Raw genomic sequence first — 72089 nt, 5'->3', positions numbered from 1 at the left:
ATATTGCATCGAATAATCTCTCCTCGAGGACTATTTTCAGCAATGCTAAATCTGACAAAGTGTATTTTGAGTATGCGCTTTGCATTTTTTATTGTGTTTTGTTTCATGCAAGCGTTCTCTTAACATTGATTTAGATACGGGTATTACGTTTTAAAGCCAGTGTGTATTTACAATGCATAGTTCATGAATAGCTGTAGACACGTCTACAAAAATACGATCTTTAAGAAAGTGGTATATTTGGTTTGAGTTCTCTCCATTCAGAAAAGAATATACACGAGAACTGCCAAAGCTGCATTTGCCTATGAAAAAATGTTTACTAGAATTTTTATTGCAGCAGGAAAATCTCTTTCCAGTATTCCTTAAACATTTTTAACCATATTTGCAATTAAAAAGCTTTAGTGGGTATTATTAAGTCACTGCATTTGTGTTTAATCTCTGAGAAACCTTTAACACTTAGGAAACATTTATTAAGGATTAACAAATTGTTACCTATTATTCCTCTTTGTACAAATATGAACGGACCTGGCGGTGACCATCTTGATGGGTTTCTGATCTGCGGTTTTATTCATAAACAAATCCTACAAAGAGCCGTTTATTCAAACACATGCAACGGCGAGTAAATTGTTCATCTTAAACAGAACATATGGTATTAATCAAACCTTTAATTGCGTCGGACATAGCTTTCATTTTGTCTCAAGCAATTTTTTTCTGATCGATTTTGTTAGTTGTCGAATAGTCTTTTTATATGTTTACTGCTGAAGCTTACTGCAGCGTAATGTAATAATATAAATGCAATTAAGGCATTTCAAACATCATTCAAAGGCACCTTAGCCATGCATTATTGTAGCATAACTTTCAAGGAATTCTAAGGGTATACAGTAAGGCTGTTCATCGCCAGGGTTAGACAATTCATATATTATAATTTTTAAGTTTAAAGGTTTTTGACACATTTTTATTTAACGAAAAAATATTGATTTTGACTTCTTTTAATTGGTATGTCAGTGTAAAACCACTTGTTATATGTACATCTTGGTATTCAAAACGGATTTAGAGTATTAAATATTCATTTACCTTCATACATACTACAACGACAGCAATTAAACAAGCCTGTTGGAAGCTTAAGAATGTTTAGTGATCAGTGCATCTGACGTTTATTCAGATGAATTATAAAAACCTTTGCTACAGTATTACAGAATGTGTGCTGATGTTATGTGTGATCATTCAGGGCCTTATCAAACGTCCGCGCTAAACGCTCAGGGCTATTCACTGAGGATAATCAGATAAAATGTATGACTAATTGTCTTTTTTGCTCTTTTCAAAGTGGCCGATTATGGAGACGTAAGATAAAGTTTGTCGGTGGAAATCACGACGCATGCATTACAATGTAACCGTGTAACGTTAAAATGGCTTCTGTGTCAGTCAAACGTTTCGGCCATTTTGTACGCTAGTGACGTCATCGTTTCTTGTGTACAACACATCAACGGTAAAATGTAGCACGTAAACGCGTTGCAGAACCTACGTCTTTACTGACCATCTCGCCGAGTCATTAAGAGATTAACATTCACTGATCCTCGGAAAGACTTAGGAAGTGTTCAAGTTATTGTAAACAAACATGGTGGGTGATATACAAGTGATCTGAAGCTCGGTTTTATTTGTTCTCATTTCGGACCTGGGGCAAACTCGATCAACTATCGGCTCAGATCTCTGGACTAGTAATGGATACAGGAAAGATTGCTGGCAAACTCTGGCGACAAACACCGTCACCAGCATGTTTGATAAGGACCCCATTCTGGTGGGAAGCTCACGTACAACTGACTCATTCAGTGTAGATACATCAACAAAGAATTTAACCTTAGTTTTGAGAAAATTAAACAGAGTCAATGTCCATTAATCAGCGTGGTAAAATGGACATAAAACAGGCAAATTGTGACAATTATTGACCAGCTAATGATAATTAATACCGCGGTATGATTGAAGTCAGGTAGACGTAAATGAATGCCATAATTAGTTTCATTAATGACATTTCATTGGATAATGCCGTTCCTCGCCATTGGTAAACAACTTGTTAGTGGATAGAATAGAAGGAGGACATAATTGTTTTAGATATACTTTGGTTTGTTTGTGGGTGGGTTGTTCGTGGTTTGGATGTTTGTGACTGCTGGCTGTGTGATGGGTGTGTGATGAATGTGTGATGAATGTACGGTAATTTTGTGATGGGTGTGTGGTGAATGTGTGATGAATGTATAGCAATTCTGTGATGGATGTGTGGTGAATGTATGATGGATGTACGGTAATTTTGTGATGGATGTGTGGTGAATGCGTGATGAATGTATAGCAATTCTGTGATGGATGTGTGGTGAATGCGTGATGGATGTATGGTAATTCTGTGATGGATGTGTGGTGAATGTGTGATGGATGCATGGTAATTCTGTGATCGATGTGTGGTGAATGCGATGGATGTATAGCAATTCTGTGATGGATGTGTGGTGAATGCGTGATGGATGTACGGTAATTTTGTGATGGATGTTTGGTGAATGCGTGATGAATGTATAGCAATTCTGTGATGGATATGTGGTGAATGCGTGATGGATGTATGGTAATTCTGTGATCGATGTGTGGTGAATGTGATGGATGTATGGTAATTCTGTGATGGATGTTTGGTGAATGTGTGATGGATGTTTTGTAATTCTGTGATGGATGTGTGGTGAATGTGTGATGGATGTATTGTAATTCTGTGATGGATGTGTGGTGAATGTGTGATGGATGTATAGCAATTCAGTGATGGATGTTTGGTGAATGCGTGATGGATGTACGGTAATTCTGTAATGGATGTGTGGTGAATGTGTGATGGATGTATGGCAATTCTGTGATGGTTGTTTGGTGAATGTGATGAATGTATGGTAATTCTGTGATGGATGTGTGGTGAATGTGATGGATGTATGGTAATCCTGTGATGGATGTTTGGTGAATGTATGGTAATTCTGTGATGGATGTGTGGTGAATGTGTGATGAATGTGTGGTAATTCTGTGATGGATGTGTGGTGAATGTGTGATGGATGAATGACGGACACGTGGTGAGTCTTTGATGATATATGATGCATATGTCATGACTTTGTAGTGAATGTGTGATATATGTGCTGGATGTGTGTTGAATCTTTGGTGAATATATTCTGGATTTGTGATGGATGTGTGACAGATGTGTGGTGTACCAGTGGTGGATACATGGTAAATCTGTTGTGAATCTGTGATGGATGTGTGATGGATTTGTGATGATGATGAGAGGGATGCGTGATGGATGCATGGTGAATGTGTGATGGATGCATGGTGAATGTGTGATGGATGCATGGTGAATGTGTGATGGATGCATGGGGAATGTGTGATGGATGCATGGTGAATGGTGGGTGAATGTGTGATGGATGCATGGTGAATGTGTGGTGAATGTGTGATGGATGCATGGTGAATGTGTGATGGATGCATGGGGAATGTGTGATGAATGTGTGGGGAATGTGTGATGGATGCATGGTGAATGTGTGATGGATGCATGGTGAATGATGCGTGATGATGATGGATGCATGGGGAATGTGTGATGGATGCATGGTGAATGTGTGGGGAATGTGTGATGGATGCATGGTGAATGTGTGGGGAATGTGTGATGGATGCATGGTGAATGTGTGGGGAATGTGTGATGAACATGAAATGAAAGTGTAATGGGTCTGTGACAAATGTGTTGAATGTGCTGGATATGTAATAAATTCGTGTTGGATACGTGGTAAATGCGTTACGGTCGTTTTGTTAGTTGTTAGGATGAATGCTCGGGAGAGGATGGATATCTATGATTTTGCACTTGGTATGCTGAAAAGTTTTAACATACTTGCTATAAAACATGTTTTTGAAACCACCGTCGACAATGCAATGTATCACTCTACGCCACAACATATTGCTATCACCCAGCTGATTCACACTCAGGTGATGACGTAGCTCTGTGGATTATAAACCAACAAAATTATATTTTAACACCACCATAATGGAACAATATAAATGTCTGTCTGCCCAATATGGCCGAACAGTATGTCGACAGTACTTAGTTATAGGGGGATATCTTACAGTGTATTCACCTTTAATCAGAGAATTCTACGACACCACTTACACGCGGATAATGGAGACTAACGTGGCTCGATTTGTTCCTTTCTTCTATGTATTCTATAGATGAGTCTTTTATTGTTACTGTTCATTTATTTTATTGACAACTCCTTCTAATTATCACACGCTAATCCATCTAATTGTGTACGGCTTTTATAAACGTCATAGCTCTCATTCTTCAAGGAGAGTTGATATAGCGAGGAAAGCTTTTGTCCATTTAGAGTGCATCAAATACTAGACTCTCCCTCATCAAATGGCTGGAGAGATTGAGGTTAAGGCAGCGTAAATGGAACTCTTTTCTACGCCGTGCTCCCAAATAAGCTATCGTGCCGTGACTGGATTCGACGTATGATTCAATTAGAAGCATAGTGAGAAGCATCGTTCTGAACCGTCAGAGCAAGAAAGACAGGTGAAAAAAGTAGAAACTAAATACAATTTCGCGTGGGGAAATATCAGCTTTGTGAGTGACCTTTATAAGGGTAACGGGCCCAGGAAACAGGCGTCCCGACCATCCCCCAAACCTATGTTAAAGCACGTAGACGTCCCGTTGTCCGTTGAAAGCCATCATCCCGTAAGCGTACCCTTTGAACCGGAGGGGAAGGGGAGGGGGTATTTTGGGTGGAAAGGGGAGGGGTGGAGAGGATGTATGGGGTGGAGAGGACAAGGCGAAGGTCGACTGCGTAGGAGAAACAGGTACCGTTGAAACATGAGGAACTATATATAGACACCATCCTCATCTTGCAAACATGTCTTTAATCAATCTGTACACGTAAAGCTGACGGGTATATAATGCTTTCGCTAATTTTAGTTTTCAGTTGCAAAGGCTCTGTGTTTGGGTGTTTGCTTACTTGACTATGTATACAGTACTTATAGGATTTCACCGACCTGTATATGAGTACGCGCTATGGACAGGTGACACAGGTATTCCGTGTGTACCTTCTAGGACCATCTCTGTCCACTTGAGATCCTTGTTATCTTGTCTTGTTAGACCTGTATCATGAACCAGTTACCTTCATCAAAATTTACTCAAAATATGCCGGATGTATATTAACAGATTAACTCAACGATAACACTTTAAAATAGATACTACCAGATGTTGTGATGCTAAATGATGAACATGGTTATATGATGATGCGTTGCCGAATAATCAATCGCATAACAATGGTAACTTTTGTTCGCTAGGAATAATTTACAGGCAGATATCTCACGGTCAGTGTGTCCTGGTACTCTGAGTACGAGAACGAATCAATTTCACTATTCATTGTATTCAATTCATTAAGTAAGCCATGAATAAAATAATTTTGAACATGTGTCAAAATCCATTGTAATAATACTGAAGTAAGCTCTTAGTCAATTATAAAATAAAACATACATCACAAGTTGCTGAGTGTGAATATTTATCGTGTACTGGTGCGGATGGTATATGAAGACGAAACAAACACTCAAATGGAGGTTTCCAATAAAACAATTTTAATGACTATCAGCATATATGGAAATTGTGACAAAAATAAACAGAGAGATATCAAAGTACAAATAATATCGTGTCATGCTGAAAGAAACAATCATCTAATGTTTTTGTAATAATGTTGCTTTTTGACTGCTGTAAACATTTTGCGACATTGGCGGACATGGCCATTTCCGCATTGTCGACATTTTGTTATTTTTGAACTCTTTTGTTTCGTATCCTCGTTCTTTGTCTCTCTGACGTCAGAGTTTATCTAAAATCTTCATTTTTGCACATCGGGAACAAACAGGATGACTTGACGAATATTCGAAAAGACAACCATTGGGTCTGATGCATGGATGATTGGGCTGAAAGGAGAGACGCCACAGCATATATACCGTAATATCAGAAACATTATCCATCTACACCGTATACAATACACACATTCCTTTTCCTGTGATTAAACAAATTACAAGAAAAAAACGAAAAATGAATTTTCTTCAGGTGAAATATAATGAGAAGATTTCGACAATTAACAAAAGGTAGAAATCAGAAAGACATCCCATCCGTGAAATGTTTCCTGAGCAAAAATTCAAATCAAGTTGAAAATTAAATTTAACTTATACGCCTACATAGTAATTCTGAAAAATGACGCGGAAGCTGCAAGGTCACAGGTGGATCATGAGCAAGATGAATTGTACAACCTGTTATCGTTGACATATTTCATCGATCTCGTGTTAGGCCATATATAAAAATATTCTTGTTTCTCATTAACCCCCGACCCAAAAATTCGACCCGACCCTAAGATTTTTATTATACTTTTTACACCAGCGAAAATGCAACTTTGACTTTCAAAATGTGCATGAATTTTTCACACTTCTAAGTTTTTATTTTCTATCGGAGAAAATGTGTAAATTACCACAGAAACAATGGGTTTTCGACATAAAATAAAATAAAATGTAAAAATCTAATCCGCCCGCCAGACCCATATTTTTTTGAAAACGTGATGAGAAACAAGAACATTTTTTATGGGGCCTTAAATGTAGACGAAACGATTATAAAATCCATTTGAAGCTGATTTTACCAAATAAATGAAAATACAAAATGATCTTATAATGCCATTTGTTGGTTATTAGTGATATTTATCATTGAGACTGGCATCTACACTCGAGGCATCCTTTTACAGATACTATATTCCTATAGGCATGTTTTAGTAAATTACAACTGAAACGTGGACACTAAGTCCCACTCACGAACTCCAGCACGAACAGCTGTTTTGACCTGAACCAATATCAATGTTAAACAACTGTTGTCAATTTCATTGTAGGTACAAGGCATTGATTTACACATATTTCTCCAGCAATCTGAACATAAAGATAAAGGACGGATACCATAAGCTTTGTCAACACGCCGTAAATCATATGTAACGTCACGTGGCTAAGCAACTAACCTTATATGGGGAATACATCCTTTGAAAAGAGAATATTTCATTTACTATGTCAATACCAGTATCGGATCTACTTAAGCTTGTTGTCAATTTCAACCCATCACTGGCCAATTACAAAGCCAGATGTCAGCTTGCTTGTCATTAACTTGATACAACGTATATAGAACATGATGTTATGTGCTGGATAAACATTAGATGTTTGCTTGGATCTCCTATTTCAAGTCGGCTGTTTTATATTGGTAGATATTAGTGATACAAACTGTCTGATAAAGATAAGCTTACCTAGGGGCTATGAAATAAAAACAATAGAATAAAGATGAACATGATGTATATGTACAGCTATATTTTCATTTGGATAATATTATGATATTCCACAGATGATAAGTGTTAAAGCAGTGCAGCCATGTTCTCGATCGTTTTTAACTGAATATATAGACTAACGCTTAGTACCTGAATATATTTAATTCAAATAAACCCGTTTAAATTGAAAAGGAGCCCCAGTTAGTTGGGAGAACCTGGGAAAGTCTAGACTGGCTTCATTTAGGGCTGTAGCATTGCAGGGAGAGTAAGGCAGTAGGGAAAATAATGTGGTTCAGGGACTGTGAGACAGTCTATTAACTGAAGAGCGACACAGTTTGCCAACCCAACCCCCTTTTATTCACCCCGAACGAATGATTAAGCAATACTGGGGATTTCCAATCCCCGTTGTTTTGTCTTGTCACTTCAGCATCACGAGTAAGGTGTGGTGTCTTCTTTCTCATCGGCCTTAAGAGATAAAGTTATGTGTTCAGCAAACAACAGTACTACATAGGGGCTTGAGGACCAGCAATTTAAATGACAAACCCCCTACATTATATATGTTCATCTTAATTTTAAATGCGATAAATGTTATGTGTTCATTGCAAACAACATTTGCTTTGTCGTGACGATTAAAGGAACAGTATGCTACAGTTCATTGCAAAGAGCTCATGTCTGTACGAAAGGTTGCCGGAAGCAATTAAAATGTTTTAACGGTGGACAAGCGTTGGCTCGTCACGCCCCCTTGTCTACATGTATGAAGCCCAGAGAATAACGGGTACATTGTATCGTTAAACATGTGGAACCAGCAGAATTTTAATGGGGTCAAAATGTACAAGTCATGAGGATAACTGTACATCATCATGAATTAAAACTGTAATATTTTGTATTTTCGTTGAACGGGAAAAAATTGCAGGCTAACGTGCTTTTGAAATAAATGGTTTTCGTTCCCTCCGCTGCGTTGTGTAGAACAAGCATTGTTTTAATACATAAATATTATAGTTCATTTCTCAACAGAAAAGTTTATTGTTTTGATTTTTCAAACGATTATTTGTATGTTTGGGGTATGGATCCCCTGAATCAATATTAAAGCCATTCTCCAAAATCAAATACAATGTATCTTGACCCAGCCCAAACAGCCATCTCACGCAAAACTGGTCTATTCTTAAATCAAAATGGAAGTTATACATCATCTTTTATAAAGGCAGATAATTGTTATCTGGGACACTGGGGTGATATGAATAGAGGTCAGAGCTCGAAATAAGTTCCCGGATGTTTTATTATATGCCTAGCCAATCACACCCAGATTATATCTCGTCATAGACGATCTGTTTAAAGTCCGGCGTTCTGACGAGGAGTCTCTCAAGCGGGTATGACGAACACATTTCACCTGTATGGGTAAATCGCTCGAACGGCGTCAGACCAACCATAAGCAGATCTCAGCCCTTTGAAATAGGCTCTGAATATTTCATCACAGGCAGAAATAGACATACGGTGACATTCTTTAGATTCTGATATCAAGGATGTAGTGGTATGCATACAATGATAATAGACATGTCTTTTATCTCATGTAATAGTACTTGAACTCCCATCACCCACTCCACCCGTACACCCGCTATAGAAACAACGGATGTACTTAACCACTAGCGGGATATATTTTTAAATTCAAGAAGAGCAAACAATCAGAACACGTTACGCTATGTGAGTGAGTGAGTTTAGTTTTACGCCGCACTCAGCAATATCCCAGCTATATGGCGGCGGTCTGTAAATAATCGAGTCTGGACCAGACAATCCAGTGATCAACAGCACGAGCATCGATCTGCGTAATTGGGAACCGATGACATGCGTCAGCCAAATCAGCGAGCCTGACCACCTGATCCCGTTAGTCGCCTCTTACGACAAGCATGGGTTACTGAAGATCAATATTCTAACCCGGACCTTCACGGGTAAGATACGCTATGTGAAACAATTGCATTCCCTGAACTAATTAGTCGGGTTTAAAATATCGTGTATAGGTTTAACATAAATATATAACATAATGAAAGAGAAGTGAGTTTTCTAGATTATTATGCTCGTTACGTCAGCTATAAAATACATGATGGACAGGCAACATTGGATAATATGGTGTATTATAACACAATCTCTTTAAAGGACTAATCAATATATATAGTATCGATAATGATATTAATATACATATTACATTTCATTTTGAAGGTTTCTGGGGAACTAAGCCATGAATATATATTTCATTAAAGAAAATTGCATAAATAGTTTCTCAATATGTACAGTAAGATGTTACTGTCGGGTAACTGAACGCTTATGAAATGGTTAATATACGATGGTTATGTTTTTGATATATTATAGACGGGTTTTGGACCTTAAATTTGAGGTGTTTCAGTGACTATTTTCAATCATGGAACATTTTGATAACCTTTGATATTTTGGGGTCCAGTCCAGTTGTTAAGTGTATGCTTTCTTTTGCCAAGTAATTTACACACCTAGGCAGAATTCCCAAAGAGTGAGTGAGGTAGTTCGTTTAACGCAGCTTTGAACATACTGTCATCAAAGCCATCAGCTTCGTGTAACGGGAAACCTGGAAACGATTCAGAGTTTAGTTTGGCATGATAGCGATAAGGGCGATGATAAAAAATTAGATATTTGCACAAAACATTTAGGAGGATGTGACCTCACAGATGTATCGCTACCTGTTAAATGATAAACTGGTCACGTTTGTGATCTCTTAAGAATATTTTTTAAAGATATTAAACAGGAACTTTAGAAGACATACACAGGTTTGTCACATGTCAAGAAGGGTTCATGTTCTTTATCATGCCGACATCTGTGTACTTCTATACCTACATCTTGTTCCCCGACCAGAGCGCGTGCGTGCGGCAGGGAACGGGGTCATATCATATCTCCGTTACCCGTCAGAGTAGGAGGAGGCAAATACCATGACGTGACAACAACAAAGACGTAGTTCTGGAGGAAAAACGCAGCCCTCGGCGTTCAAAGGTTTCCTACTTTGAAAAACACACAGGTGTCGATAGGGCACTTAGTATCCGTATAGGGTTAGGTGAACGCATTTCTTCATGTGTCGTAAGTGTGAACGAGGTCAATTTCAAGTTATCACTTTGATTGACAGCACTGACCTGTCACTCAGCAGGAAATGCATGTTTTCAAAAGGTATACAAGTTGAGTCTTGGTTCAACAGTGATGGTGTATTGTTAAGCATATGAAACATGACACATCATCGGGGAAATTAGACCACTGTCGGACGAGATGTGTTCAAGTACAGGTGGAGTGCAACGATAGTGACATGTTGACCCCATGGACGGACATTCACATGGGGCGACATGTACCTCGGCGGTGTGGGTCAGTGCTTCAGGAGACGTGTGTTACACCTTGCAACAGATCCCAAAACATGAAGAAACGAAACGAACATATGTGAATGGGAATCAAAGCAATGATAATTTTTTCAAGTTACTTCAATAATGTATTTCTGAATTTAAAATATATCATTTCAATCTGACTTTTGTAATACTTCAATAATGTATTTCTGAATTTAAATTATATCATTTCAATCTGACTTTTTCAAGTTACTTCAATAATGTATTTCTGAATTAAAATTATATCATTTCAATCTGACGTTTTCAAGTTACTTCAATAATGTATTTCTGAATTTAAAATATATCATTTCAATCTGACTTTTGTAATACTTCAATAATGTATTTCTGAATTTAAATTATATCATTTCAATCTGACGTTTTCAAGTTACTTCAATAATGTATTTCTGAATTTGAATTATATCATTTCAATCTGACTTTTGTAGTGCCTTCCTTTTTATCACATTATCTGTGTTGCCATACAAAGATGATATTAAAGTCTGTGGTAGCCATGTTTTATATTATATAGATATTATGCTTAGCCGACTACGACTATTGCGAAATATGTGAACAAATTCTTTTAAAATATGTAAAACAAACCCCGCTTACTACAACACACTTACTACCTTACAACAAAGGCAGTTGGGTAGTTGAAGACCCGGGTACGATTCCCCACATGGGCACAATGTGTGAAGCACATTTCTCGTGTCCACCGCCTTGATAAAGCTGGACTACTGCTAAAAGCGGCGTAAAAACAAACTCACTTAATCTCCTTACAATAATTGAGCCTTATATTGTCATGTTTACCTAGACCACCATGATATGAACAAAGTGCTTTTGGTGACTACTGACAAAATCTTGCAACCTTCACCAAGGACATTAATTGTCGAAATTAATGCTACTATCATGTATAAAGATACATGTGCATTTATATACCATCCCAAAGCTCGTTTAGGTCAAGGGTTGGAAAGTTCTGTTATTGTGACAGAGTAAACTTGCATCAGCACGACGCGTCGGCTGTTCCGTCACATTTAACTGATGGGCTGTGATAACTGAAACGATGTTCAAAGCAGACCTAAAGCAAACTCCCTCACTCACTCATTGGGAAATCTGAGCTCTCTGCTGTATTAGCTGTCGGTCAGTAATTCAAGTAAATGAAAACAGGATTCGACTTAACATTAAGTCATCAAAACGCGTACGTTACTGAAAACAGTCGCCAAAACACTGCAAACTAAATCAAAACCCAACTATACCCGTATGAAACACGTCACCACCGAATGATAATTTCGGGATTGACATGTTCAGACACAATCACACACTGGTGTATACTGTTTTTGCCAGGTAGTTAAGTTCTTGGAAAACGCTGGCAGGACTACTTTGAGATAGAAAACTGAGAGACGGAAAACTTGCCTCAAGTGACTGATGGGTTTGTAGATAGAGACGTCACCGTCACAGATTTGTATCTTTCATTCAGATGTCCACTCGCGTGCTGTTATTTCTAGGTTGAATACAACCCCAACAAGTATTATGACGTTGAGGAATAACCGTTTGTCCAGAGACTCTCATACTCTTTTAACATGACCCATGATACATACACGATAAGCACTAGCATGTTGACACGATGATGGCAGAATGTTGTGTTACGCTCCAGTCAACAATGTTTCTGTGTATATTTAAAGGGGGCGGCGGGGTAGCCTAGTGGTTAAAGCGTTTGCTCGTCACGCCGAAGACCCGGGTTCGATTCCCCACATGGGCACAATGTGTGAAGCCCATTTCTGGTGTCCCCCGCCGTGATATTGATGGAATATTGCTAAAAGCGGGGTAAAACCAAACTCAGTCAGTCAGTCAGTATATTTAAAAAGGTTAAATGCCACTTGATTGTTTCATATTACTACAGTTAATCTGTCCTACTGCTTTTCTGAATGGTTTGTTAATGGTCTAGTTAATAATGGTTAATCAGTGTTTAGATATACATGTATCAGCGTTACAATATGTGCCAGTTGTCTCTGGCCCGTATTGCTGTCGTTGTTCTGTGTAATGATCACGAAGTATTTATTAAGCTATGTAGTTTCCATCCAATTATGTAATTATTTACAAAAAGGTGTGATGTGCTCGACGTCTTATATATATTTAGTATATTAGAGTGAGTGAGTTTGCTTTTACGCCGCTTTTAGCAATATTCCAGCAATATCACGGCGGGGGACACCAGAAATGGGCTTCACACATTGTACCCATGTGGGGAATCGAACCCGGGTGCTCGGCGTGACGAGCGAACGCTTTAACCACTAGGCTACCCCACCGCCCCTGTATATTAGATCTTAAAACTACTTGTTTAAAGAACATGTGTACATTTGCGTTTGGATTAGTGTGGTCCACACGAAGAATTAATGTTTGGAGGGATATGGTGTATTTCGTCGAGTACAGAATGAAGGGAACACACAAACCGCTAAGGTGAGGTGATCAGGTGAGGTGATGTGATGTGATGTGATGTGATGTGAGGTGAGGTGAGGTGAGGTGAGGTGAGGTTTAAAGTCGTACTTGAGAATATTTCGCTCATATGACGACGTGTATGCGTGTGTATGTGTGGCTGCTTGTACTAGCCCAGACTGAAGCTGGTTTTATAGTGCTAGCTCACTGAGATACCATTCCGCAGTTAAACATGAATACCCCACTCAGACCCATTATACTGACTCCGAGCCGACCAGTCCTTGTTGTACCCATTAATGCCGAGCGCCAGGCAGGGGCCAACAAATACCATATTTTAACGTCTTTTGGTATGTCGCGACCGGGCGGACGCTTAACACCACAGAGGCGGTCCACAAACCGATAAAACAGGAAAACAAAAACAACCAGGTGTAACTGTGTTATATAGGTACAGTAACACAATAAAGTTATGCGAGGTTGGATGCCTTGACGTCAGGCGGTTGGGGATGATTACCCAATAATACAACGTGTAATGACCTAAACATCAAACAGTATCATCTTGAGTGAGTGAGTGAATACTGCTTAACGACGCATCAATAAATATAATTGTTTTTTTCATGAAGAAAAATAATATGACAATACAGGATGAGTGAGTGAGTGAGTGAGTTGAGTTTTATGCCGTACTCAGCAATATTCCAGCTATATGGCGGCGGTCTGTAAATAATCGAGTCTGGATCAGACAATCCAGTGATCAACAGCATGAGCATCGATCTGCGCCATTGGGAACCGATGACACGTGTCAACCAAGTCAGCGAGCCTGACCACCCGATCCCGTTAGTCGCCTCTTACGACAAGCATAGTCGCCTTTTGTGGCAAGCATTGGTTGCTGAAGACCTATTCTACCCCGGATCTTCACGGGTCAATACAGGATGAGATAGAAGGAAAGATAAGATTAGAATCGGACACAGCATCGGTTTAAACTCAGCCATTAGATTTAAGGGTATCGGTTTACAAAATGTTTAAGACTCTTCCGAGTATCCGAGTTCAGTGTAAGTGAAAGTTTGCAGATCTCATCGACAGCTGGCGAATATGCCATCATACCTAACTGTGAATATTTAGACAGATAACACCCGACTATCAACATTAGCGTCTCAGCAAAACACATCTGTGAGGTTATATAAATAAATTAAACACGTGCACTTTTAAAAGAAAACACAAACCCTTATCAAAAGCACTGGAGGGGGATTTTCAAGTAACATGAAATATGTTAAACTTTCCATTTAAAATCTTTCTGTAGCAGCCCTACTGTTCATAATCTCACACTTCAAAATAACACAGTCTGTTGGCGGACCAGGTAGGTCGAGATTCCCATGGGCAATAAGAAATCTTGATTAAAACTGTTAACAGTACATACAAGAGTTCCCAAGCAATGTCCTTACTAGAATTAGCAAACATTTCTGTTCATATTTACAAGCCGTCGGCCAGGTAGGTCGAGATTCCCATAGGCAAAACGAAATCTAACCATCTTGATTAAAACTGTCAACAGTAGCCTGCATGCAATAGTGCCTAAGCAATGTCCTTACCAGATGTATCAAACATTTCTGTTCATATTTACAAGCCGTCGTTAGAGATGTATCTCTCTCACACACAATGCATATGCTGTGGGTTATATTGATCTATCAGTTTGTGGTCTGTCAACAATCGCACGAAATATTGCAAATACAATCAAAGGGAGACAACTCATGGTGGCCAATGACTACTTTATCAGGCCAACACATTGCAGTTGAATTTTTAAATTACAATTTAAAAAATTTGAATACCGGAAGTTTTCAATTTCAAATCATAAACCATTATTCTCTGTGTAATTTGAAAATATATAAAAATAATACGTCAATATATCATAAATGACGCAGCTATATATACTCCATTGGCTTAAACTGATTTTTTTTCCCACTGGAGTACAATATGAGTTTGCAAGGTACTTGTGACATCGCCTTGTCATGCCTTCTGGTTGTGAAATAGATGTACCAACACAACTCGTCTTTTCATTTGTCAGTTTCATGTGAAATTGATCCGGGGTGAAGTACAGCATATCTTTATTCCCTGACATAATGTGAATATGTGGCATTGCAGTCGTTCCAAAAACCTATCGTATTTCCACCCTAACGATGAAATTGGAAATGATATAATCACCTGTCACCAACGCGCGAATATGATACTACGGTAACTGTCAATCAAAGTTGGTTTTAACACTTGAGCGCGTCAAAATGTGCAGAGCGTTTGAAAATATGACAAATGATGAGTGATATGTATTTCTCATGCGTTGCAACATAATCCAGTGAGGGTGTTAACCGGGTAGCATGTCTGACGTCACACGAATTATATTATATGATATCAGTAAATGTAAATTATACGTTAAATAAGTTAAATATATGATGAGTTTTAAGAGAAGGACGTGGGTACATGTCATAGAAATTCGAATGTACGCATATTTTGATTTAGCTAAGCCAGGCTTACTGGTGTGTTTAATTTTTGCACTGCTTCTCTGGGTAACCCATCTGGACCCTCACAACACATGTTGCTTAAGAAGCACGTGAAATGTACTCGCTGTTCACACCTGTTAAAACTTCAGTCAATGTTTAGTGTTGATGGTTTTCATTGTGATGTATGTCATGATGTTTTGATATTTTAGGAACATGTTTCATGACTACAGAATATCGTGATATTAATGTTTGCATCCCAATTAGGTCATTGTTGAAAGTGCTATTATTAAGAACGTATATTTCATAAACATCAGCTCGTGTAATACATTTCTTGGGGGAACATGTTGTTTTAATAATTTACTGAAATGATTCAGAAGGATTTCCTGTTGCGATTCAGTTTATTTCTGTTAAAACGTGCGATTCACGTCAGACAATTATGACATTGTATTCCTCAAGTATGCTTTGGATTCAAAGATTAAACAAACCAAAGCAAAATATTCTGCATGACAAATCTTGTGGATGAAATGCTATCAGATATATTTTAACAACCAAATAGTAATACACTATTATACGTTTACATCATACTTCAACAATATTTATTCGTATGCATCATAATAATTACAGTTCAGAAGTCTGAGGTTTTGATTAAAATTATATCATTCCATCTCTTTAAACTATCAGACTTGTACTCTTTAATTTTATCATATAGAGACAAAAGGAAAACTGAAAGGTATTCCTGTGAAATGGCCAATATTTCTAGAGAAGTGACCTGGCTCCATTGATGTTTCTGCATTTCCATGAGTTTATATCTCGTCTTTTTTAATTTAAAACACAACACATTTGCATTTATCAATACATCAACATTGTTTGTTAAAACGACTCAATCAAAATCATATACTAAGACTGAACAACTGTGTTTCTGTGACTGGGTATGGGTATGGTCAAAGGGAGGTAACTCTCACAAGAGTCATTTCGGCAGTAATTTGTGTGGTCATTTATGAATGCCAAATGACCAAATTTCCTCCAATCAGGAACAACTGTAACTAATGATGTCCAGCCTGAATTGTATGGCGTCAAATGAAAGAAAACCGGTCTATGGCCTGTTTGTGTGATAATGCGTTCCACCATGTTTTCGAAGCGTCTTAAAATACCCGATTAGTCATCGCTCAGTTTCAGTGTCACACGTTTGTGACTAATCACTGTGACGCAGCATGACAACACCTGTGTAATGGATCGTGTGCGTACTGTCATTGAATACTGTGTACATCAATGATTAACGTTGTACTCATCATAAAATACCTATTGCAAGTCACGACATTGCAATTCATACTCTTTTGATATTACAGTAAGTTAATATAAGGCGGACTTGGCCTTGGTGTAATGACATGCATTAGCAAGTTTAATTCAGTTTTTAACTCAGAAATTTGGTAATGCACATATACCTACAACTTAATAATTACCCTAATTACAATGAAACAAAGTCTCAATCTTAACCTAAGCCAGCAGTTTAAGCAAGAATTCTTCAACAACCCATGTTTGACGTAACACGCGACTAACGGGATCGGGTGGTCAGGCTCACTTACTTGGTTGATGCATGTGATGGTATCCCAGTTACGAGGATCAATGCTCCTAGTACCAATCACTAAATTTTCTGGTCCAGAAAGGTTTACAAAAAGAATTTTGATAAATTTGTAATCTTAAACTGTCATAATAGTTATCAAGTTTTTTCCCCTCATTTATAATTGTATAGACCCCAATGCCACAAAATCTAAATTTCAAGTACATGTACACAAGACTGATTCAAAATATAGGTCCCCTACAACCTATGCTTTTGTCAGAATTGACAAAGTGTCGTGACTTCACAGTGACATGGATCAAAGTTCATGATGTCAGTCACTGGATTGTCTGGTCTAGAACTGTGTGAGTGAGTGAGTGAGTTTAGTTTTACGCCGCACTCTGCAATATTCCAGCGGCGGTCTGTAAATAATGGAGTCTGGATCAGACAATCCAGTGATCAACATCATGAGCATCGATCTGCGCAATTGGGAACCGATGACATGTGTCAACCAAGTCAGCGAGCCTGACCACCCGATCCCGTTAGTCGCCTCTTACGACAAGCATAGTCGCCTTTTGTGGCAAGCATGGGTTGCTGAAGACCTATTCTACCCCGAATCTTTACGGGTCTCTAGAACTGTGTACTGATCTACGTCGATTATCTGATTTGCTGAGTGTGGTGTTATACAACAAACAAGCCACATGGTACAACATGGCCGCGACAGACAATGGGTACCAGGCTGTCGAGCTTCGTCACTGACACATTTCATGCTGAAGTGTTCTTATCGACTCCCTCCTGATAGCAGTAAACATAAGCTACGATACAGATAGATGTTTTTTGCATCGACACATTCACATTTACTTATTTTCCAAGCCTTTTTGATCTAAAAACGACTCCATGTTTGGGCCTTTATGTAAACATGGTATCGTGATATTTGTGGTCTCAGACCGGATATCAATTAGAGGTGGTCTTCTAATAAATAAAGGTCTGTGCAACGCTGAACAACACTGTATTTATTCTGAATACTGAACCCTGAAAATACGAAACCATGGTTCAAGATACTGGCTCGGTTTTGAAAATCAGCTGTCGAACATTGTACCGTTGTATTTATGATAAGTGAATGAGTGAGTGAGTGAGTGAGAGAGAGTGAATGATTATGGTTTTACACTGCTTTTAGCAATATTGCAGCAATATCACGGCGGGGGACACCAGAAATTGGCTTCACACATTGTACCCATGTGGGGAATCGAACCCGGGTCTTCGGCGTGACGAGCAAACGCTTACCACTAGGCTACCCCACCGCCCCTTATGATAACTGAATGTCAACGGCTGGTCAAGATGTCCTCCAAGGGAAAGACAAATGAAAATGAAAACGGCTGTACAGATCTGATAAGATTATCTGAGATGATATGAGGCTATTTAAAGGTGGAATGATTCTGTGATCACAGTGATGCGTAATCAAATCCGATGACAATCGGACAGTTCGTGTCAAGTCGGTGAAAAACTACATATAGGTGGGTCAATTTTGAAAATGTTCCTCAAGGAGAATTCTTCTAGACTATTTATGTCATGCAACAAACATTTCTGATACTGAAACAAATCAAATGCATTCTTTTGCATGTGTTTGAGGTTATCATACTTTTGGTCAAAGCTTCACTGGATTATCATATCCCCTGCTATCTGCAGGACGTATACTATTTTTTCTGATTGGAAGTAGAAGTTAAACAATAGCATGCTATACTTTATTAGTGTGTTAATATCTTCACCATACCGTCACAGCAATATTCATATACTGATTCACGGATCCTCCGCTAGGTGGAATCCTATGAGGGATTCGAACCCTAACTCTCAGAGTCAGGCACCTAATCGCCAGCACACAAAGTAAGCGAACTAACCCACTCGACCATCGCGGCATCCACTAACCCACTCGGCCACCGTGGCTTCCATTAAGTCTACCAAGTCTGTCGGACGAAGAACGAAGGGAACCAGTCTACAGTGTTCGTTATATGATTACTAAATATGGCTCCACATGCCTCAACTGCAGTGTCACGTGATCAATACCGCAACAAACACATGTTTGTGTCTGGAATCGGTCATATCGTGACAACATCTCGAAACAGAACACAAATGAAAGCATGCATGTTTTCTCACTTGAGTGTAATTGTAACTGGCAAAGGTAGCAGTATCTGTATCACACTGTTGAATGCCTCTGATAAAAAAATCAACAAAACAAACAAACAAAAATTATAAATATATGTCCATGTGAATTTTGAATGATCATTTTAATATATTTTCTTTATGTTATTACACAGAAGATAAACTGATAAAATACATTTTATTTATTGTTCATGAAATGGTAATATTCAGATTTAAAAGAAATACATCTGTAAACTGAAATATATTTCCTTCCTCTTTCATCTTTGAGCATTCCGGTTTTAAGTGACAACCTGAGAGGGACTACGCTGGATTGATATATAATTTTAAATTTAATTTGTAATGTTTATATGTCTATTGAACTTGATAAGGAGAACCGTATATGTTAGCACTTATCAGTGTTCATTCTTGGTCCGTTTTCTTATCATTTCGACCATCACGCAATTTATTACGTTTCGCATTTTTCAGTTCGCCTTTTGTACACTTCACAATGTCATGTGATACAATATGGCCACCAAGTGTTTTGATTTGGGTGTTGACGAAGTACGATGACGGCTTATGACAGACCGCTCCCGACTGATACGGGTCAAAGATTTGCCATGCTTGGTCAACAACATCGGAGAATATCAGACGACGTAGCGTCACTAGATTCATGGACAGATGCCCTGAATTTGTCTTCATCAGTAGAAAGATCAGACGAAAGCCGGCTTTCAGGAAGTGGCAAAGCCCCTCATGTTGTGAACGTTGATCCATACAGACAGTTTGACCACCACAAGGACAGGGGTCCATCGGTTATATCAAGTACCAATATTCAGTGTGACGTAGCCGATGGTGCTGGTCCTATTACGCGAAGACATTATGGCAGGCAAGAGAGTGGAGGTCAACGCGTTCACATAAATCAGAATCCAATGAGGTATTCCAACCACCCCCGGACCAGTTTTGTGAAACCTGATGTACCCCACTCTAGAGGGGTAGCATCGTGGTTCAATAATATCGCACAGTCAAGTTCACAGTCACCAAATATCCAACAATATACTAGTAGACCTCATGCTTTGAGCGCTAGTGCTTACGATGAAAGAAATTTCAACAATTTTGGCATATCTGCCCAGTCACGTTTAGGTTTACCACAAACTAGTATAACCAATGTTCAACCAACTGATGTTTCTAGTAGTAGCCAAGGTCACCAGCAAGGAAGAAGAGGCAGCAGTGGTGGGGAGTTCGGATCTGAAAATTTGGTGGATCAGTTGGACAGAGAAGGAGAAAAATTAAAGACAAAATTTATGTCAGCTTGGAATAATGTGAAATACGGTATGACTAGTTACAGTCAGTATATTTAGTGCTAATAGTGTTCACTTGTCATGCTAAATGCCTGTGCTTTGATTCCCAACTTGGCTTCAATATGTGAAGTCCTTTTCTGGTGTCCACCCACTGTGATATTGTTTGAATACCGCTAAAAGCAACATACAACCCAACTCGCTAAAATCTGCAAATTCTATTAGTAAGCAGGCTTGGAACTGCAAATACAAAATGCTGTCATCACCATGCTCATGTTCTCAAAGGAGTTTGATAAGACGTTTGGTGTTTCCAGATTTTTTAAAGGGGGAGCTAACTCATAGAGCTATGAAAGTCATGGTTTGACGTTAGTCATAGTTCTCATTTGAAACAAGCAAATGACGATGTATGAACACAAACATGTGAAAGTTGGTACTTTCAGTATGATGAAACATTCTTCTCTGAAGTATAGTGATCATGGTGATGTAACAAAAGGCATTATTCTAATCTGAATTGTGGACTAGATGGAACACATGTATCTAGCCCTTGCTAATATGATGTAGTTTATCATGTTTATTGTATAGAACAAGTATTTCATGCATTGTGATCATTAAGTCATCATTGTTATCATTATTTTCATCATGATCTGAAGCATGAGAAGGAGCATGTAACATGTTGAAGCAGTGTTAAAATTTGAAATGAAGTAAATCGACTAAAACACTCTTATTTTGGAGCAATCTAACCTGTAGGGACTCTTTCTTTAAGTAGCATTTAGAAGCTGGTATGGTGAAGTGGAAGTTTTGATGGATGTGACGTTTCAGTTTTGATGCTAACACCGTTAGATAAAAAGCACGAACAAAGTGTGAATGATCATTTCAATCACTGTTATCGTGTATGGTTATCTCAACGTTTTCTCACACAAGTGCAAAAATCATCATATGATCACATGTCTGGAAAACTAATTTCAAATACACATCATGTATGATACATATATTTAAAATTCTTCCTGTTAACTTGATGACTTGGCTCATTCAAATTATTTGGAATTTTGCCAGTGGAGTATTGCAAATTGCTAAAGGATCACATGTATCTCATGTGTTTATATGGTGTATAGAAAAAAATAATTAACAATGCTCAGTTATTTGTCTTCTGATAAGGTGATGTTGATGTTTTAGTTCTAATTCTACTTCCCTTATCAATTCATTTACATAAACAATTTTATATATGGGACTATAACAAAACATGTCCAGAGCCTCACATGGTAAATATTTCAGTCACTTAGCAACGTCAGTTAATGATGAAGTTCTCTTTAGCTTAATATTAGTATGGCTAGCCACTTAACAACATCACCTTGTTTACAGAGGTAAACATCTAAATAATCATCCCCACATTTTGTGTGGTTCAGGCTGTGTGGTCTGTGCCATTAGTCTCAAATCCCAGATAGGGTATGACCCCCCAAAATGCTGGTATTTGCACTTTACTGAGAAAGTTTAATTCCAAATATAACATGTTACTTCTTCATCTTATTAAAACAATAGTTATCATCTAAAAAGTACATGTCACTGTGATGTTTGTGAGTGCATATTATGATTACAGTTGTAGATGCACATCATGATTACAGTTGTAGATGCACATCATGATTACAGTTGTAGATGCACATCATGATTAGAGTTGTAGATGCACATCATGATTATGGAGTTGTAGATGCACATCATGATTATGGTTGTAGATGCACATCATGATTATAGGTTGTAGATGCACATCATGATTATGGTTGTAGATGCACATCATGATTACAGGTGTAGATGCACATCATGATTATGTAGTTGTAGGTGCACATCATGATTATGTTGTTTGTAATGCATAACATGATTATGGATCATGATTATGGTAGATGCATCTTATGGTTGTAGATTATTTTTGTAGATGCACATCATGATTATGGATACAGATCATGATTACATCTTGATTATGGTTGTAGATGCACATCATGATTATGGTTGTAGATGCACATCATGATTATGGTTGTAGATGCACATCATGATTATGGTTGTAGATGCACATCATGATTATGGTTGTAGATGCACATCATGATTATGGTTGTAGATGCATCATGATTATGGTTATAGATGCACATCATGATTATGGTTGTAGATGCACATCATGATTATGGTTGTAGATGCACATCATGATTATGGTTGTAGATGCACATCATGATTATGGTTGTAGATGCATCATGATTATGGTTGTAGATGCAGCTGTAGATCATCATGATTATGGATGCACATCATGATTATGGTTGTAGATGCACATCATGATTATGGTTGTAGATGCACATCATGATTATGGTTGTAGATGCACATCATGATTATGGTTGTAGATGCACATCATGATTATGGTTGTAGATGCACATCATGATTACAGTTGTAGATTGCACATCATGATTGCACAGTGATTATGGTTGTAGATGCACATCATGATTATGGTTGTAGATGCACATCATGATTATGGTTGTAGATGCACATCATGATTATGGTTGTAGTTGCACATCATGAGGTTGTAGATGCACATCATGATTATGGTTGTAGATGCACATGCACATCATGATTATGGTTGTAGATGCACATCATGATTATGGTTGTAGATGCACATCATGATTACAGTTGTAGATGCACATCATGATTATGGTTGTAGATGCACATCATGATTATGGTTGTAGATGCACATCATGATTATGGTTGTAGATGCATGCGCACATGATTATTTGATTAGATGACATCATGATTAGATGCACATCATGATTATGGTTGTAGATGCACATCATGATTATGGTTGTAGATGCACATCATGATTATGGTTGTAGATGCACATCATGATTATGGTTGTAGATGCACATCATACATCATGATTAGATGCATCATTATAGATGCACATCATGATTATGGTTGTAGATGCACATCATGATTATGGTTGTAGATGCACATCATGATTACAGTTGTAGATGCACATCATGATTATTATCAGATTATGGTTAGATGCACATCATGATTATGGTTGTAGATGCACATCATGATTATGGTTGTAGATGCACATCATGATTATGGTTGTAGATGCACATCATGATTATGGTTGTAGATGCACATCATGATTATGGTTGTAGATGCACATCATGATTATGGTTGTAGATGCACATCATGATTATGGTTGTAGATGCACATCATGATTATGGTTGTAGATGCACATCATGATTATGGTTGTAGATGCACATCATGATTATGGTTGTAGATGCACATCATGATTATGGTTGTAGATGCACATCATGATTATGGTTGTAGATGCACATCATGATGGTTGTTATGATTATGGTTGTAGAGTTGTAGATGCACATCATGATTATGATGTATGCACATCATGATTATGGTTGTAGATGCACATCATGATTATGGTTGTAGATGCACATCATGATTATGGATGTAGATGCACACAGTTGTAGATGCACATCATGATTATGGTTGTAGATGCACATCATGATTATGGTTGTAGATGCACATCATGATTATGGTTGTAGATGCACATCATGATTATGGTTGTAGATGGATTATGGTTGTAGATGCACATCATGATTATGGTTGTAGATGCACATCATGATTATGGTTGTAGATGCACATCATGATTATGGTTGTAGATGCACATCATGATTATGGTTGTAGATGCACATCATGATTATGGTTGTAGATGCACATCATGATTATGGTTGTAGATGCACATCATGATTTGTTGATAGATGCACATCATGATTATGGTTGTAGATGCACATCATGATTATGGTAGATGCACATCATGATTATGATTATGGTTGTAGATGCACATCATGATTATAGATGCACATCATGATTGTAGATGCACATCATGATTATGGTTGTAGATGCACATCATGATTATGGTTGTAGATGCACATCATGATTAGATGCACATCATGATTATGGTTGTAGATGCACATCATGATTATGGTTGTAGATGCACATCATGATTATGGTTGTAGATGCACATCATGATTATGGTTGTAGATGCACATCATGATTATGGTTGTAGATGCACATCATGATTATTGTAGATGCACATCATATTATGGTTGTAGATGCACATAATGATTATGGTTGTAGATGCACATCATGATTATGGTTGTAGATGCACATCATGATTACAGTTGTAGATGCGCATCGTGATTATAGTTTTTGATGCACGATTGTCTTTGAAGATGCACATCATGATTATGTATAGATGCACGCCATACACATGGTTACTGATGCACATGATTATCTTTGTAGATGCACATCATGCTATGGTTGTACTTGTAGATGCCAACAAAGTCTGGATATAGTAACTGATCCTCAATAACTTATATATGTCATTATCGATGATTATGGTTGTAGATGCACATAATAAATATAACCTGTGAAGATCCAGGTTAGAATTGGTCTTCAGCAACCCATGCTTGTCGTAAGAGGCGACTAGTAACAGGATCTGGTGGACAGACTGGCTGACTTGGTTGATACACGTCATAGTATTGCAAATGTGTAGATCGATGATCATGCTGTTGATCACTGGATTGTCTGGTCCAGACTCGATTATTTACAGACCACCGCCATATAGCTGGAATATTGCCGAGTGCGGTGTTAGAAACAAACCAACCAACCATCATGATTATGTAAAATGCACAACACAATGGATATGTTAACTCATCCTCAATAACTTAAATATGTCATCATCAGTGTTAGTGATTATACAAGGGTTCTGGCACCTTCAGGTTTGTTTTATAGCGTCTGTGTACTGATGTTAGTGATTATACAAGGGTTCTGGCACCTTCAGGTTTGTTTCTATAGCGTCTGTGTACTGATGTTAGTGATTATACAAGGGTTCTGGCACCTTCAGGTTCGTTTCTATAGCGTCTGTGTACTGATGTTAGTGATTATACAAGGGTTCTGGCACCTTCAGGTTTGTTTCTATAGCGTCTGTGTACTGATGTTAGTGATTATACAAGGGTTCTGGCACCTTCAGGTTTGTTTCTATAGCGTCTGTGTACTGATGTTAGTGATTATACAAGGGTTCTGGCACCTTCAGGTTTGTTTCTATAGCGTCTGTGTACTGATTCCACAAACCATTCATTCTTAACATTGACTTCCTTACTTAATGTCAAACACTGTGCTGTATATAGTTTCACTTATCTGTCCTTGTAGGCTGGACCCTCAAGACAAAGACAAACTTCAAGTGTGACAGCCCCATCTTCCTCCTGGGCAAGTGTTATCATCGCAGAGGGGAGGGAACAGGCAGCGGTGGTAGGTCCACTTGGATATAAGTTGTGTAGAAACTTAAAAAAACTATCATGTCAGTTTGTGAATATAATGTGAATATATAATAAATATTGCATGGTATGAATCGAATAAGTTTCAAATATGTTACCTTATAATTTATCTGTACTCATTACTATATTACATGGACTATAGGCCTATGACCTATTTGTATTATGAAGAACCACCTGAGGATGATAACCATTACAGGACTTTACTCAGCAGACTCATAGAAGGACTTTCTTTAAATACTGATTTATCAAGGGACTGTACTGATGTATTTTCATGAAAATATTTGTTTGTGCATTTGAGAAATTATGATATGAGACCAAGTAAAGAATTGTGCAGTGCTTGGTTTGTTTGTCTGAGATGGTTTTATCATTTTGTGACCCAGTTTTAGTTGTCATAAACAGATGTAGGCATTCATAACCCTGTATCCTGTCAATACTGACTGCTTCAGAGGAGGATTGCGTGCAGTATCCAAAAAGTAATATCAAAATCTCCAACATTGAAGAGTTCCACCAAGACTTTTCCAGTCGGATGTGGTTCACCTACAGACGAGAGTTCTCTCCCTTGCCTGGCACCAAGATGACGACAGACTGTGGCTGGGGATGCATGCTGCGGAGTGGACAGATGCTGCTAGCTCAGGGATTAGTCACACATTTCCTGGGCAGGGGTAGGTGCTGCGTGGCGATGCCTGCATCTTCAATGTGTTCAAAATTTCAAAGATTTCTCTGTATAATGTGTGGAGCCGTACCTTGGCATACTGTGTCAAAGTGAAGTGGCAGGGAAGAAAATCTGTTCTCACAGATCAACATCTACTTGAAAATTATTAGGGCCTTTTTTTAAAAGGAACAGTCTGTCGCACAGCTCCTGAACCATACTGTTTTCCCTTCTTCCTAGCCCTACCTATAATACAAAAGGCAGAAATGTAGCAAATCTGAATCAGGTTCAGGTCTAAATCTCACATCTCACTCAGGCTCCTTTTCAACTGAAATGGAGATATTTGTTGATATGAAAATTATATATACTCAGAGACTAACCATTAGTTTAGAAAAAGATGGATGGGTTCTTAGTGAAAGTGAACCAAACGATTTTTTGACAGTTTATGTCAAATATTCCATTTGAATTATCTTCAACTCTTTACTTATGAAGTTACATTTGCTGTTTATTGCGTAAAACATCTGATTGATATTGCTATATTTTTATATGTCTTTTGTACATCTAGGGTCAATATACCATAACAATTGCTGACTAACATGATTAAAGGATGACTCTGCTTATCTAAGCTTACTGATTTCTGTAAGGAGGTATTGTATGGGAATGTCAGTGACGACCCTCCACAATTATTATTCACAATCTCTGTCTTTACAGACTGGCGGGTATATCATGATCCAAAAGCTCAGCAGAAAGCATTTTACAAGGAGATTATACGCTGGTTTTCTGATCAAATGTCGGACCAGATTCCCTTTTCCATCCACAAACTGGTGGATGCTGGACAGAGGCTGGGGAAGTCTCCGGGAGACTGGTATGGCCCATCATCGGTGGCGCTCATACTCAGGTGAGGGCAGGGGATCATGTTGAGCATGTTTACACTTAATAATGGCAACCATTGATGGCTCCTGGCTGCTTGTTATTAAACAACCCATCATTCCGAGCTGATATCCATGATGACCTTTTCTCAACATGCTATCACAATTACTGATCTTTATCATGAAAAGCAGGGGCTGTGAGTGCGTTGTGAGTGCCGATAAAATGGTTTGTTGAAGAAATGTGTTGAAAACAATGGCCAATATAGTGGAGAAATTAGAGTCTGTCTCTTTGACCTGCTTCAGGTCATCGTACTTGTGAGTGAGTGAGTATGGATTTACACTGTGTTTAGCAATATTCCAGCAATATCAAGGCGAGGGACACCAGAAATAGGCTTCACACATTGTGCCCATGTGGGAAATCGAACCTGGGTCGTCGTGGTGATGAGCGAACGCTTTAACCACTAGGCTATCCCATCTCCCCTCATCATATTCGTGAGTGTTATTGGTATTTGTTCATGGACTGTTGCAGAGATGCTCTGATCAAGGCCAGCAGCAGCCTACCAGTCCTCAAGGATGTGTGTGTATATGTAGCACAAGACTGTACAGGTAAGTCACTCTTCATCCTGCTGAGTCAAGGAAGTTTACTTGCTATACACGTCCAGTTTTCCCCTATGGCCAACTAGGCTGGAGTTATGGAGTTGGTTGTGATCTCAAAGTCCAATTCTGCAGCACATTTCTATTATTGAACAACCTGGATTACCGTTAAATTGTTTCGTATAGGAAAAGGAAATTGTTGTTACTTCCTGAAATCTGAAATATTTTAGCACATTTTGGTAACTGACCTTTGTCTCTGAGTGTTGTCTCCTATGTGTACTAATTTGAAATTCAGAAAGATGTGGTCTTTGATTTAGCAGTCTGTTTCTGTTTTGGCCAAATGTTTCGAGGCAGTGTCAGTAATTAAACTGTTTACTGTGGGTGTTTACTGTCTTTCGATACATCTGTCAGCAGAAGTTACTGGAGTTGTTTGATTTCTCTTAATGGCAACAACTCTTCTAAATGAATATTGGCTGTAGACTCCTTTGGATATTGGAACTTAATAAACTGACTTAATTCATTGACGTTGTTGCCATGAGCCTTTCTGCAAGTGGACATCTATATACAAGTGTTGTTGCCATGAGCCTTTCTGCAAGTGGACATCTATATGCAAGTGTTGTTGCCATGAGCCTTTCTGCAAGTGGACCTCTATATGCAAGTGTTGTTGCCATGAGCCTTTCTGCAAGTGGACATCTATATGCAAGTGTTGTTGCCATGAGCCTTTCTGCAAGTGGACATCTATATGCAAGTGTTGTTGCCATGAGCCTTTCTGCAAGTGGACCTCTATATACAAGTGTTGTTGCCATGAGCCTTTCTGCAAGTGGACCTCTATATGCAAGTGTGTTGCCATGAGCCTTTCTATATACAAGTGTTGTTGCCATGAGCCTTTCTGCAAGTGGACCTCTATATACAAGTGTTGTTGCCATGAGCCTTTCTGCAAGTGCAAGTGGACCTCTATATACAAGTGTTGTTGCCATGAGCCTTTCTGCAAGTGGACCTCTATATGCAAGTGTTGTTGCCATGAGCCTTTCTGCAAGTGGACCTCTATATACAAGTGTTGTTGCCATGAGCCTTTCTGCAAGTGGACCTCTATATGCAAGTGTTGTTGCCATGAGCCTTTCTGCAAGTGGACCTCTATATGCAAGTGTTGTTGCCATGAGCCTTTCTGCAAGTGGACCTCTATATACAAGTGTTGTTGCCATGAGCCTTTCTGCAAGTGGACCTCTATATACAAGTGTTGTTGCCATGAGCCTTTCTGCAAGTGGACCTCTATATGCAAGTGTTGTTGCCATGAGCCTTTCTGCAAGTGGACCTCTATATACAAGTGTTGTTGCCATGAGCCTTTCTGGAAGTTGATGTACAAGTGTTGTTGCCATGAGCCTTTCTGCAAGTGGACCTCTATATACAAGTGTTGTTGCCATGAGCCTTTCTGCAAGTGGACCTCTATATACAAGTGTTGTTGCCATGAGCCTTTCTGCAAGTGGACCTCTATATACAAGTGTTGTTGCCACTACAAGTGGGCCTTGATGTACAAGTGTTGTGGCCACTACAAGTGGACCTTGATGTACAAGTGTTGTTGCCACTACAAGTGGGCCGTGATGTACAAGTGTTGTTGCCATGGACTTTCTCTGCGGTGATAATGCACATGGTTATTGATGATATCAGTTAATGGAGCTGAAACAAAAGTAGTCACATTAGCTGATTATTATCTGTAATTGATGCAATTAGAAACATTTGTCCTCCATTTCAGTGTACAAACAAGACGTCATTGACCTCTGTCTCACTCGCCCCAAGTCCAGCAGTCAGCTCAGCACATGTGAGGAGGAGGAGGAGGAAGAGAAGGCAGGGAGGGAGACTACCACAGAGGATGGAGAGTGGAAGAGGGCAGTCATCATCTTCATCCCCATGCGTCTGGGTGGCGAGAGCCTTAACCCAATTTACATTCCCTGTGTGAAGAACCTTCTCGCCCATGATAACTGTATTGGCATCATTGGCGGTAAGCCCAAGCACTCCTTGTACTTTGTGGGCTGGCAGGAGGACAAGCTCATCAACCTTGATCCCCATTATTGCCAGGATGTTGTGGATACATCCACCCAGAATTTCCCTGTTCAGGTGAGTACTGTGGGGAATGTGGGTAGAAGGTAGGAATGGGTAGTTTTATTATAGCATTGCTGTATCGGTATCTACCTTTCTGAAGGTACATGACATCGCTGAAACATGTATAATCATGATAATGTCTACTACAGAGGCCTCACGATACTATACTTATCTCAATACTGAGGTGTATCACGATATGTATCGTGGGTATCGTGATATCGATATGTATCGTGATACTGCATTTGTGACATTTTGCGCGTAACAAGCAGCCATTACTGGATGGCAAGCTCATACCATAACTCACCAGTCACCAAATATTTTGGTAGAGATTACGAGAAAAGGGAAGACCGAGTACCACACTCACCAAGTCTAGTCATATCTGATGTTCTGTATAACAAAATTACTAGAGAAAAATGTGAAAAGTTCACTGTTAATTATGTCTGGTTTGTATTTATCAAAAAATGTTTTATGTGAAGTATTGGTGCAATATTAAAATAATAATTGAAATATGTCAGAATATGAATCGATACTAAAACAAATGAATCATGTATCATATTGTGCACAGCATGCCTGATGCATTGGTGAATCGTGACATCACTAATGTCTACCGTTCAGATTTGTGTTGTCAGTCTCTCATTATCATTCATAGCTAGGTTATGTCAAATGCAGTGAACTGTCAAGACTAGTGCACTAACGGTACACACTGACATTCATGTATATGCGTGGGAGCATGTTCTAGTCCGGACTTATGATGATTTCAGAAAGTTAGCCCACTGAGATACCATGTGGGAGTTTAACATGGATACCCCACTCAGACATATTAATTTGACTTGGAGTGGACCAGATATTGTTTTATCACCTTACTGCTGAACACTAAGGCAGGGATCAAACAGCAGACCTTCTTCCCTGCAGAGTCAGTCCTGAAATCATTGAATTTAATTAAACAGAAACCAGCATCGCTAAAATACTACCGTTTATGATATACACAACCTGAGGTGTAAGGCTTTAACATTTCAAGGGAAATAACTCTTTGCAGACTAAGATAACAAGAGGTTTAGATCAGATGCCTTGGATAGTGTTGGAAACTGAACATTGTTTCTTGGTGGTGACATTTTCCTTACAAGTTGATGCTTGCTTCATTGTACTGATATATTTTATTTTCAGTCTTTCCATTGTGTCTCACCGAGGAAATTGTCTTTCACGAAGATGGACCCAAGCTGTACTGTAGGATTCTACATCAAGACTAAGGCAGAGTTTGACAAGTTTGTCAAGTCAGTCAGTGGGGTAGGTATCACACTGTAGCAATGTAGTGATTATGGTGATGTTTGTAAGATAATCTTCTGGTGTTTATGGTTGGTATAGATTTAGACATGACTTTTGATGATTAGATATGGTGTCCACTTAGATCTCTGCTGATGTTTATGAGAGAAAAAAATCCAAAACTTTGTTCCTAGGCAGGGTTATAGAAAGCACCTTCTCATTAAAACAGGTTCTAGTGAACAGAGGTACAGATAAACTGCATATCTGCGTAAATTATGCAAATATTTATGTGAAAACTCAATTCCTATTACCCCAGGTAAGTCTAATGCGTACAAGTACACTTGAATTTTTGTAAATACTCAATAAATGTTATCTTACATGTGTACACATAAAATGTCAAATCTTAGCTTGTATACATAAAATAGCTGAGGTATATTGAGAGGTTCTATTTCAGCACATGAACTTGGCAACTTGCAGTCTCTCTTATCGCTTCTAATATTACAGATCAAATATAAATAACAAACACGTAAACCAACGTTTAAATGTTATTATAAATTTACAATTAATGGAAAATGGCAAAATACCCAATTGAGTTTGAGTGAGGTGGGTACAATTCATTTGGTTACTCTAAGGAAAATTAGGATATTCAACTGAGATGAACACAGGCAAGTACATAACTCAATGACCCAAAAAGTTATCTGTAGCTCTGTAGTGAAGATCCGGGTTAGAACTGATCTTCAGTAACTCATGCTTGTCGTAAGAGGCGACTATAGTCTGTTTGCGGTGAAAACGTACCGATGAATTTCACTTTAAACAAAAAAGTAAATCAAATAAAGTGAAATTAAGATTGCGAATTCTCATAATTTTACCTTGCCATTTGAAAATTTAAATCACAGAATTTTATTCAACTTGGGATGAAAGTTGTTTAACAAACCATCATAGTTTCAAATCGGTATTATTGGTTTGTATTACAAGGGGGTATGCACATAAAATGAAACACCGAGATCAAGTAGGGTTGGTCTAAGTTAACGCTCATCACGTACCGCACCTGCATTTGTTTCACTGTTCCAACTACTGCGCTTACCCCCTTGTAATACAAACCAATATAAGCGATTTGAAACTATGAACGTTTGTTAAACAACTTTTTTCATAAGTTGAATAAAATTTTGAGATTTAAATGTTCAATTGGCAAGGTAGAATTATGAGGCCAGGCTCGCTGACTTGGTTGACACATGTCATCGTATCTCAATTGCGTAGATTGATGCTTATGAAGTTGATCACTGGATTATCTGGTCCAGACTTAATTATTTACAGACCGCCCCCATATAGTTGGAATATTGCTGAGTGCGGCGTAAAACTAAACCCACTCACTCACTTATCACAGTGATGAGGAATTGGTATTTGTCATGTTTATTCAAGACACTGCTGTCATTGATCATGTTTATTTGATATTCGGATATCAATGTCAGTGTGATAATACCGGAGTGTCATCTGGGAAATAACGTGTCTTAGTACTCCTCTGTGTGTTACTGAACCCTGCCAGTAGCGTCTTGATGGGGCTTCAGATAGTGATGATGTTATTCATTTTGATACTGAGAACAGTGAAGTTTATGAGGGCTCTGTCCAGATTTATTGACAATCTGAGACAGACACACTTAGAAATGGATTTCACGTAATGTTATGTATCTGCTGACTGTCAAAGAGATGATTGCGGGTTAAGTTGGTTTTATCTGTTCTGAAGGTGGTCACATGTGATGAATGTTTAAGTACCTAGGTGCCCTTGTACCAAACGATGGTAGCGTTATGGTGAGCGATACCTTAACATTGACTTCAGACAGGTTGTTTTGTACCCTGGTACTTGGTAACATTTTACAAAATACTTTGGGAACTTTTGATTTGTTGTTTGTAAAATTAGACTAATTGCAGCCGAGTGCCACATCTTTAAAGAGTTTGAAATATATTCAGTATGTATTACTACTTGACATGTGTTTTGATTAATTAGAAAATTAAACTTGAAAGTCATTAACGAAGCACCTTCAAAAACTGAAATCAATTTACTTTTAGTGTTTTGAATTAGTATTCACCTATTCAATGATATATACTGAAAAAGTCTGTTTCTTTTCTTCCTGATATATAATCTTTAATGTATATGTGTAATTTACATGATTGAGGTATGTCTGACAAGAATCATGACAAGTGTACTTTTGATTTGATGTGAAATCTGTTTCCTGGGGTTTTCATTCATTCCAACATGCCCAAGGACACTGAATCATGCTTGTCATGTGAGTAAAACAATACCTTTGAAATTTGAAAAGAAAGAATTTGTTTATACTGAATTTAGCTGAACTGTTGTATGAGGTAATGATTTGGACTGAATGAACAATAATTAGCTCTGACATTTTTCAAAGTATAGGTTTTTAGCAGACCCGGCACTGTCATGGTACAGCTGAACTGTTGTGTCGTGAAAATCAGGATTGATATGTCGTGTATATCTGTTGACCCACATTTCAGCTTGTGGTAGAATGATTTTATAATCATAAGTGTCTGAAAGACATGATCAGATGTGTGTGTGGGGCGGTGAGGTAGCCTAGTGGTTAAAGCGTTCGCTCCTCACGCCAAAGACATGGGTTTGATTCCCCACATGGTTACAATGTGTGAAGCCCATTTTTGGTGTCCCCCGCCTTGATATTGCAGGAATATTGCTAAAAGTGGCGTAAAACTAAACTCACTCACTATCTCAGATGTGTGCCAAAATTGTTCATACCGGTAGTTTGAAATTGACTACATCATATTGCTAGATACATCCAGTCCACCATGTGGTGACCTGTAAATGAGTTTGAAAAAATGAACAGGGTGGGTGAGACCCAGAGTCATGGACATCATTTATTTCTTGTCGAGTTAAGATGCTGAGATTGCTGAGAGGTTATCCAGAATGATGTGAGGTTAAAGACGAGGTTTATCATCATGAATCATGCTTTTGGGGGTTAAAATGGGAAGATGTATTTTTTTTATTAAGCTTATCATTATGACCATGATGAATGTGGACAGTAAGATGGATCATTTTTTAAAAGTGTTTTTATGCAGTGGCATTTTCAGAGAATTTGAGACATTTGTTTTTGTCACTGTCACACAAAATAGCTTTGAAAAATTACTTTCCGTTTTTCTTGTTGCTGAGAAGCAGTTATTTCCACACCACCATCATACTGCTGGTAGTTGCTGACAGCACAGGCCATCATATATTGGTTCAGTATAAAATAGTTGGTTGGTTTGTTGTTTAACGCTGCACTCAGCAATATTCCAGCAGTATGGCGGCGGTCTGTAAAAATTCAGTCTGGACCAGACAATCCAATGATCAACATCATGAGCATTGTTCTACGCAGTTGGGATGCGATGACATGTGTCAACCAAGTCAGTGAGCCTGACCACCTGATCCCGTTAGTCGCCTCTTTCGACAAGCATGGGTTACTGAAGATCAATTCTGACCCAGATCTTCACAGGCCTCAGTGTAAAATAACATTTCAGGGATTCACCCGGTTACAGCTACCCCCTGCTTTGAAAATCTGGTTTTGAATTTGTCTTCATTAGCCCATGCTTGACTGTGGGGATTGAGTGGTCAGACTCACTGGCCTGCTTGACAGTGTTGTGTTCTCGTCGTGCTATACTGATTGCAGGGTGTTACCTTGACTCACAAACATGGGAGTCCTGGGGACCCCTAATTATTAGATTCAAGGGTCCTTGCAGGCAATATAAGGGTCTTGTGAAGTAACAGAGTAGAGAACTGTATGTATCATTTCTTTACAGCCCGGAATGAATTATTGATCTAGTGGACTGATGGGTGAAATGATGCATGTAACTGCTCTGAAATGTTAGACTGGCTGAATTTGGTTTTACGCTGCTTTTAGCAATATTCCAGCAATATCACGGCGGGGGACACCAGAAATGGGCTTCACACATTGTACCCATGTGAGGAATCAAACTCAGGTCTTCGGCGTGACGAGCGAATTCTTTAACCACTAGGCTACCCCACCGCCCCCTGAAATGTTAGAAACAACCAAACATAATATTGTATGTCCTTCTTTACACTGTGAATTTTATTTCTGTGTCTATTCTCTACACTTGTGTGTACTGGACGCACATTTGTGCGAAGCGAAAAACCCAGCGATTGTGTTGATTGATGTTCATGATGTCAATCACTGGATCGTGAGGCCCAGATTCAATTGTTAACAGATCATCACATAGCTGGAATACTGAATGGAGAATTAAGCATCAAATAACAAACACAACTAATAGATGGTTGTTTGTTTTCAGATTGTGATACCGCCTCTTCAGAAAGGCATATACCCACTCTTCATCTTCTCCGAGGGTCACAGCTCAGACATCAACAATGACGATACGCCCTATCAGGAACAAGGGCGTCTCAGAATCCGTCATTTCCGTGTGGATCGTCATGGAAATGTCCGATCGCCTACAATCGAGTCAGAGGATTTTGTGATATTATGACATTTTCATTGCAATAGTAATGACTGTTAACATTTATTTGATGTGAGCCAGGACCTGCCTTGTGGGATCCTCGTGAGATGAATGTGGCATGATTTTGAATATAGTAGATGTGATTCATGTAGATTGGATCATTCATATTGGATGGGGATATCTGTGATACATTAACAGGGGACTATAACGTGGATATTCTCAGTCTCACTTACTGTATTTGTGTTATTGCTGTGCTTTTTAAATTTTTATGTTCTGAAATAAACTTTGGGTTATAAAAGTTAGAAATGTCTGATAGAAATAAAAAAATAAAGTTTTGTTGTTTTTCCACGTGGTATTAAGATGTTTACTGGGGGAAGCTTTTAAGAAAGTGGGTTGATTGAACAATTGATCGAATGAAACTGTGGGTGTTGATTTCTTTAAATCAGTCTGGTTGTAGACAGAATTGAGAGGGAACAAGGCACCAGCCATTTATTATAGGGATGGGGTCAGACAGAAGCAAGGGATGGTCTTATGAAATATGAGGGTCTCTATGGGAGGTGGAAAAGGGGACATTTTGTGATAAAATGTTTAGTTTGTTTAAATGCATTCTAATTTCTTGGAAAGTATGTTTTGGCTTTACCATTTTTCGTCCTGAAAAAATTTACTGGGATATGGGGAGAGTCATCCCCAAAACATTACAAGCATTAAGGGAGGGTCATTTGTATTTTGTATTTTAGTGTTTGAGTCACCTCCACCCAATCTCCTTGTAATATATGACTGGGCCTTAATGCAAATATTTCCTTTTTAATCTGAGTTGAGAATAAGGCTATTTTCTCTTTTGTGACTTGAAACTTGAGAGTTACTGATGATGTCTGATTTCATGATGATTAAAAAGTTGAAACTGTTTTTTAAAAAGGAATAAATTGTAATCAGTGATGATCCAACAGTGTTAAAAATCTACAATTGTTTCTTTCAAATTCTACTTCTTACCATATTGCTATAGAATTATTCATAATACAAGGTTTTAATACTTTTATAATAATGTTTTATCATTTGTTAGTCATGTGTTAATGCCTGTGATTTGGTTTCCCATTCTTTAGTGATGTTTTACTGGAATCAGCTGTTACCATGGTTACAAAGTGGTTGCATGTATTAATCTTGACATTCTTTAGGATGGCACTTAAAGCATCAATCTTTCATCTTGTCCACTTTGAAACTTTTCTTACTCATGGATGGCTGAAGGTACATATCATTTTCACAGAGTACATTACGTCCTGGATAAGGATTTATGAGATGTATACTTACTGTGTGAATAGTTCAATTTCAGGATGTGTCTCCATGATATTGATCCAATGTGATAGGAATGGAACTGAATGTTTTCCAATTGTAAACTTATATTATTTGTAAATGTGTGTTAGAATGATTTTTCTGTTCACATTGATCATGTAGAAACATACAGTTTCTTGATTGGGGTCTATATGATATGGATTCAGTGTGATGTTCATGGGTATTTGAACTGTGCAATATGACTGTGATAACTTTTTGCTAGATTGATATATCAGATATATCAGATATGAAGTTCACATAGCCAGGTCTCTTTCTTCTGTGTTATCACAGGATCAACTCACTCAGCCGTTACTATGGTGATATATTAGATACTAAGTTCACATAGCCAGGTCTCTATCTTCAGTGTTATCACATGATCAACTCACTCAGCCGTTACTATGGTGATATATTAGATACTAAGTTCACATAGCCAGGTCTCTTTCTTCAGTGTTATCACATGATCAGCTCACTCAGCCGTTACTATGGTGATATATTAGATACTAAGTTCACATAGCCAGGTCTCTATCTTCTGTGTTATCACAGGATCAAGTCACTCAGCCATTACTATGGTGATATATTAGATACTAAGTTCACATAGCCAGGTCTCTTTCTTCAGTGTTATTACATGATCAGCTCACTCAGCCGTTACTATGGTGATATATTAGATACTAAGTTCACATAGCCAGGTCTATATCTTCTGTGTTATTACAGGATCAGCTCACTCAGCCGTTACTATGGTGATATATTAGATACTAAGTTCACATAGCCAGGTCTCTATCTTCTGTGTTATTACAGGATCAGCTCACTCAGCCGTTACTATGGTGATATATTAGATACTAAGTTCACATAGCCAGGTCTCTATCTTCAGTGTTATCACATGATCAGCTCACTCAGCCGTTACTATGGTGATATATTAGATACTAAGTTCACATAGCCAGGTCTCTATCTTCAGTGTTATCACATGATCAGCTCACTCAGCCGTTACTATGGTGATATATTAGATACTAAGTTCACATAGCCAGGTCTCTTTCTTCAGTGTTATCACATGATCAACTCACTCAGCCGTTACTATGGTGATATATTAGATACTAAGTTCACATAGAGCTAAGTTCACATAGCCAGGTCTCTTTCTTCAGTGTTATCACATGATCAACTCACTCAGCCGTTACTATGGTGATATATTAGATACTAAGTTCACATAGCCAGGTCTCTTTCTTCAGTGTTATTACATGATCAACTCACTCAGCCGTTACTATGGTGATATATTAGATACTAAGTTCACATAGCCAGGTCTCTTTCTTCTGTGTGTTATACACATGATCAAGTTCACATAGCCAGGTCTCTTTCTTCACTCAGCTCACTCAGCCGTTACTATGGTGATATATTAGATACTAAGTTCACATAGCCAGGTCTCTATCTTCTGTGTTATCACAGGATCAGCTCACTCAGCCGTTACTATGGTGATATATTAGATACTAAGTTCACATAGCCAGGTCTCTTTCTTCAGTGTTATTACATGATCAGCTCACTCAGCCGTTACTATGGTGATATATTAGATACTAAGTTCACATAGCCAGGTCTCTTTCTTCAGTGTTATTACAGGATCAGCTCACTCAGCCGTTACTATGGTGATATATTAGATACTAAGTTCACATAGCCAGGTCTCTATCTTCAGTGTTATCACATGATCAGCTCACTCAGCCGTTACTATGGTGATATATTAGATACTAAGTTCACATAGCCAGGTCTCTTTCTTCAGTGTTATCACATGATCAGCTCACTCAGCCGTTACTATGGTGATATATTAGATACTAAGTTCACATAGCCAGGTCTCTTTCTTCAGTGTTATCACATGATCAACTCACTCAGCCGTTACTATGGTGATATATTAGATACTAAGTTCACATAGCCAGGTCTCTTTCTTCGCTACTAGTGTTATTACTAAGTTCATCAGCTCACTCAGCCGTTACTATGGTGATATATTAGATACTAAGTTCACATAGCCAGGTCTCTTTCTTCAGTGTTATCACATGATCATCTCACTCAGCCGTTACTATGGTGATATATTAGAGGTCTCTAAGTTCACATACTCACTCAGTCGTTACTATGGTGATCAGTGTACTAAGTTCACATAGATCAACTCACATGGTGGATCAACTCACTCAGCCAAGTCACTCAGCACTATGGTGATATATTAGATACTAAGTTCACATAGCCAGGTCTCTTTCTTCAGTGTTATTACATGATCAGCTCACTCAGCCGTTACTATGGTGATATATTAGATACTAAGTTCACATAGCCAGGTCTCTATCTTCTGTGTTATTACAGGATCAGCTCACTCAGTTGTTACTATGGTGATATATTAGATACTAAGTTCACATAGCCAGGTCTCTATCTTCAGTGTTATCACATGATCACACTCAGCCGTTACTATGGTGATATATTAGATACTAAGTTCACATATAGCCATCTTCAGTGTTTCTGATCAGTGTCATTACTATGATATAGATCAAGTTGTCTCTTTTACTATGGTCACATATCACTCAGATACTAAGTATCACATAGCCAGGTCTCTTTCTTCAGTGTTATCACAGGATCAGCTCACTCAGTCGTTACTATGGTGATATATTAGATACTAAGTTCACATAGGTCTTCCAGGTCTTTCTTCAGTGTTATCACATGATCAGCTCACTCAGCCGTTACTATGGTGATATATTAGATACTAAGTTCACATAGCCAGGTCTCTATCTTCTGTGTTATCACAGGATCAAGTCACTCAGCCATTACTATGGTGATATATTAGATACTAAGTTCACATAGCCAGGTCTCTTTCTTCAGTGTTATCACATGATCAGCTCACTCAGTCGTTACTATGGTGATATATTAGATACTAAGTTCACATAGCCGGGTGTCTTTCTTCAGTGTCATTACAGGATCAGCTCACTCAACCGTTACTATGGTGATATATTAGATACTAAGTTCACATAGCCGGGTGTCTTTCTTCAGTGTCATTACAGGATCAGCTCACTCAACCGTTACTATGGTGATATATTAGATACTAAGTTCATGAATCTTTGTTCAATGTCATGACAGGATCAGCTCACTCAGTCGTTTGTAGAGTGATATATGAGATCCTAAGTTCACATAGTTTGGTCTCTTTCTTCTGTGTTATAACAGGATCAGCTCATTCAGTCATTACTCTGCTGATATATCAGGTACTGTCACATGGCCAGGCCTTTTTGAACAGTGTTATTTGGTAGTCATTTCACTCGGTTCCATCTCCCAGTCATGCTCATGTCCAGTTTTATTATAATGTACAGATTCATGCTGCTCCTTCAATCTCGGAAACTTTTCCTTTGTTTGTGTTAATGGCAGAGAGTTTTAAATGAATAATCATGATAATAGTAAGAGAGTGTCACGGGATTCAACAAATTAGCTGGTCTGGGTGACATGTGCAAATAAATAACAAGAAAAGCTCATGGGGCATACTGAAAATGAGCCACCTTCTACAAGTTACTGCCACCATTCGAGTCACTGGTACTTGTCACAGCCTGGCAATGGAGCATGGTTTTTAAATTATTGTGTTGCAGATTTTTATGTCACAGTGACTATGTTGTGAATGGCAATACATGTAATTCTGCTTTCACACCACAGCTCTATGGCTGATTGTGATGAGGATTTGATGTCATAGTGATTCAGTTGTGTTTGGCAACAATTTTGCTTTCACACCACAGCTCTATGGCAGATTATGAAGAGCATTTGATGTCATAGTCACTGTGTTGTGTTCGGCAACAATTCTACTGTCACACCACAGCTCTATGGCTAATTATGATGAGTCAAAATAATTCTTCATACATTTGGCGTGTAAAAAGTAAAACTGCTGCGTTTTGAATAATGACTTTGAAAACTAAAGCTAACAGTAACCTGCTGCTGTGGTCAAGAGATTTGTTATATCATTGTATCCGATGATGTGACATTGGTCAGCAAATCATTGTGATGAAATTTCACTACGGCAATGTGTCCTGGGAGGTACAATTTGATCTCACCCAAGCCATATCTCCTGTGGAAGCAAGTTTTGGAGGAAAATTCACTGTAATACTGTCAACATCCTCAATTTATTCCTGATTTGAGTAGCACAGAGTTTTGCCTCTAAGAATACTTAAAAGCACTATTTCTCACCACACTTCTCTAAAACATGAATAATGCATTTCTCTCAATAATACTAACTATCAGCCCCCAGGGAAGCTTCCATATAATTTATTCCAAAAACAATTACGTATTTAGATTACAATATTAAATTAAAAAGTTCGAAGAATTAATGCAATGTTGACTCTAGAGCCATCTAATGGGCGAACATTATTTCAAGCAAATCCCATAGAATTATGTCCCTTGGAATGCTCTTTACTAATATCCTACGCACAGCTTGTGATTGAAACCAGTTTGGAAATCACTGACAACACTGCGTGTGACAGTTTTCGTTTCGCAATTGTTTACATTCTATATATTGCATGTGTTCTCTGTTTGGAAGCTGTTCGCCTCAAAGTTTCAATTATTGATTTCAGGCAAGTTGTAAGGGATAATAAGTCTTTTATTGCCTTAATAGGAAGCTAAAGTGAGTGCATATGTCCCAATATATATGATATAGGCCAAAATATTGTCGGAAATGTGTGACATTGTGCCATAAACTATTCTGTTCTGGTGTGACGGCAGCTTTAGTCTGACGGAATATCAGTACACTTTGTCATGTCAATTAGTCTCTGGTTGAGTTTAACTAGGTTTTCAAATATTATTTGTGACAGCTATGTCGTGACATTACTCCTTGTTAACCAATGGCCCCTGGCTGACCAATTCTTGCCCGTCTCGTGACATTTGTTTAGTCTTGGACGTCCCTGGATAAAACTTTGGCCTTTGCAATTATGTAAACATTTGTACTGTTAAACAAGGTTACTGACTTTACTTTGTGTATGGCAATATTGAACAATGTAATGTTTCAATCAAAATATACATATGTTTTATATCATGGTCTTGACATTTTGATCATGGAACAATGATATCCAGTAAATTGACTGCTGTCCTTACTGTTTGGAGATTATCTAAAGGTGTGTCTCTCTGGACAGGAAAGTTCAAAGCATTAAAGTTGGGAGTTTTGTAGGGTTAGTTTGCTTTTTCATTGTATGTTTACTTTGCTATTTTGATTCCAAATGGATATTTCTGTATGATTTTACTGGTGATGAGAGTGAGTGAGTGAGTGTGTGAGTGTGTAAGTGAGTGAGTGAGTGAGCAAGTTACATTTTACCCTACTATGAACATTTATTCAGCACTAAAATGAATGGGATACTAGAAATGAGAAATGGGCTTCCACATTGTACGGTTCAGTACTCATGTAGGGTCAGTCTTTGTTTATTAACCTGAATACAGAATGGGACGGCTTTAGTACTTTGAAATCATGTGCAATTCTGTGACCAATATGTTTCTCGAATCAGTAATGGGGAAACATTTGCAAACAGTTTTCTTTCATCCACATTTCCAAAAAGGGTGTTACTGGCAGCACAAATTGAAGAACAGAACTAAATTGTACTTAGCTCGAATTGTACCTTTTGAAATATCAAAACTGGTATGTATCCAAATTCTGTACCTCACAGAAAGATGGCACAATAATCATGATATATGTCTATGACTTAACAAAAGCTCAAGATAGTCCCAGTGCTATGATTTTTGCAGAACTTGTCGAAGGAGTATAATATGTTTTCCTATTTTCTTGTTTTACACCCAGATGCATGCAACAAAGGTAATATTGTTTGTTTGATTCTCTGTTTGCTCTAATGATGTTTGTGGGTTTGCCAGCCCCGTACACATGCTTGTGTGTTTCACCAAGGACCTGGGCCCCGTTCATCAAAGCGTTTGTAGCGCTACAATAGTTGTAATCACTACAATCCAATTGTAACTTTAACTTACAATCACTCCACCGTTCCTCAAAGCAATTGTAAGTTACAATAGTTGTAAGTTACAATCACTTCCGTAAGTCGCTTATGACCATCTGTAACTTACTTACAATCGATTGTTGTGTATGAACAAGATGGCGGCGTTTGTTGTAATTATTAATTTTGACGGCTCAAATCACATTATATATTATGTAAACAAAAAAAATTTATTGACAAGTCACTCACTTCTCGGCAATACCTTCCCACAGTCTCCCCTTGACTTTCGCCGTCAGAGTTGCTGAGAAAGCTCCAAATAAGGCGAGTCATGACGTGTGACCTCCTGACAAGAATTTCAAGCTCACTTGCTTGAAAGTTAGACCTCCTACTCTTCTTTTCCACGGACATTATCTCAGGCTTAGTTTACTTCGTCTGCTTGAAAGGGGAAGCAACTCTCACTAATGTAAACGCATTATTTCTAACTTTAGCTCAAAAGATCACGATTGTAATTTATGATCGAAAGATTTACAATCACAAGACTTACAATTCCCTTACAATAGCTTGGAGGAACGACAATAAATTGTTATTAACGATAATTGTAAAGTTGATCGTAGGACGTACAACTGATTGTAGCTACGATCGCTTGAGGAACGGGGCCCTGATTGTCAAAGATATCACTTCAGGTTTTGCAGGTGCATCGGTCTGACACACAGTGATGTCAAGCGTTACAGTCATTCATTCACTAACAGGTCTCCTGTTTCTGTTATTGTTTTCACAATAGGAATGGGTTATTTAGTGGTTGAAGCTTTTGCTCTTCACGCCGAAGACCCAGGTTCAATTCCCCAGGTGGGAACAATGTTTGAAACCCATTTCTGGTGTCCCCTGCCGTGATATTGCTGGAATATTGCTTAAAGCGGCGTAAAAGTAAACTAACTCTCTTCAAGAGCAACACAGTAGAAGGTCATCTTGTGTATCAACTGAAAAATAACTTGCATAAAACACAACTAATTCAGGTGAAGATAACAAACCTCACAAATATCACATCTGACTTTACTATGTATAATATATGAAATTTGTTTTGATTTTCTGTTGTCTCTTTGTAGCTAAATATAAAATGGTGTCAATTATGTAATGGCAAGGTCAACAGCATGTTGTTTCATTCTCTGATTTCACTTGAAATTTGATAATCCAGTTGATAATCCTTTTACCACTCTGCATGTTGTAAGCCATCAGTCAAACCTCATTGGATGACAAACAGTTCCCAATAGCCAATCAAAACTATCCTTACATAAACAAACTGACATTGTTTTGATTATGGTGGTGATAATCATCCCATTGTTTTGATTATGGTGGTGATAATCATCCCATTGTTTTGATTGATTATATGCTTTTTTATTTATATTTAAATATTCTAATCAAAAGTGAAGTTTTAAATTAAGTTTGTTATAACTTGTCTGAAGGTCAACTATGTAATATTTGTTGTAGTTTTATGTACATGTCCTTAACTATGTCAACTGGCAAATGGCACATTTAGAAAATATTTTATGTTGATTATTATATTTGTGTGTGGTAATCTTAAATTGTTCATGTCATGAATTGAATAAATGACATTTATGTAATGTGGTCTGTATATATTGATAGGTTATACCATGTTGATTTTCACAGATGTGAACCAATGAAAATCCTACCATAGGTTTGGCAGGATAGTTAATAAAATGTCAAAACTTACACAGATTTTGCGTTTTTTGTTGTGCATCTTGTTATCAACTCATGCAATGGCAGGACATATGTTCTCAAGCTTGAAATGAGCTTGACTTGCCTTTGCAAGTGTTTGTGATTAGTGGTGGATACACTCACCATTTCAGGAGCACCTCATCTTGTCACTATTTGATAGTGATTCAGCCACATGCTTGATGATATGGTCAGAATGGACCATATATGTTTCATATGTTTTCATATGTAACATTTTTGTATTTATATTCAAATAAGCACTTCTGAAAGACTATTTTAATGTTTACGTAATTTGACTTATGTAGATATAGCTTGTGGTTCTTTTATTACTGTAATTTTCCACTAAGTTAATGATGTTCTTTACATTACCAGCAGTAAGACAGTTAAAAGTCCAGCTTAAGGTAGGTATCTTGCTCTTGATGATTGTCATTGCAGTTTGTTTATTTTGTGTTGTTTTTTAGCTGCAAAGTCTGGGCGGTGGGGTAGCCCAGTGGTTTAAGCGTTCGCTTGTCATACAGACGACCCAGGTTTGATTCCCCACATGGGTACAATATGTGAAGCCCTTTTCTGGTGTCCCCCACCGTGATGTTGCTGGAATATTGCTAAGAGCTGGGTAACACTAAACTCACTCAGATGTGTGGAAAGACAAAGACACTGCTGGACCAAGTCACGTCACTGACCACTGGATCCTTTTGGGCACCTCTTGAGACCAGCTTAGGTTGTTGGGGACCTATTCTTAGTATTCTAACCCTGAATTCCCACTGGATAAAACAACAGACCAATGATAGTTTGGTGATGATATCATTGACCATTATGTATAATTACACCCAGGTGGAGTGGATGTGTGCTCATTGTATCAGACGTATGTAAGCCTGGCCCAGATAAAGTTGGGCTGTGATACAATTATTTGGATGTGATCATTGTTTCAACAGGTACCAGTCGAATTTCCCCACCTACAAAATGCCCCAGCAAAAATTTGGTGATTTGGCCCCAGGTCAAAATGCCACAATTTCTTGAAAATGATTAATTATATTCTATAATACCCATCAAAACAATCTAGAGCTTTTGTTAATCTTGTCAAAAGGGCTACTGTGAGGATATGAACTGGCTATGAAAACATGTTCACTACTTGACATTCAATGTTATGTTATATTGAGGAAATGTCACATGTCAACTAGAGCGATGTGAATGTATGAGCATTTCAACTCCTTGTATAAATTGATTTTGGACCAAAGATAAGTCATTAATTGGCTCAAAGTGACAAGATGGCCATCAAGTGCAGAACATGTTTATTGGTAGTAAGTGAAGGCCAAGAGGCAATCTCATGTGAAAGCTGAACCACAGGCAAATTGTAGCGCAAATTGGGTTGCGCAACAAAGAGAAAATGACCAGTTTTCCCACATGCGAAGAATGTTCATTTTCTCTTTGTTGCGCAATCCTATTTGCGCTACAATTTGCCTGTGGCTGGACACACAGACTCTGTGGAACTAGAGTGTCCAAGGAGAAGTATGAGGAAGTGGACAGTGGTCTCCTACACCCTTTACATGCACCATCTACAAAGAGAAGTCAAGGAAAATCAGTTGCATTGACCACTCAGAGTGCAGTTTTGTAAAACTTTTATAATGAGGCAAAAAATTGTGAGTTCGTTCATGTTCATAAAGTGGACATAAATATTACATTATGATAAATTTCAATTATCAGATAAAAAAGACACAACAAAGGAGTTATTCAAGTCTTATGAGTTTACTAATGGAACATTTATCAGCAATATTATTTCCTAATAACTTTTATATGAGGAATATAATATCAGAGTTGACAAAAACTATGATTTATGGTATATATTTAATCATTTTAAAAAGATTGGGACATTTTGACTACCCCCTGGGGCAATTTGACCAACCCTGGGTCAATATGACCAAATTCCTGGGCAATTTGACCAGATTTGCTGGGGCATTTTGTAGCTGGGGCAATTGTGGCTTGCTTCTGGCTTTAGTTGTAATTATAAACAACCAGGACTATGTTGACCGTAGTCCCAACGGATGTGGATTTATATGTGCTCTGACATGAAGAGAGTGCCCAAGGCACTCGTGAAGTTTTTACTTTCAGGTGATTAGACTGAAGCAAAATGGGTTCATATGGACACTTTTTATGTGACCTGACACATCTGGATTAACTAAACATTCTGTGTTACCATGACCAGAGGGCGATAATATCACTGATGCAGATATATTTTCCCAAAACGACACAAGGAGAGGTTGCTAAATGCAGAACTGAGGCCCGGTTTACCGCTACTGAAACGTCTTAAAGAGAGACATTTGCCGGATTTAAAACTTCGCCTTCAGCACCAAAATTGAAAATTGGTAACCTTTCATCAATTTATGATATGTTTTTTGAATGCTGGAATGTACATGTCATCATATCAGTGATTTACTGGAAATAAAGTATCGGAAAAGACAACGAATGTTGTAACAATTTTTTAAGATATAAGAGTCAGAAAAAATGTTAGTAGATCATTCATGAAACAAGCAGTTGTTTTGTAAAAGTTTCTGAGAAGGTTGAAGGGATTACTGAATGTGTATAGACGTATGTATGATCTCCTTAAGTGACATTTAGAAGCCGGTATGATGAAGAGGAACACTTTTTATGTATAGACAACTTCTCTATTGCAATAGATGCGACGTTAAGGTGTAGAAGTGTTCTTCGTACGTATGGTCGTTGAATGGTGCACACAATGATGGTACTTCATTCCCAAACAGGACACACAGATTATATCACTAGCTTCTATCCACCATATACGTGTCATTCTAACGTGTTGCTTATGGTTCGAATGGATTTGTAACCTGTATCTAATATCTTACATGGAAATTTGAATACCCTGGTTCGATTCTCCACCTGGATACAATATGTGAAGCCAATTTCTAGAGTACAACGCCGTGATATTGCTGGAGTATTGCTAACAGCAGCGTAAACTTAAACTCACGGAATGATTGACTCAGCTTATTGAACCTTACTCCACCAATTTCCCCAACTTTTTACAGACCTCATCTTTCACTTTCGATTTTGTCATTTCAATATTTCACGAGATAAACAAGGCATTAATGAACCATTTAGCTTGGAATCTTTCTGCAATATGTCTTCGGACTGTCAGGAAATGTTAATGTTAAAACCCCAATCTCTCAGAGGTTTAGACAATTTATTGATGTATGTCGTTTTAAAACAGATGCGTTCTCTGGGATATAGCCACAAACAGTTATTTAGAGCTCGCAAGCATTTTGAAATGGCTCGTAATTTTGTTTTCTGTCATTTATCAACAGAAGGATCTTTGCTCCCATTGTTTACTTAAAGAGGAAAACGCGCGTTATCGTGAAGTACAGGCATACATTTATTTTGCAAACCATGGACGAAATGGTTGCAAGGTTTTGATTTTGAAAACAATGCCCCGAGAAACACAATTTCAGTGTATCTGTGAAACGGTTCGCATGATATTTATCTCGATGGTTTTGTCTCTTTCGAGAACATGACATGGTAGTTCCTGAGGTGTGAGTGATATTTAACCTTAGTGACATGCAGTTGATGCTTCCAGTGGGAACAGTATTCACAAATCGAACCTTAGTTCTTCTTTCTACCTAAGTTATTTTTTAAATTCTGTGGACACTTTCCCCCGGTAAACTGTAGACTAAAGAAACTGAACGTCATAATATGCTGTAGATACATGTAGCTCCAAGGGTGAGATACAGAGAGTGAACGATATCAATAACTGTTATACCCATGAAGTTGGACACCCAACTGGCATCCCCTAATCATGATCTATGTGAATGAGTGAGTTGAGGTTTCAGTCGTTTTGATGTAAGTAGTAGTCCAACCATATCTTGACATCACAATGGCCTTACACATTGCATGGGACTTTGGAATGGAACCTGCCTTCGATGTGACAAATGTTTTACCCACAAGGACACACCACCTCTGCATGGACGTGTTCTGGGTGCAAAGCAACCTTAGCGCTACGACGGTCGTAAGTCTATATTAAGATCTGGGAGTTACGATCACCTTAGTCCTAAGATCGCTTTGTACAACGTCACCCTCATGACTCCTCCCAGTATTCGGGAGCTCATCCTCTTGCAGAGTTGCCAAGCACATAATGACGTTCGTGAGATGACCCTGTTCAAGAAGGTGACCGGATGTTTCTATTCCGACACATTTGCCGCTGAACAGTGTGAGATGTTAGAGGTTGACGTAATTAAGCCATGTTTACTTCATTCTTAAACTTTTGGAAATTGCAATCATTTTGATGATCGACGATTTATAAATGTACCAGCTTCCAGTCGACTGCGCACAGTTAACTCTCGTGTTGATGTTCGTCAGTTATGTTTGATGATCTGGATCTATCAGTTTGCACTACGAGTTTCATATGACGTCTTCACTGTCTATCGTTCTCTTGCGTGTACCATGACCATTCAGCCTTCATGACCATCACTACCTGCGCACATTCAATCTCTATAAAACCACTTAATTGGGATTGTAGAGATAGATTTGAGTTTCCGTTGTTTTGTTTTGTAACGCCACTCTCAGCAATTGTCTATCTATATGACGCCGGTCTGTGCATAACCAAGTCAAGACCAGACAATCCAGTGATTGATATTATGAGCATCGATCTACGCATTTGGGTTACGAGGATATGAATCCAAGTCAGCAGTACCAGACTCGGGTTAGTACTCCGCCTGGGCACCATGAAGCCCTGTTATTGATGAAATACTGCTGAAAGGATGATTAGGACATACTCAATCACTCTCCCCTGCCAGTTTTACTTAAACGAAGCATTCATTTGGTGAGTCGTAACTGACAATTTAGAACGTCATACATTGATATTGGCTATTTACAACCACCTCATATTGTCCCCGTTAAACGAATTCAGTTCTGAAAAAAGGGTAAATACTAAAATCGTATCAGTAATCAACTTATTAACGAGACTCAAGAGTCAATGTTGTTGTTTGAGTTTATTCTTCAGTGCTTGGTAAATTATTCCCTAGCTGCATGTATCACAGTAAGTGCTAGTTGTCTAGTCTCAAAACGACAATTTTCCCATCGAAACAAACAATCTTCTACAGCACTGTTCGCACAAATACCCGTTCGACATGGGGAATCGAACACGGATTTTTGGAGTGACGCGCGAACGCTTTAACCACTAGGCTACCCTCCCGCGTGTTTATGAATCTCTATGAAACAGTGATGACACCAGGTGTTTGCTATGAGGTAAACTTATTCCCCATAACAACTGAATAACGTTTGTGGATAACATGTAAGTGGCGTGTTCACTAGGGCTGTTTCATCAACGACCGATGCTGTGATCTGTAGTTGTGAATGTAAGTAAAAGGAGTTTTTGAAAACAAGGTTGAATCTTAGGTAGTTGCAAAACAATCCTTTGGCATTGATTCAGCATTAGGATTTCCAAATTGAAGGAATTGAAATCTCTTTATATTTTCAAGCACTTGGGTAAGCCATGGTTGTGTTGATCATCATACAACAAGTGCAACTATTTCATTCATCATTCATGACGTCTAACTATGGAATATTCAGAACGAATTCACAGATAATATACACGTATTTCTAGAGAATTGGATAATTATTAACGTCTTTAGTACTTAGCGAAAGACAATAACACGATTATAAATTCCCTTAATGAAGAAGTAGGCATTCACATAGGCACCAAGGTTTAATAAAACCGCCTAATCTGTTTCATATATATCTACTCATTAAGACCAAGAGTGACAAAAACAAGACTGAATGTGAAGAGATAATAACTCTACATCAATCGATAGACTGTACAGCAAAGTCCTCATCAGTTTAAGGAAGTTATTAAGCAATTACAATTGAAGTTCTGTATTTCGTGGCAATTTGAGGAGACCCATAGTCTGTCCTACCAATGAAAAATATATGAAAAGTATTTTTCCAACTTTGAAAAAAGTATGTCAGTCTCTGTTCAACATACTTAAGTTAGCAGTCAGGCCTAATGTGTCCTCAGACAACCTGTGAATGTTTTCTTACGGAACTTGAAAATGTATTTATATAAAACTTCCCGAACGCCACAATTGGCCACGAGTTAATTTGATAATGGTGACATTCCTTCATGAATCGAACATAACAAGAAACTTTGTTAATACAGCTGAAACTTTATGGCGTAAAGAATAAATGGCTCTGAGCTTAATGAAGATATAATTTATCAATATTTGCTTTAGAAGTTGACGAGAATCAGGTTTCTTTAAATTCCAAACTCTTAATCTGATGTGATGTCGAAATCACATATTTTTTGGAACAACGGGCTTGCGCGTCAGACTCCAAATGATGAGACAACGAAAATTCGGTTTTCTTAAAATGGGCTGATTTAGCTTGTTTCGTCAAATAACAGCGACAAAATTATTTCCATAGAAAACAATGAATTATTCGTTATCATTCATTATCGAGTTATTTATAATAACCATTGTGGCGTCTTTTGGGTCTTCAACAATCATTCATCAAATGATTTAACCAGTTCAAGAGAGGAAGTATATAAACCCTGGCGGCAAAACTGGAATATGTAATGAATGCTATTAAAATATGGTTATGAACAATATTGGAAACTAATTGCAATACTTGCCATTATGCTCTTTCTTTCAATTCAATATCCCCCAATCAAAGAACAAGCCATATTTAAGTTAAAGCACTACAGCCATACTGGACAGGAAACACCCAGGAAAAGGGGCCAAACATGTTTCGTATTGTGACACTGTGATCTGGCGCAAACAGCAGTATATCATGTCTATATAGTATCCCTATATCCAATAGGACGTTTTACTAAAATACTGAAATATGTGGATGATATATGCATTTTATGGCTACAATCAAGAAGTGTCATTGATTTGATAAAATGACGTTACCAAGTCTTTCTCGAAAGACTCAAGATGAAAGCGTTTCACGCATGTTTAAATAGCTCAATATTTCTGTTTTGTCTTGGGATTTTATTATCTTAATGGAACATCGAACGAAATGTTCTTGTTGTCCACAGAGGCTACAGCTGGTGACTTTTACAATAATCAAAGACCATGGTATTGGAGATGTTTTTAGTTTGAAGAGATTTGCTGGTTTTAGTAGTTCACGTTCTGAAAGTTTGCTAAAAATATACTACGGAAATTACAGTTATCTTGTATGGCGTCGTTTTTACTCAAAAGTTTCAATCGTATGACCATGATTCAATTCTGTCATTTGCTGATAGAGCTATGGAAGTTCTTGTAGCATGCTATGGATAATGACACACCTCCTGGACAAATTACAGTATAAAGGGGTTCATTGTCTGCAAATGACTGGTATCGGTTTTGGGTGTCATACATAATGACATGACCTGAGCAAATTGACAGATGATGACTTTCAATAACCGATATTATGAATTTCATGACGGTTATCAGTGTGGAACTGATAGGAGTCATATGGTTGAGGTAGAAAATTATCGGTTACTGTTTCAACATGTTTCTGCCGACATTGAAAGTAATTGAATATCAACACAAGCCTAACCACATTTGATATTATGTTTGATTACTGGTGGTCTGTTGTATGAGATATAAACTACATTTGGCCAACATTGTTAGATCTTATGGTAAAACAATACTTGTTATATATCCGGATTAGAATGGGTCTTAATCGACCCGTAATTGTCGTAAGATGCGAATAATATATGAGTCATAAACCACCATTGCGTAATATTGTTAAATGTGATAGTACGACAACGATACTTTTCCTTGTGTTTCCGTGCTAGAATGGATCTTAATCAACCTATACTTGCAGAAAGGCTACTTTTGCTACACTATATTTTCGACTCCTCATCTACTTCTCTATCACAATATAATTGCAATTTTTTGATAACTGTCTTCTTTCATAACACATGGTGTAGACAGACGTGGAACATGAACATAAGTACGGACACTCTTGTTCAACATTGACCTTGTAAATATATAAAAGTGCCCAGTTGATACCCTTTGCTTTTCAAAGAATGATCGCATATGTAGTCGTTTCATTTATCCATTTGTGACCCCTATTTTGATAACTTATGTGACACCTTGCAATCAATATATTGTTGACAGAGTAACCGTTAATGCAATGATATTGTTAGGACAATATTTTGTTACCGTCTCTCAGTCCATGAATTTCTTTCTATGCAACGCAGTTCTTCGTTGTGGAATAATCGGGGCTGATCGATTTCTTATTTTGTTCCAAATAGCTCCCTAAACACCACACCACCTACCCTTGTTACTTTGGCTATGGTAATATATGACCAGTATAATTGTAGGCGTGTTGCATGAGTGTCCGACATTTTTGTCTACCTTAGTGTTTATTGGCAATTTATTATTGATTGATTAGGTCTAATGATATATAACTAACCGCAACTGTTTATCTCCATCTAACATGTTACATATAGACGGGGAGCCCTTGAGTGTTCACAAGTATACTGAGTGCTGCACTATCGTCAAATAGTCTGTTTTGAGAGGATTGTCCATCTGAGTATCTGACAAACTCTCATATTAATCTCTTGTAAGGGTTGTATCTGTCCAAACAGGACAGACAGTCTTTAGTACAGATACTTCTCGAGCCAACATGAACAACAGCAGTCGCATTGACCACTCAGAGTACAGTTTTGTAAATTTTTATAATGAGACAAAATCATTTGAGTTCATTCATGTTCATAAAGTGGACATAAATATTGCATTATGATAAATTTCAATTATCAGATTTAAAAGACACCACAAAGGAGTTATTAAAGTCTCATGAGCCTACTAATGGAACATTTATCAGAAATATTACTTCCTAATAACTTTTATATGAGGAATATAATATCAAAGTTGACAAAAACTATGCATTTATGGTATATATTTAATCATTTTAGATAGATTGGGGCATTTTGGCCCCCCCCTGGGGCAATTTGACCAAAATTCCTGGACAATTAGACCAGATTTGCTGGGGCATTTTGTAGCTGAGGTAATCGTGGCTTGCTTCTGGCTTTAGTTGTAATTATAAACAACCATGAGTATGTTGATCAGGACCGTAGTCCCAACGGAAGTGGATTTATATCTGCTCTGACACGAAGAGAGTGCCCAAGGCACTCGTGAATTCTTTACTTTCAGGTGATTAGACTGAAGCATAATGGGTTCATCTGGACATTTGTTATGTGACCTGACACCTCTGGATTAATTAAACATTCTGAGGCAGATAAAGTTCTCCCAAACAACACAAGGAGAGGTTGCTAAATGCAGAACCCAGGCCCAGTGTACTGCTACTGAAAAGTCTTAAAGGGAGACATTTGCCGGATGTAAAAATGGCGCCTTCAGCACCAAAATTTGAAATTGGTAACCTTTCATCAATTTCATGTGATGTTTGTGAATGAATGAACTGTACTGGAAATAAAGTATCGGAAAAGACTAGTGCTTGACTTGTATGTTATTTCGTTTTACGAATGTTGTAACAATTTCAAGATACAGGAGTCAGAAAAAGTGTTAGTAGACCATTCATGATACAAGAAGTTGTTTTGTCAAAGCTTCTGAGACTTTATACCGAAGATTGACGCCACCCCTAAATGAAAAGGTTCAGGTAGTTAGTTGAAGGGATTACTGAATGTGTATAGACGTATGTATGATCTTCTTTAAGTGGCATTTAAAAGCCGGTATGATGAAGAGGAACACTTTTTAAGGACAGACAACTTCTTTATTGTAACAGATGCGACGTTAAGGTGTAGAAGTGTTCTTCGTACGTATGGTCGTTGAATGGTGCACACAATGATGATACTTCATTCCCTAACAGGACACACAGATATTATCACTAGCTTCTATCCACCATATACGTGTCATTCTAACGTGTTGCTTATGGTTCGAATGGATTTGTAACCTGTATCTAATATCTTACATGGAAATTTGAATACCCTGAGGTTGGTGGGACCCTGGTTCGATTCTCCACCTGGATACAATTTCGGAAGCCCATTTCTAGAGTACAACGCCGCTATATTGCTGGAGTATTGCTAACAGCAGCGTAAGCTTAAACTTACTAACTCATTCAGGGATTACATATATGACGCTTTAGTTGAATATCATATACTTTCAATACCATATTGACGCCACGATACTTCCAAAGGAGTATTGTGGTTTCACAATAGGGTCACCACAACTTGCACCAATATACCTCGGAATGATTGACTCAGCTTATTGAACCTTACTCCACCAATTTCCCCCAACTTTTTACAGACCTCATCTTTCACTTTCGATTTTGTCGTTTCAATATTTCACGAGATAAACAAGGCATTAATGAACCATTTAGCTTGGAATCTTTCTGCAATATGTCTTCGGACTGTCAGGAAATGTTATTGTTAAAACCCCAATCTCTCAGAGGTTTAGACAATTTATTGATGTATGTCGTTTTAAAACAGATGCGTTCTCTGGGATATAGCCACAAACAGCTATTTAGAGCTCGCAAGCATTTTGAAATGGCTCGTAATTTTGTTTTCTGTCATTTATCAACAGAAGGATCTTTGCTCCCATTGTTTACTTAAAGAGGAAAACGCGCGTTATCGTGAAGTACAGGCATACATTTATTTTGCAAACCATGGACGAAATGGTTGCAAGGTTTTGATTTTGAAAACAATGCCCCGAGAAACACAATTTCAGTGTATCTGTGAAACGGTTCGCATGATATTTATCTCGATGGTTTTGTCTCTTTCGAGAACATGACATGTAGTTCCTGAGGTGTAAGTGATATTTAACCGTAGTGACATGCAGTTGATGCTTCCAGTGGGAACAGTATACACACATCACTGAACCTTAGTTCTTCTTTCTACCTAAGTTACTTTTTAAATTCTGTGGACATTTTCCCCCGGTAAACTGTAGACTAAAGAATCTGAACGTCATGATATGCTGTAGATACATGTAGCTCCAAGGATGAGACACAGATAGTGAACGATATCAATAACTGTTATACCCATGAAGTTGGACACCCAACTGGCATCCCCTAATCATGATCTATGTGAATGAGTGAGTTGAGGTTTCAGTCGTTTTGATGTAAGCAGTAGTCCAACCATATCTTGACATCATAATGGCCTTACACATTGCATGGGACTTTGGAATGGACCCTGCCTTTGATGTGACAAGGACATACCACCTCTGCATGGACGTGTTCTGGGTGCAAAGCAACCTTAGCGCTACGACGGTCGTAAGTCTATATTCAGATCTGGGAGTTACGATCATCTTAGTCCTAAGATTGCTTTGCACAACGTCACCCTCATGACTCCTCTCAGTATACGGGAGCTCATCCTCTTGCAGTGTTGCCAAGAGTTGTCAAGCACATAATGACGTTGGTGAGATGACCCTGTTCAAGAAGGTGACCGGATGTTTCTATTCCCACACATGTGCCGCTGAACAGTGTGAGATGTTAGAGGTTGACGTAATGAAGCCATGTTTACTTCATTCTTAAACGTTTGTAAATAGCAATCATTTTGATGATCGACGATTTATACATGTACCAGCTTCCAGTCGACTGCGCACAGTTCACTCACGTGTTGATGTTCATCAGTTATGTTTGATGATCTGGATCTATCAGTTTGCACTACGAGTTTAATATGACGTCTTCACTGTCTATCGTTCTCTTGCGTGTACCATGACCATTCCGCCTACATGACCATCACTACCTGCGCACATTCAATCTCTATAAAACCATTTAATTGGGATTGTTGAGATAGATTTGAGTTTCCGTTGTTTTGTTGTGTATCACCACTCTCAGCAATTGTCTATCTATATGACGCCGGTCTGTGCATAACCAAATCTGGACCAGACAATCCAGTGATTGACATTATGAGCATCGATCTACGCATTTGGGTTACGAGGATATGAATCCAGTCAGCAGTACCAGACTCGGGTTAGTACTCCTCCTGGGCACCATGAAACCCTGTTATTGATGAAATACTGCTGAAAGGATGATTAGGACATACTCAATCACTCTCCCCTGCCAGTTTTACTTAAACGAAGCATTCATTTGGTGAGTCGTAACTGACAATTTAGAACGTCATACATTGATATTGGCTATTTACAACCACCTCATATTGTCCCCGTTAAACGAATTCAGTTCTGAAAAAAGGGTTAATACTAAAATCGTATCAGTAATCAACTTATTAACGAGACTCAAGAGTCAATGTTATTGTTTGAGTTTATTCTTCAGTGCTTGGTAAATTATTCCCTAGCTGCATGTATCACAGTAAGTGCTAGTTGTCTAGTCTCAAAGCGACAATTTTCCCATCGAAACAAACAATCTTCTACAGCACTGTTCGCACAAAGACCCGAGGGGCTTCTTGTTATGGAAAATAAGTGTTGTCATGCATTAGTGTAACATCTCTGAAAAAATATACTTTATGAATACAGACATCTTCTACGGGGATATGTTTGAAACAAAACAAGTTACTGACTGAAAAGAATGTTTGACAAAAACTCTCTTTGTCAGACCTCGTAAATATTAATCTCTACTCTACCACAGTTCTCTAGTGAATTAAAAGAAACGCTTTGACATCCTCATAATGAATCCTCTTTCCGTGTTGCTTCCCGTGGAATGTACAGTTCAGGAGTCTTCATTTCAGACACGGCTGTGCGTGAGTCACGAAACGTGTAAACGATAAACCATTTTGTTTCCTGGGGGCGGAATTACCGTCTTCTTCCCTTTACCATTATACCATCATTACTGTCAAAACTCGTTACTTCCTTCCACTGTTGAAAAACCCCACACATATTGCCCAATTCATATCGTTCATAAACTGTAGTTACGCATGAAACCATCATGCTGTTTTTGCCCTTACTGTTGTAAGGTTTCATTAGATTTATTGTTCGGAAAACCTCGGTTGAACACAAGATGTGATTACATACAAACTGAAATATGTGAAAAAAGACGGGATTAAAAAAACAGCCTGTAACAAGAATAATGAGTACAGAATAAGTACTTACCGATAATTGTATTTATTACATTGTACACATGCATAATGTTTAGAGACTGTTTAGACTACCTGCATTGTTAGTCGTCAAACGATTTTAAGGTAGGTTTGAAACTTATGGGATTTTTCAGAGATCATTTCACTGTTGGAGAAGAGCTCCATATTTTCCCAATCAATGTCTAAATATATGCGGCAAAACAATTTCCACATTAATAAGAAATCTCTCCTGAAGGCAGAGTCAATTTTATGAATCCGACTATACAATGAACATGTGTTAAAGAGTGAGTATGTTTTTACGCCGCTTTTAGCAATATTCCAGCAATATAACGAGAGGGGACACCAGGAATAGGCTTCACACATTGAACTCATGGGGAATCGAACACGGATTTTTGGAGTGACGCGCGAACGCTTTAACCACTAGGCTACCCCGCCGCCACCATGTTTTTATGAATCACTATCAAACAGTGATGACACCAGGTGTTTGCGATGAGGTAAACTAATTTCCAATAGCAACTGAATAACGTTTGTGGTTATCATTTAAGTGCGTGTTCCCTAGGGATGTTTCATCAACCAAAGATGCTGTGATCTGTAGTTGTGAATGTAAGTAAAAGGTGTTTTTCAAAACAAGGTTGAATCTTAGGTAGTTGCAAAACAATCCTTTGGGTTTGATTCAGCATTAGGATTTCCAAATTGAAGGAATTGAATTCTCTTTATACTTGGGTAAGCCATGGTTGTGTTGATCATCATACAACAAGTGCAACTATTTCATTCATCATTCATGACATCTAACTATGGAATATTCAGAACGAATTCACAGATAATATACACGTATTTCTAGAGAATTGGATAATTATTAACGTCTTTAGTACTTAGCGAAAGAAAATAACACGATTATAAATTCCCTTAATGAAGAAGTAGGCATTCACATAGGCACCAAGGTTTAATAAAACCGCCTAAGCTGTTTCATATATATCTACTCATTAAGACCAAGAGTGACAAAAACAAGACTGAATGTGAAGAGATAATAACTCTACATACATTCAATCGATAGACTGTACAGCAAAGTCCTCATCAGTTTAAGGAAGTTATTAAGCAATTACAATTGAAGTTCTGTATTTCGTGGCAAATTGAGGAGACCCATAGTCTGTCCTACCAATGAAAAACATGTGAAAAGTATTTTTCCAACTTTGAAAAAAGTATGTCAGTCTCTGTTCAACATACTTAAGTTAGCAGCCAGGCCTAATGTGTCCTCAGACAACCTGTGAATGTTTTCTTACGGAACTTGAAAATGTATTTATATAAAAATTCCCGAACGCCACAATTGGCCACGAGTTAATTTGATAATGGTGACAATCCCACGAATCGAACATAACAAGAAACTTTGTTAATACAGCTGAAACTTTATGGCGTAAAGAATAAATGGCTCTGAGCTTAATGAAGATATAATTTATCAATATTTGCTTTAGAAGTTGACGAGAATCAGGTTTCTTTAAATTCCAAACTCTTAATCTGATGTGATGTCGAAATCACATATTTTTTGGAACAACGGGCTTGCGCGTCAGACTCCAAATGATGAGACAACGAAAATTCGGTTTTCTTAAAATGGGCTGATTTAGCTTGTTTCGTCAAATAACAGCGACAAAATTATTTCCATAGAAAACAATGAATTATTCGTTATCATTCATTATCGAGTTATTTATAATAACCATTGTGGCGTCTTTTGGGTCTTCAACAATCATTCATCAAATGATTTAACCAGTTCAAGAGAGGAAGTATATAAACCCTAGCGGCAAAACTGGAATATGTAATAAATGCTATTAAAATATGGTTATGAACGATATTGGAAACTAATTGCAATACTTTCCATTATGCTCTTTCTTTCAATTCAATATCCCCCAATCAAAGAACAAGCCATATTTAAGTTAAAGCACTACAGCCATACTGGACAGGAAACACCCAGGAAAAGGGGCCAAACATGTTTCGTATTGTGACACTGTGATCTGGCACAAACAGCAGTATATCATGTCTATATAGTATCCCTATATCCAATAGGACGTTTTACTAAAATACTGACATATGTGGATGATATATGCATTGTATGGCTACAATCAAGAAGTGTCATTGATTTGATAAAATGAAGTTACCAAGTCTTTCTCGAAACACTCAAGATGAAAGCGTTTCACGCATGTTTAAATAGCTCAATATTTCTGTTTTGTCTTGGGATTTTATTATCTTAATGGAACATCGAACGAAATGTTCTTGTTGTCCACAGAGGCTACAGCTGGTGACTTTTACAATAATCAAAGACCATGGTATTGGAGATGGTTTTTAGTTTGAAGAGATTTGCTGGTTTTAGTAGTTCACGTTCTGAAAGTTTGCTAAAAATATACTACGGAAATTACAGTTATCTTGTATGGCGTCGTTTTTACTCAAAGGTTTCAATCGCATGACCATGATTCAATTCAGTCATTTGCTGATCGAGCTATGGGAGTTCTTGTAGCATGCTATGGATAATGACACACCTCCTGGACAAATTACAGTGTAAAGGGGTTCATTGTCTGCAAATGACTGGTATCGGTTTTGGGTGTCATACATAATGACATGACCTGAGCAAATTGACAGATGATGACTTTCAATAACCGATATTATGAATTTTCATGACGGTTATCAGTGTGGAACTGATAGGAGTCATATGGGTGAGGTAGAAAATTATCGGTTACTGTTTCAACATGTTTCTGCCGACATTGAAAGTAATTGAATATCAACACAAGCCTAACCACATTTGATATTATGTTTGATTACTGGTGGTCTGTTGTATGAGATATAAACTACATTTGGCCAACATTGTTAGATCTCATGGTAAAACAATACTTGTTATATATCCGGATTAGAATGGGTCTTATCGACCCGTAATTGTCGTAAGAGGCGAATAATATATGAGTCATAAACCACCATTGCCTAATATTGTTAAATGTGATAGTACGACAACAATACTTTTCCTTGTGTTTCCGTGCTAGAATGGATCTTAATCAACCTATACTTGCAGAAAGGCTACTTTTGCTACACTATATTTTCGACTCCTCATCTACTTCTCTATCAAGCCATTTCTTCCAAGCATGCATGCCTGAAGGAAAAGAAGTCTAAATGACAAAGGTCCCAGTTTCAGTCGACGTAGGCGCTCCTAAAAAGCCCGACCCCCAGATCAGCTCGGACAGGTTCAACTGCTGTGGGATCACCAGCATCAGCATGACAGTCTCTGTTCGATCTCCGGAGGGGTATCATATATGTTTAGCCTTGGTACGGGCACACACCCATCGTTCATAGTTTAAAGCGTCTGACGAGGTAACATATCCAGTGGTATCAATATCAATTCATTCTCAAACATCCATACCCTTTATCTACATACAAACTGGTCAAACCTTAGCTGCTGATTTAACAAGGTAGACGTGTACACTCTTGAGTCAATGTTGATCAGCTTTAGTTTCATGCATTGAAACCCAATGGACTTTAACATTCCTTATGGTTTGATTGATACATACATATGTGATTTACACTATGTCATCTGTGGCGTCCCTGTTACTGCATGTTTGTAAACTAATACAATTGTAGGTCTGGCTCAGTGAAAAGAACAGTGCTATAAGGGAGTCATTCATTTTCGTTCTTAATTATAAAGAAATTCCACAAAAAAATCCACATAGATATAATTACAACTAAAAAAAAGTACATTTAAATTAAGCAAGAATCTTTGACATGCATATACCAGTGCTTGAATATAATTGCAAGTTTTTGATAACTGTAACATAACACATGGTGTAGACAGATGTGGAAAAAGAACATAAGTACGTACACTCTTGTTCAACATTGACCTTGTAAATATATAAAAGTGTCCAGTTGATACCCTTTGCTTTTCAAAGAATGATCGCATATGTAGTCGTTTCATTTATCCATTTGTGAACCCTATTTTGAAAACTTATGTGACACCTTGCAATCAATATATTGTTGACAGAGTAACCGTTAATGCAATGATATTGTTAGGACAATATTTTGTTACCGTCTCTCAGTCCATGAATTTCTTTTTATGCAACGCAGTTCTTCGTTGTGGAATAATCGGGGCTGATCGATTTCTTATTTTGTTCCAAATAGCTCCCTAAACACCACACCACCTACCCTTGTTACTTTGGCAATGGTAATATATGACCAGTATAATTGTAGGCGTGTTGCATGAGTGTCCGACATTTTTGTCTACCTTAGTGTTCGCAAAATGTTTTTTGGCAATTTATTATTGATTGATTAGGTCTAATGATATATAAGTAAACGCAACTGTCCAAGTTTTTTCTGGTGCTAACAAAAATCACAGCTCAGGAATGTTTATCTCCATTCTAACATGACACATATAGACGAGAGCCCTTGAGTGTTCAAGAGTATACTGAGTGTTGAGGCCAAATAGTCTGTTTTGAGAGGATTGTCCATCTGAGCATCTGACAAACTCGCATATTAATCTCTTGTAAGTGTTGTATCTGTCCAAACAGGACCAGACAGTCTTTAGTACAGATACTACTCGAGCCAACATGAAGTTGGCCTCCCCAAGGTAAACAAGGTAAGCTCATGCGTGATACGATAGTTTCGATCATAGGTTATTATTGTGATTTGAGACTTCCGACTGACCAATACGTTTTGGGAATTTATCAATTCATGGCAGACCTTACCCTCTCAGAAGCTGTTTATACACCGCACCGAAAAAAATCCCCGTCATGATACCACAGCAAGAAGACAGATTTGAAAAGATACGACCAAAAAACATGACTATAATTGTAAGCGAAAAACTAGTTCGTTGAACGATTCTGAACACACCATAAGCGTGTGTTAATTGATCATTATCAAATACTTTTAATACTTTTATTGCAACATCGATTAAACGTACAATTTAACCAATGTGTAGAAAATCGTGCCAGTAATATTGAGAAATAATTTGGTGTGTTGATTCAGTTCAGGCAGATAAAGCATGTCCAGCAGTCTAGTGATATCTCAGCTCCATAGGTCCAAGTCTCAGAGATCGATTACATTCTCTGCGGTAACGACTGAAATACAATCCAGTGATGCCCACTCTGAAGACACACCAGGGACTCTCGTACACTTATTTGTTAACACGCCCGTGTGAAGGAGCGAACATATATAGTTTTTTTCCAGTTGACGTTTTTTTGTAATTCATCTTTTGAAAATTGTTTTCTTGAACTGTATCCTAATATTATTCAGTTATGCTGTCAACGTTGATTGCCTGTCTGAATATTCTTCACAGACGCCTTTTGAATTTTATGGAAAGTGATTTCTTCATGTATAAACTGAACATAAGAATGATAAATGACCAGCGACTTTCCAATATCAATAAGTGCACATCAACGATAAATCTCTGGAACTTGATCCAAAGCATACGCAAATTAGTGCATTAGAAAAGTAAATAATGCATAAAATTTAAAGCTTCCTCGACGCCTATAACCTGCATAGCGACTGAAAACCCTAACAAAAAAAGATAAGAAACCTGCTTTTTTGCTTTTAGAAACTATAACTCTATCTTGTTTTTGAACTCATAAACATGAGTAGAATGACAAGTGGTACTGTCAAAAACACCGTTGTGTCGATCTTTGATGCGTCGACCATACGGCTGTCTCGAAATACAAACTTGGTCCCTTATATAAATCTTCATTTTTTGGTTGTGCCGACTTATTCACTTTGTCACCTTCAACGATTTTCGACTGTAATATTCTCCAGAAACAGTACTAGTCATGAATTGTTTTCTTGTATGGCATATGTACCAGAACAGTCATGACAAGTAGTCATACGCACCCCAAAATAGCAATGAGATGCAGTCATATCTTCCAGAAAAAACAAAACAAACTGTGACATGTATTGGTATTTATCAGATAAAGGAGTGAAATGTTTACTCGAACAACCGTGACAAGATGTCATATCTTCCAGAACAAAATAAAACAAACTGTGATGTGTATTGGTATATACCAAATAAAGGAGTGAACTGTTTACCTGAACAACCGTGACAAGTAGTCATGTCTACTAGAACAAAATAAAACAAACTGTGACATGTATTGGTACATATCAGATAAAGGAGTGAAATGTTTACTCGAACAACCGTGACAAGAAGTCATATCTTCCAGAACAAAATAAAACAAACTGTGATGTGTATTGGTATATATCAAATAAAGGAGTGAACTGTTTACCTGAACAACCGTGACAAGTAGTCATGTCTACTAGAACAAAATAAAACAAACTGTGACATGTATTGGTACATATCAGATAAAGGAGTGAAATGTTTACTCGAACAACCGTGACAAGAAGTCATATCTTCCAGAACAAAATAAAACAAACTGTGATGTGTATTGGTATATATCAAATAAAGGAGTGAAATGTTTACCTGAACGACCGTGACAAGTAGTCATGTCTACTAGAACAAAATAAAACAAACTGTGACATGTATTGGTACATATCAGATAAAGGAGTGAAATGTTTACTCGAACAACCGTGACAAGAAGTCATATCTTCCAGAACAAAATAAAACAAACTGTGATGTGTATTGGTACATATCAGATAAAGGAGTGAAATGTTTACTCGAACAACCGTGACAAGAAGTCATATCTTCCAGAACAAAATAAAACAAACTGTGATGTGTATTGGTATATATCAAATAAAGGAGTGAAATGTTTACCTGAACGACCGTGACAAGTAGTCATGTCTACTAGAACAAAATAAAACAAACTGTGACATGTATTGGTACATATCAGATAAAGGAGTGAAATGTTTACTCGAACAACCGTGACAAGAAGTCATATCTTCCAGAACAAAATAAAACAAACTGTGATGTGTATTGGTATATATCAAATAAAGGAGTGAACTGTTTACCTGAACAACCGTGACAAGTAGTCATGTCTACTAGAACAAAATAAAACAAACTGTGACATGTATTGGTACATATCAGATAAAGGAGTGAAATGTTTACACGAACAACCGTGACAAGAAGTCATATCTTCCAGAACAAAATAAAACAAACTGTGATGTGTATTGGTATATATCAAATAAAGGAGTGAACTGTTTACCTGAACAACCGTGACAAGTAGTCATGTCTACTAGAACAAAATAAAACAAACTGTGATGTGTATTGGTATATATCAAATAAAGGAGTGAATTGTTTACCTGAACAACCGTGACAAGTAGTCATGTCTACTAGAACAAAATAAAACAAACTGTGACATGTATTGGTATTTATCAGAAAAAGGAGTGAAATGTTTACTCGAACAACCGTGACAAGAAGTCATATCTTCCAGAACAAAATAAAACAAACTGTGATGTGTATTGGTATATATCAAATAAAGGAGTGAACTGTTTACCTGAACAACCGTGACAAGTAGTCATGTCTACTAGAACAAAATAAAACAAACTGTGACATGTATTGGTACATATCAGATAAAGGAGTGTAATGTTTACCTGAACAACCGTGACAAGAAGTCATATCTTCCAGAACAAAATAAAACAAACTGTGATGTGTATTGGTATATATCAAATAAAGGAGTGAACTGTTTACCTGAACAACCGTGACAAGTAGTCATGTCTACTAGAACAAAATAAAACAAACTGTGACATGTATTGGTACATATAATGTTTTTTGCGCTTTGAGCATAATATCCAAGTATGGAAAAGCGCAATACAAATCTACTATTATATTACATATCAGATAAAGGAGTGAATGTTTACTCGAACAACCGTGACAAGTAGTCATGTCTACTAGAACAAAATAAAACAAACTGTGACATGTATTGGTACATATCAGATAAAGGAGTGTAATGTTTACTCGAACAACCGTGACAAGAAGTCATATCTTCCAGAACAAAATAAAACAAACTGTGATGTGTATTGGTATATATCAAATAAAGGAGTGAACTGTTTACCTGAACAACCGTGACAAGTAGTCATATCTTCCAGAAACAAACTGTGACATGTATTGGTACATATCAGATAAAGGAGTGAACTGTTTACCTGAACAACCGTGACAAGTAGTCATATCTTCCAGAAACAAACTGTGACATGTATTGGTACATATCAGATAAAAGGAGTGAACTGTTTACCTGAACAACCGTGACAAGTATTCATGTCTACCAGAACAAAATAAAACAAACTGTGATGTGTATTGGTATATATCAAATAAAGGAGAGAACTGTTCACCTGAACAACCGTGACAAGTAGTCATATCTTCCAGAAACAAACTGTGACCTATAGCAGTATATATCTGAAACAGCTGTGAAATGTCACAATTAGCAGAAACAGACATGATGTACCAGTCATATCTACTTCAAAAAAAGCTGTGACGTATTGTCGTATCTACCAGAAAACGTAGCTATGACTTGACTTGACCAACCCTTGTCATAATTCTTCTATTGAACCTGACACCTATGTTTAGTGACGTATGAAGAATGGGCTCACTTTGGCGTGAACCACAGATTGCTGTTCACACAATATAGCTCTGTAGCACGCTACACTGTAAACACAATCCGATATATTAAAATAGGTGGATATATAGTGAGTCAAAAAAGAAACTTCACAAAATGTAATTTGAAAAATAATGAATAATTTTTCTCTGATGATACATCTATGTATCCGAAATGGGATCCCTATCTTTCGACTCTAGAAAAACGTTAGCAAAACCCACTCAAACCCATCCATTCGTCGTGCAAATGACGTTAGTGCCACATCAGGTTTTGCACGTGCAGTCGATCACGTGATCTTCGCATCGAAGTTTTCTTCATATGCACGTGTTTGCATTGGCCTCAAGAATTGAAAAAACACTTTTAAACCACAGTTCGAACGGTACTTGAAATGCCACGATTGTCAAATGTGCAACGTGAACGTGCCGTTGGCATGTTGCAAGCGGGAAGATCAGTTATTGACGTCGCAAGAGCTATGGGATGCAGCCGTCGTACTGTGTATGACTTGAGAGGTCGTTCGTCTACAACAAACTGGCACCACTTCTGATCGCCCAAGGTCGGGTCGTCCACGTGTGACGTCACGAGCAGAAGACCGTCAAATCGTCCTACGTCACCTACGTGACAGATTTCTGCCGGCTACACGAACCAGGGCTGAGATGTTTAGAGGTCGACTGTCCTCACAGACCATTCAAAATCGGTTTCATCAACGTCAACGTCTGCTGTGGGCCCAACGTCACCTCCGATGGACCCAGAGAGACTGGAATCGAGTCGTCTTTAGCGATGAATCCAGGTTTACCCTCAGATTCGCGGACGGCAGGCATTGAGTCTGGAGACGACGTCGTGAACGGTATGCCCAATGTTGTGTACAGGAAGTCGACAGATTCGGGGGCGGAAGTTGCATGGTGTGGGGTGCTTTCTGTGGGAACAACCGTTCCCGACTTCTGGTCATCCGTGGAAACCTCACAGCTGCTGCTTACCGCGACCAGGTGCTCACCCCTGAACTCGTTCCTTTCATGCATGGCCCAGGTCTACAGTTCCAGCATGATAATGCTCGGCCGCATACCGCGATGTCGACACGAAATTTCCTTCAAAACGCTGGAATCAACGTCATGGACTGGCCATCGAGGTCCCCTGACCATAATCCAATAGAGCACGTTTGGGATGCACTTGGGAGAAGGCTTCTTGGTCTTAGAAACCAACCTCAGAATTTGCAGGAACTTGGTGCTGCCTTGCAAGAGCAATGGCGCAGAATCCCCAACCACGTGTTCACAAGCATCAGGCAGTCGATGAGGAGACGGTGTTTGGCAGTGGTGAATGCGCGGGTCGGCCATACACGATATTGAACTGAGAAATTTCGCATTTTTATTCTTGTGACTTGACATTCTGTATACCCATGTTTTGGAACGGCGGTGTAGCCTAATGGAACTGATTATGGCACTGTCAGTGTATCGAGTACATCACACAGATCTCAGCAATGAAATAATAAAAATAATAACAATTTAACCATCTTACAGTCTCTTGTTCTTTTATAGTGCCCTGAAGAAAGAATGTGAAGTTTCTTTTTTGACTAAGTATATATTAGCACAGTGTGTGATGCATGGCATTATAGATTTTGGTTGGAAGAACTTCAACACTTGCCAAAGACAACGTGTCGTCTAGTGTCTATGGGGAGCACAAGAACATTTATCAACTTTAGAAATATTCATGTCGTCTTTCGGGAAAATACTCATTGAATCCAGGAATTTCGCCTCCTCTTGTGTCCTGAATTGATGGAATATAGGTGTTTTCCTGTTATCGGGGATCAAGGATTAACTTGAGGACCACAGAACATTCAATGTCACTCTCAGTTAAAGTTTGTTAATAGCGCTTCATTGTTTGCACATAAATCAAATTCTTTAAAAAGGAATTTTATTTAAATAGTGGTGTGTGGTCTAACTTGTGTGAAGAAATGTTAAAATTCGTATGCTGTAAAACATTCCACTTTTGTCTGTGTTCAACTTCTAGACTGTGTCATGATACCTTGGACGGGTAGAAATATGTCTCTTATCATCAGGTGTAAACAAGTGAATGTAGTTTTATGCCGAAATATTCCAACTTTCATCAGCGCATCCTGTAAACATCCTGCCTGTCTTATTTAGAACTGACCATCTATGTTGAATGTATAGGGGCTCATGCTATTCGCTGCCACTGCCGGCTTAAACGTGTGCATGCGTGAGTGTGTGTATATGTGTGTTTGAGTGAGAATGCTTGCGTGTCACAGTTTGATAGTTATTAATTCAGCAGTCTTCGTACAGGTGCTCTGACTGTCATCCTCTCTCATGATGTCAATCACTGGATTGTCTGGTCCAGGCTCGATTATTTACTGACCTCAGTCCTACAGACGAAATATTGCTGAGTGTGGGTTAAACTCAGAACACACAAATAAACAAATGTACAAAATATAGTCGGACTGTAGAATCGATTCTGCATTTAGCAGATATTTCTTATGGGTGTTGAAAGGATTTTGTCGCTTTTATTTGTTCAACTCCACAATCATCAATATCCTGCTATGTGACGGAGGCCTGTAATTAAAACAGATTGGATAAGACAAACTGTGATAGGTGTTGTGAGCAACGATCCACCCAATCAACAAAGTCACCTAGCCTGACCACCTAATCCACATAATCTCCGTTCACGTGAGGATCTATGCTCAGAACCTTATCTAATCCGGAATTCAACACATTATTATCATATATTATTACAGGATATATATAGCGCACATATCGCGCTGGTGTGCTCCCTTGATCAATGGGTGTCTTTTTTCTGGCATTTTTTTAACCAACTCAACTCCCTGGGGAGTTTTCAACTCATGTAGCCCGTTAGGCAGCACAGACTCATCCTCACCGGTAGCCATTTGCAGCTGGGTGGACTGGGACACCTAGTCACAGTATTTTGTCCAATGATACTGCACGTTACTATGGTGTCTGCCATCTGGTCACCTACCGTCGGGTGAGTGAGTTCTTTTAAGTACACAGGGTTTTGTACTGCACACTAGGGGTTGTGACAACTCTCAAAGAGCCTGCAAGTAATGTCAGCTCAAAGTTTTTTACATCCTGTCACAAGTGGGGATCTAAAGCGGCTGACCCACCATGTCCATACGTAAGGCCATTGTATACGTGTGGCTATTTGGTCTGTCCTGATTTATGGTCTGGCTATAATATGTTGTATAGACTATGTCGGCAAGCTTTATTTTGTTTTTGTATTACTGTTAGTAGCAAAGAAAACACGTTGATCCGACAGCGATGTATACAAGCCCTTGTCTCATAAAAAGTCAACGCAAGTAGAAATCAATGAGGATTGAAACAGCATCCGTGTCATTAAGTCTTCAGCTTTTTTTACACGACAACATTAACCCCGAGATGAGGCTTCAAAGTGACACATAGCAGATGAAAGCCAAGGACCATATTCAAAGTGGGGTGTACAGTTTTTCAAATGGAACGTCTCACGACATAATTACCTCTGATCAGTATCTCATAAAGATGCCACATTTCAGGTTCATCTGTACTGGTGCATACGTACCGATTACACTTACCAGGGAGGGAACTTTGCAGCGTTATTCCTACATTTATCGCGGAATAGGTAATTCTTTGATTTGTCTCATCTTCTGTTGGAAGTTCCCTGAAACTATACTTATATGAAAGTATACGATTGTATGGTGGCTGAAATGAAATACACAACAAAATGATCATTCGATAGTCATCGATCATTTTAGGACTTCATATATGAATTCAGGACCTGTTTTCAGTCGAACGACTGATAACTTTTGTAATTTTGTATTTAAGTAGATTTCCAATGTACTCTTTCTTTTGCATGACACTTGAGATGTTTAACTACGTGTGTACCTTAATTGAAAAAAAGGTTCGTATAGTAAGCGTCGTAAAGCCAAGGTGTGGTTGTTTCGGGAGCCAGATAAATGCTGACTCTTTGAAATATGTCTGTAAATAATACCTTAAAACCATCAGGATCAATGAAGCTTGAATTTGTCTGGTTGTCTTCCGTTAACAATGTTTCATATGTTCGGATCCTTCAGTAAAATAATGCCTCGTTAAGTAAACCAACCATTTCCGTTCATACTGCGTGATGTGTTGATCTTTTAGAATAATTTGTCCATAGTCCCGCTGAGGTGAGGTGAGGTGAAATTGTGTTTAACGTCGTGCTGGAGAATATTTCGCTCATATGACGACGTGCATGCGTGTGTATGTGTATGTGCGGCTGCTTGTACTAGCCCAGACTGAAGCTGGTTTTATAGTGCTAGCCCACTGAGATACCATGCCGCAGTGAAGCATGAATACCCCACTCAGACACATTATACTGACTCCGAGCCGACCAGTCCTTGTTGTACCCATTAATGCCGAGCGCCAGGCAGGGACCAACAAGTACCATATGTTAACGTCTTTTGGTATGACGCGGCCGGGGATCGAACCCGCGACCTTCCGCTCTCCGGGCGGACGTTCTAACCACTACACCACGGAGGCGGTCAAGTCCCGCTGAGGATCTTTGAGGAGGATATTAGGCCCTAAAAAAAATGTTAATGTATTATGTATAAAAATGCGGTTTACAATGTTAGCAATGTTGATCTTGAGTCAAAGTTGTCAAATGCCACTCTCGGTAATGACCCAGCTATAGGAGGGCTGAGCTGAGTGAGAGTTGGCGTTAATTACCCATGTTGCTATTACCGTTAAAAAACCCGAAAAAAACCCGCTGTTAAATAAAAGATTAAACTGAAAACGGAATGCCTTATGGCGACCAGAAGAACATGTGTCACAAAATACAACATACGTTACTTCAGCCCAAACAGTAATGGAAAACAGTGTAAAAACTCTTCAAAAGGGAATACTTTGTGTTGTGGCACTGAGGAATAGCAGGTTCAGATGCTGTATGGGAGAGGTGTGAGCCGACTCACATTAATTCTGCCCTCGGTACTTATCAGTGAGAGAAATCCAGGATATATTGACAGCTTTGTTAACCCTGACTTTGGCGGTGGACGTGTCTGGTTGACTTCAATGATCATTACACAAGAAACTGCATGGCAGCTCAAGATTTACACCTATTTATCCTGGGAATTGCCACATTTTTTAGTTCCTGTAATCGCTGATCCTGGGGAAAAAGTTAACGCTATTCGGAAACATACTTGTGATTTTTGGTAAAACTGGTCGTTCCGATTTCTTATGGAACTTAACTACCATACCAATGTGTTTCAGTGCATTGACTCCATGTCTAAACGATGACGGGCAAGACCAAACGGACCGAGTGAGTATATATGTTGACGTATTTCTCATTCTGCTAATGAGATCTTGGAATTGCTACTGGAAATCGATGACAATATTTGCTTACTTACGATTCGTATGACCAGATACTTACGAATGTAACAATGCGTTGACATTGGAAAGGAATAATAAAAGAAGTTTGTTGAAAACTGTCGATCGAAACTGTCTGTGTATTTGCACGATAACACCTTAAGTGACAAGCCACGTTATCATCATTCCGAGAACAATACAACAGACTAACAATAGTAGTGAAGAGAGTGTTCCCCAGTATGTCGCAATGATGGACATTGTCAAGATGGACATTGTATCTGTGGTTGAACAGCCAAAACGCATATGGGGATATGATAGGAAATGCCAAGTGTTTATTAATACAGGTACCTCTGTAACCGCAAACAAACCCGACACAAGTGAAACGACAAATGCCAATTCGAACGTATTCACTC

The 72089-nt window shown here is 38.2% G+C and overlaps 1 protein-coding gene across 4 annotated transcripts; it reads left to right on the top strand.

Moving 5' to 3' along the window:
- Nucleotides 1–19834: 19834 nt before the first annotated feature.
- On the top strand, nt 19835–41497 carry LOC124266919 (cysteine protease ATG4C-like). Of its 4 annotated transcripts, XR_006895893.1 has the most exons (11): nt 19835–20635; nt 25837–25935; nt 26408–26623; nt 27322–27508; nt 28009–28085; nt 29824–30185; nt 31335–31454; nt 35739–37775; nt 38583–39139; nt 39967–40120; nt 40290–41497. XR_006895893.1 is itself a non-coding variant. In XM_046701765.1 (8 exons), the coding sequence occupies exons 1-8, from the start codon at nt 19876–19878 to the stop codon at nt 35928–35930; spliced, it is 2013 nt and encodes a 670-aa protein (XP_046557721.1). In that variant the 5' UTR covers nt 19835–19875; the 3' UTR covers nt 35931–38308. The 4 variants fall into 4 exon arrangements, 1 of the variants encoding a protein (XP_046557721.1); XR_006895894.1 differs by lacking the exons at nt 39967–40120; nt 40290–41497 and adding an exon at nt 39446–39614; XR_006895895.1 differs by lacking the exons at nt 39967–40120; nt 40290–41497 and adding an exon at nt 39234–39276.
- Nucleotides 41498–72089: the final 30592 nt, after the last annotated feature.

Source organism: Haliotis rubra, unplaced genomic scaffold (genome assembly GCF_003918875.1).
Source record: "Haliotis rubra isolate DU_JTF1 unplaced genomic scaffold, ASM391887v1 Scf129, whole genome shotgun sequence".
Taxonomy (NCBI): Eukaryota; Metazoa; Mollusca; class Gastropoda; order Lepetellida; family Haliotidae; genus Haliotis; species Haliotis rubra.
The sequence above is the reverse complement of the archived record's forward strand: the minus strand, read 5'-3'. Positions and strand labels throughout refer to the sequence as shown.

Coding starts and splice junctions, on each gene's coding strand:
- LOC124266919 (XM_046701765.1), top strand. CDS start 19,876: ATGACGGCTTATGACAGACCGCTCCCGACTGATACGGGTCAAAGATTT. Junction 26,624..27,321: donor CACACATTTCCTGGGCAGGG/GTAGGTGCTGCG, acceptor CTGTCTTTACAG/ACTGGCGGGTATATCATGAT. Junction 28,086..29,823: donor TGTAGCACAAGACTGTACAG/GTAAGTCACTCT, acceptor CCTCCATTTCAG/TGTACAAACAAGACGTCATT.